The 72,089-nt window shown below is 41.3% G+C and overlaps 1 long non-coding RNA gene across 2 annotated transcripts; it reads right to left on the bottom strand.

Moving 5' to 3' along the window:
* Positions 1-33,244: 33,244 nt before the first annotated feature.
* On the bottom strand, positions 33,245-68,408 carry LOC131725077 (uncharacterized). 2 transcript variants are annotated; one of them, XR_009320422.1, is made up of 4 exons: positions 68,379-68,408; positions 67,432-67,591; positions 57,320-57,420; positions 33,245-34,521 (listed from the first exon to the last, which is right to left on the bottom strand). It is a non-coding gene; the product is annotated as an uncharacterized LOC131725077 (long non-coding RNA). The 2 variants fall into 2 exon arrangements; XR_009320423.1 differs by lacking the exon at positions 57,320-57,420.
* Positions 68,409-72,089: the final 3,681 nt, after the last annotated feature.

Here is a 72,089-nt window from a genome sequence, read left to right as displayed (position 1 = left end):
AGCATTGGAAGACAAGCGTAACATGACCAATAAGTTGCCACCTGTTCCATCAAAACATTACACACAAAAGACAACATTCCTCCGCCCAGGAGAGCAACCACCAAGAAAAGGAAGCTGATAGAGACTGGAAAATGCTGTCAGATGTTGGTCAACGGCTTATTTTTCCACCTGAGATTGCCACCACTAACCTTCGACCAGATATTGTCTTGTGGTCTGGATCAGCACGCCTTGTTCACCTGGTAGAGCTAACAGTGCCATGGGAGGATGCTGTAGATGAGGCGTATGAGAGGAAGAAACTGCGGTATGCTCAACTAGCCACTGAAGCGGAACAGCGAGGATGGAGAGTCCGGGTTTACCCAGTGGAAGTGGGTTGTCGAGGATTTGTGGCACACTCTACAACCTGGTTTCTTAGAGACGTTGGATTCAGTGGCCAAGAGTTGCGTCGCACAGTGAAGAACTTATCTGAAGCAGCAGAAAGGAGCAGCAACTGGCTGTGGTTGAGACGGAAAGATTCTGGCTGGATCTCAAGCACAATAGAAAGAAAGAAATGCCGATGTACAAGTAAGTAAGCTGGGCTGAGTTGAGTGTGGGGCCGGAGGGGGGTGATGCTGGGATGCCAGAATTACCGTCGAGCCCTCTTGAGGTGTCGTGGGCTAGTCGACGAAACACTGAGGATGGAAGGTGCCCACTTGAAGACCCCAGAGATGTACCCTACTTAGCTCAATCCAGACGGTTGTCATGCTGATGCGCTGGGGAGGCCGCACTGTGGTTGATCCCCGGAGCTAGCATCGCAGCCGTTGTGTGTGCTGATGCGCCAGGGAGGCAAAATAAGCTGATCCCTGGAGCCAGCATTACACTTCAGCCATCAACACCAGACAGAAGGATATCTACATCATCATACGGAAGGAAACGTAAATGGATGGAGACACATATGGATCACATTAGTTTACTGTAAAGCTACGTCTTAGTTGGTGCTTATCTTGGCGAGAGCCGAGTTCAAATCAGCATGAAGTTTTAACATCTACTCTCGTGTAATGGAAATCTTGTTGCATGATCTTGGTTAGCGGTTTGTAAATAACTTTTCATTTCTTTGAGTACTATTGGGAGGATCTCATTCGGCCCAGGGATTTGTTTATTTTAAGAGCTCCTAGTCCCTTTTTATTGGGCTTCCAAGCCATAGGCTGGGGAAGCCTATTGTTTTTGTTAGGATTATTATTATTATTTCTTTTCTGCCAAAACATGCTCAAAAACTCACAAAATTCTGTACACTGGTAGATGCCTATGGATGATAGTCGGCGATATTCAGCAAATTTGCGCAAGTCACATGGTTTGGTAGCCATATTGGATTTTGCGGAATTTGTTGAAATGCCTATGCATCTGAAACCGCTTATTGCAGAGTTCTGAAAATTGCTATACATGTTGAGGAATAGTCCATGATTAACTGCTGTTAATATGAAGCTGATTGATTGGTTCTGTGGTTTGGCAACAAAATTGATTAATGTCATAAAATTACCATTAAAATATAAAATCAAACTTCAAACATCTTCTTCTCTGAAACCGCTTATCCGATTGAAACAAAAATTGGAATAAAACATCTCAGCATGGTCATCTGTTACGCTTGTTCAAGGGAAGTTGCTACTGTGAAAATCATGGCGTCCACGCTGCATGACATCATCAACATACGCAACTGGCTATAAAACTGCCTATAACTTATCGGCTGCACCAAAACGCACAATATTTGACACGGATGTTGAGGACTATGATGTTGTGTCGTGGTCAATATGGCGGCCTTTGGTCACATGATGTGGCAGCCATCTTGGATTTAATGAAAAGTTTGGACAATATTCAAAAGTCTTCTTCTCATGAACGGAAATTAGTACAGCTGTGAAAAATTCTGTACATAGTGCGCTCATGTCCACGGTTGATTCTACTTAAGGAAAAATGGATCGGTCACATGGTGCGGCAGCTATGTTGGATTTTGCATAAAACACTTAAATAACAACTCCTCATGAGCCCTTTGGCTGATTGACGTGAATCTTGGGTATATGTTATCTTTGTACTGTCCTCTAAAAAAAGCTAGTCAGGAACAGTTCCTACTGAACAAACATGACCGCCATGAGCCAATCAATATGGGTGAAATGGCAGTTTTGCTCTTTTCTCAGCCTGAAATAACACATTCCCATCACTGGGGTCAGCTGTGGCCATTAAACTGAGCAGTCTTTGAAAAAATATTTCTAAAAGCAGACATGTTTTTTGTATTTCTTGCATAACAAAAACGAAGGAGAAAATACAAACTGCAAAGGGACAGAAAGTTATATACTGCCCTTTTGGATGACTGTGCTGGCTTTAATAATAATAATAAAGTTTCCCATTGTTGGGTATTATAGATTTTGATGCTGCAAACGTTTTAAATGGCACATATAATTATGCTGAGGTGGAAAGTAAATGAAGCTGCATCAGCAGCTTTTCTGTCAATGTTGTTTGAGTAGCAGCTACTTAAAAAATCTACAAATTATAATAATAATTAAATGTGCTGCACAACAAAACAAAGTACACATTTATAAATATAATAAATCTAAAAAACATAATACACACACTAATAATAATAATAATTAGGGCTGTCAATTAATCACAATTAACTTCTGCGATTAACGCGTAAATGTATTTAGAGATTAATTATTTTAACACGCGTTAATCGCATTGCTGTGTATTGAGCCTTTCAGCACACTGTACTTCAATCCAGGCTGCAGCAACATTGTATTGAGTGTCTGAGTGCAGTTATTGTTTAAATAGAAAGTTAGTCACTGAACCTCTTCATGGAGCAAAGCACTAAAAATGAATAGGATTTTTTTTTTTTTTTTTTTTTTTGACGGCTCACTGGACAGAAAGACGCTTACTTGGATACTGTCAAAGTGAGTTCCAGTATCAAACATGAGTACATCAAGTCTGCTGCGTGCTGAAAACGTCTTCATGTCTCAAAATACACTAGCAGCTCTTTAACAATAACAAATTAAACCCACCAGTTTCGACAGAAATGCAGGATCGCTGCAAGCCCTTATCAAGCTAAGTATAATACTTTATTTTATTTCAGTTCACAATCACATTTAAAAATATACAGTATATCTTATGTATTATATTTTCTGATCTCTGTATGCTGCTGATCAAGCTTGAACCGCACACTTTATTGTGTTGGTTGTACTTGTAATTTCTGAATTATTGCCCCTTGTAAATTTGGGTGGTGGTCTCAATGGGTAAAATTTCCTGGTTAAATAAATACATAAATAAATACATTTGAAACAATTTTATTTACAGTTAAGGATAATAAAAACAATAGCATCAGTAATAAAACAAATTTAAACTAGATGGACATAGTAATTGTAACAATTTAATATGCGATTAAAACCGAGATTAACTAAGATTAATGTTGTAAGATTAATGTTAATTTTTTAAATCGCTTGTTTTATATAGTATGGTTAAGCTCTGCTAAAGGTCAAATTTAAAGCTGGCTGTAAAACTTCCCATAATTTCTTATTGACTGCAGATAGTTGTTATATAACATGCAGAGTTCTGACTGAAGCCAAAATGAGCATAGATGATCTAAGTATGATTATCTTTTACTCTTGTTCAAGGGAGGTTGCTACAGCAAAAAACATGGCTGCTGTGGACCAATGAAATTTCAGCATTAATCTTTTTGCACATATTGCAGTATATGTCAGTGGTACAACGTAGTAGTATGAAGCTTTGTATAATAGTACAGAACTATGAAAAGTTGATGTTTTGGCCACATTTTCGCGTTTCATAACAGGAACACTGTTGCACGTAAACACTTCAAATTACATAGAGTTGTACAACCCTACGTGAAGTAATGCTCACAGTTGAATGAAGATGATTGATCACATGGATTTCACAATAACTGCATGGAAACCGTAAAGTTGTTCGCAACTCTAGTTATTATTAATATTATTTTTCTTTCTTCCGAAACCTCATCGCAGGCTTATGAAATCGGGTGTGTAGGTAGGTGGCTATGTGCAGATAGGAGGTCAGGTGTCCAAACTTGCGCAAGTCACATGGTTTGGCAGCCATATTGGATTTTGCAGAATTTGTTAAAACGCCTATGTAATCGGAAACCGCTTACTGCAGAGCTCTGAAAATTGCTATACATGTTGAGGGATAGTCCATGATTAACTGCTGTTAATATGAAGCTGATTGGTTATGTGGTTTGGCAACCACGTCGATTAATGACAAATATGAAATTATCAAAATTCAAACATCATCTTCTGTGAAACCGCTTATCCGATTGAAACAAAAATTGGAATAAAACATCTCAGTATGGCCATCTGTTACGCTTGTTCAAGGGAAGTTGCTACTGTGAGAATCATGGCGTCCACGCTGCATGACATCATCAACATACGCAACTGGCTATAAAACTGCCTATGCTGCACCAAAATGCACGAAATTTGACACAGATGTAGAGGACTATGAGATGTTGTGCCATGGTCAATATGGCGGCCTTAGGTCACATGGTGTGGCAGCCATCTTAGATTTAATGACATTTTTTGTGCAATTTTCAAAAGTCTTGTTCTCATGAACGGTAAAATAGAACAGCTGTGAAAAATTTTGTACATAGTGCGCTCATGTCCACGATTGATTATACTTAAGGAAAAATGGATCGGTCAGATGTTGGATTTTCCGTAAAACACTTAAACAACAACTCCTCATGAGCCCTTTGGCTGATTTACGTGAATCTTGGGTATACGTTATCTTTGTACTGTCCTCTAAAAAAGTTAGTCAGGAAAAGTTCCAACATAAACAAACATGGCTGCCAATATGGGTGACATGCCAAATTATACCCTGAAATGACACATACCCACCACTGGGGACAGCTTACCATGGAAATTGAGCAAAAAAAAATCTTAAAAGCAGCCATTTTTTTTGGCGGTGTCTGTCAAGAACCGTTTCACTAACTCATATAACTTAAAACACAGTAATTACACTGGAAAGGCTGGCGTTACAAAACTGTACACATTCTCTCACACACACACCAAGTATTACAAAAAATGACTGAGCTCGGGTAGTACAAGAATGTGTTTGTAACAGGGCGAGGTGCCCTGTACATTTGATTTGTTTATTTATTTTTAGAACGGGGTACCCCTCCGCCCCTGTGTTATTTTGTATTAGTATTATGATTTAGTTGTATTTATATGACGGCGAAGCGCCGGTTGTTTTGTTGTATTTGTTTTGTTTAGTAACGTGGATGGAAAGCCCCATCCACATGGTATTTTAAAACTCGTGCAGAAGGTGGCCATCTCCCGAATTAATTAGGTGATTTAATTTGTTTCTAATCGGGAGATGGTCACCTGTTATAAAAGCCTGCAGCTCTCCATGTTCCAGGTGGGTGTTAGAGAGGAGAGAGCGAGTAGAGAGACGGCGAGTGGAAAAAAGAAAACGAAACTAAAAGAAAACTTAAGTGATCAGTGACGGCTATAGCCCAGCCTGATCGCCTTATTTGTGTTCGTGATTTGTTTTGTTTACCTGTTTTATTTTGCTCTACGAGCAAGTGTGTTTTTGTTTAAATATTTTATTTATCTTTGTTTTTGTAAATAAAAACGACGCGAGCGCCTTTACCTGCAGTACGTGACGTCAGACCACTCAGTCACCCTGTCACATGTGGTGTCCAGCGTGGGATCACCAGCGCCTCCTAGACGCAGGCAGAAGAGGGTACTGCAGCTTTTTTTTTTTTTTTTTTGTTTTTCTAATTGTGTTTGGAGGAAGAAAAGGAGTGTGAAGATGGGAGGAAGAAGAGGAAGGAGGAAGGGCTGCCAGAAGCAGCAGCAGGAGAGAGGTGAGAGGAGATGGTGGTCACGGGACCCCACCCAACTGGGACCCCCTTACTGGGACACGGAACAGGAGCAGTGGAGAGCTGAAGGGGCCCCCCTGTGTGTCATCTGCAGGGAGTTTGGGCATGACCAGGGGGACTGCCCCTATGAAGACCCCTGCTTCTGGGAAGCCTACACCATGGGGAGGGTGTCCTGTGCATTAGGGTGGTTTTGGCTGCTGGAGCAGCAGACCCCATCACCTCCACAGGCCAAGGGAGAAAAGGTGAGAAGGAAGCAGAGAGGGGACACTGACCTGGAGAGGGAGTCGGTGCGTCAACAGCCCAAGAGGGAGGAGACTGAGCGTCCACAGCCCAAAAGGGGGAAGGTCGAACATCCACAGCCCAGGTACCTGCCAGCAGAGGGTGAGTTCCTGCTGGTGCCACCTCCACCTCCATGGGAGGATGACGTGTCGCTCCCGCCGCCACCAGCAGAGAGAGCATGCCTGCTGGTTCCGCCTCCATCCCGCCACCAGCAGAGGGAGCATGCCTGCTGGTTTCACGGCTGCAGCCAGAAGGGGAGGAGCCCCTGCCGCCTTCGCCGCCAGAAGGGGAGGAGCCCCTGCCGCCTTCGCCGCCAGAAGGGGAGGAGCCCCTGCCGCCTTCGCCAGGAGCAGAGGAGCAGGAGCTGCCTCTGCCTCCACCATCACCACCTGGGGGAGAGGAGCAGGAGCTGCCTCTGCCTCCACCATCACCACCTGAGGGAGAGGAGCAGGAGCTACCTCTCCCTTCACGACAGGATGGACCGGGACAGGAGGCTGGCGGTCCGCAGCTGCCCTTGCACAGGCTGCTAAGACGACCCAAGCACCGCCGCTGGTCCTGGCTCCCCTCCTGCCGTCGCCTCCCGAGGGTCCGCTGCCGCCCTGTCATGCATTGCCTGGGGATGCCAGTGCGCCACCGCCCGGGGCTGCCTGTTGCTCTGCATCGCCCGGGGCTGCCTGTTGCTCTGCATCGCCCGGGGCTGCCTGTTGCTCCGCATCGCCCGGGGCTGCCTGTTGCTCCGCATCGCCCGGGGCTGCCTGTTGCTCCGCATCGCCCGGGGCTGCCTGTTGCTCCACACAGGGTACAGGATACGAGGGAGAAGTGGAGCTCCCGCTGCCGCCTCCATGGCCAGGGGCTCCCCTCCCGAGGGTCTGCTGCTGTATTATTATTATGATTTAGTTGTACTTATATGACGGCGAAGTGCCGGTTGTTTTGTTGTATTTGTTTTGTTTAGTAACGTGGATGGGAAGCCCCATCCACATGGTATTTTAAAACTCGTGCAGAAGGTGGCCATCTCCCGAATTAGGTGATTTAATTTGTTGCTAATCGGGAGATGGTCACCTGTTATAAAAGCCTGCAGCTCTCCATGTTCCAGGTGGGTGTTAGAGAGGAGAGAGCGAGTAGAGAGACGGCGAGTGGAAAAAAGAAAACGAAACTAAAAGAAAACCTAAGTGATCAGTGACGGCTATAGCCCAGCCTGATCGCCTTATTTGTGTTCGTGATTTGTTTTGTTTACCTGTTTTATTTTGCTCTACGAGCAAGTGTGTTTTTGTTTAAATATTTTATTTATTTTTGTTTTTGTAAATAAAAACGGTGCGAGCGCCTTTACCTGCAGTACGTCCCTGGTGTCAGTTTTTGTTCCTGCTTCTGCCATGACGTCAGACCACTCAGTCACCCTGTCACAGTGTTGTTAACCGATTTTTTTTCTTTAGAACACGACTGCACAGAAGGTACTCGAAAAAAACATCTTAAAGCAGAACACAATCGAAACAATTACACGTGTAATACATCAGCTTTACAAGTCACACGAATACAGTTTGCTTAAAAATCGTCATATAATTATTTTTACGACTGAACTGGTCAAACAGTCACAAATCCTGCATCCGCCGCGCACGAAACTCATTTAAAAAGAGGCATGGGGGGGGGGGGGGGGGGGCAACTTTGCAAGCGTATCTTTCATTAACTATTCATTTTAGATAAAGAATAGGATAGACAGAACTTTTCAGAATCGCTTGCTTTATAAAATACCATTGTAACTGTTCGCATAGATATTAATGGAGAATCACCCCCAAAAGCGGACATTTTAGTATATTTGTAGCTGAGCAGCTGATCCATGATCTCGGGCTGTACATAGATGTTATGTAATTTTTTTTTTTTTTTTAAACGAACGCTGTTGTAAGTGAACAGAAGCCAAATAAAATAAAATAAAATAACTGCACTATTATTTTTAAACCACAACACAATCAAAACAAATGTTTAATACATGATCTTTACAAGTCACACGAATACAGTTTGCTTAAAAATCGTCATATAATTATTTTTACCATAGGCGTAGGAACATATTGGCTAAGTCGGGCTATAGCCCCACTAAATATTTTGACTTTTTTCAATTGCACGCTTTTGTATGATGTCTACGGTCTTTTAGAAAAACGTGCATTTTCAAAATTCAACATACAAGCATTGTCAGTGTATGTAGAGTGTTATATGTATGGTGACTGATTTGTGAATACTTTCTAGCTAAAGCATTTAACTGTAGTAATTTCTTAAAAGCCACGACTAATGTGGTGTTATATACTGCCCCTGGTAAATGTTACATAAAAGCAGTTTAGTAATACTACTTTTAAATTGCAGTATATGTCAGTGTTACAATGCAGTAGACTTACGAAGCTTTGTATAATAGTAGAGGACTATGAGATGTTTTCGCCACATTTTGCACGTTTCATAACACGAACACTAATACAGAAACTGCAAAGGGACAGAAAGTTATACACAGCCCTTTAGATAACTATGCTGGCTTTAATAATAAAAAGTATATCATTGTTGGGTATTATAGTATTTAAGTAAATGGAGCTGCGTCAGCAGCTTTTCTGTCGTACTGTTGTTTGAGTAGCAGCTATTTACAAAAGCAAGTGATAGTTATAATTAAGACCAAACTAACAAAACGACAGTCGCCAATCCTGAATATATGGCAACGAATCTCCCAGTGCATTATTTAAAAGACGTATGGAGGTTTTTTTTTCACTGATCACAATATAACCATTAACCAAGGTGTGCAATATAACTAGCTTATGTGTAATATACATGATTAAGATGTGCAATATAACTGCGCTACTATTGATGTGCAATAATTACTATTTATGCGCAAACTATAATGAGTTTATCAAGTGTGCAATATGATGTTTTTGATTCAGCTGGATATGATGTTTGGGCCAGATGGTTAACTATTGAGTGCTATAATATAACTTTGGATGTGATTTATTATGAAATAATTTGTCTTGGATTTGAGCCAATTGCACCCCTGATATCCAATCGTTACACTATTATCACTTTCTATTACTTTACAAAATGCACATTAAATGATAGTGACATTAAAATATACAAGAACCAATACATGCTGTAGACTATTTTATATTGCAAAATGAAGAATAGGGCACCACACGCTCACACACACACACGCAAACTCCACCAGAGAGCGATTTAGAATTGAGAACAATGTTAGCCTCTTATATGCATTATTTTAAAAGTATATATGACTGCATACTATTTAGGATTTTGTGTGCATCCAAATAAAATTTAAATTGCCTACTAACCAATAATTCCAATATCTGTGCCAAAATCGACACAGTTAGCACAGTTGTGATAATAACGCTTCATCTATAATAACCAATGCGCTTAAATTTCACGATAACTGCTTGGAAGCCGTACAGTTGCTCGCAACTCTAGTTATTATTATTTTTCTTCTCAAACATCATCGCAGAGTTATGAAAACGTATACGTAAGTAGATGCCTATGGCTGGACAACCAGACTGGCATCCCCAAATGAAAAAGTCACATGGTTCGACTGCCATATTGGATCTCGTGGAAATTTTGGGAATTTTTCAAAACTCTTGCAGTTAAAAACAACTTAAGGTGGAACTGTGACAATGGCAGCAGATAGTGCAGCAATGGCCTATAAAAAACATATGTTCAATCGAGGTCGATTGAAGAATTACTTTGCCCGCTACGCTGGATTGGCGCCAAATATTCAACAATCTTCTTGTCTTAAACCGCAACGTCAATCGACACCTAAATTGGCACGCATGTTCATGACCAGGTCCTTTCTACCGTTTGTAAAATCCACGCTTTTTCACTAAAAAACATGGCCGCAGCGTGCAAATAACCGTTTCACGACGGCTCTATTTTCATACATTCCTGCATAAATCCAAGGTGCAATACACTACAGTCATGAAACTTTATATGACCATAGAGACTCACGTGAAGTACTGGTGATATGAAAATGACACATTTTGGTCACATGGTTTGGCGGCCATATTGATAATTGTAAAAAAAACTTTTGCAACCCATAACAAGAACACTGTTGCACTTATGCTCTTCAGTGTCAACACAATTGTACAGACCGTTGGAAAGTAATAACTGCTGAAGATTGAAACCAATTGCTCACACGGCGCGGCGGCCATATTGGAATTTACGTTGAAATTTTAACTCCTAGGGTGTGCCGACAGGGTCAAAGTTATAATGGAACATGTATAGGAAGTCATATGTGCTCTATGAAAAACTGTCATCGCCAGGTGACCTCTGACCTCTCCTTAAGGTCAAACGGTGATGTATGACATCAACATACGCACCTGACTATAAAACTGCCTATAACTTCTGATCGGCTGCACTATAATGTATGAAATTTGACATGGATGTAGAGGACTATGGGATGCTGTGTCATGGTCAATATGGCGGCCTTTGGTCACATGGTGTGCCAGCCATCTTGGATTTAATGAAAATTGAGCAATTTTCAAAAGTCTTCTTCTGATGAATTATAAATAGCACAGCTGTGAAAAATTTTGTACATAGTGCGCTAACCAATGCGCTTAAATTTCAAGATAACTGCTTGGAATCCGTAAAGTTGCTCGCAGCTCTAGGGGGAAGGCTATTGTTTCTGTTAGGATTATTATTCTTATTCTTATTATCATTTCTTTCTTCCGAGACCTCATCGCAAGCTAATGAAATCGGGTGTGTAGGTTGGTGGCTATGTGCAGATAACAGGTCAGGTGTCCAAACTTGCGCAAGTCACATGGTTTGGCAGCCATATTGGATTTTGCGGAATTTGTTAAAATGTCTATGTAATTGGAAACCGCTTACTGCAGAGCTCTGAAGATTGCTATACATGTTGAGAGATAGTCCATGATTAACTGTTGTTAATATGAAGCTGATTGGTTCTGTGGTTTGGCAACCACATTGATTAATGACAAAATTACCATAAAAATATAAAATCATCAAAATTCAAACATCATCTTCTCTGAAACCGCTTATCCGATTGAAGCAAAAATTGGAATAAAACATCTCAGTATGGTCATCTGTTACGCTTGTTCAAGGGAAGTTGCTGCTGTGAAAATCATGGCGTCCACGCTGCATGACATCATCAACATACGCAACTGGCTATAAAACTGCCTATGACTTCTTATCGGCTGCACCAAAACGCACAAAATTTGACATGGATGTAGAGGACTATGGGATGTTGTGTCGTGGTCAATATGGCGGCCTTTGGTCACATGGTGTGGCAGCCATCTTGGATTTAATGAAAATTTTGAGCAATTTTCAAAAGTCTTCTCATGAACGGTAAATAGCACAGCTGTGAGAAATTTTGTTCATAGTGCGCTGTGACGGAGTACACCCCGCCCTGAATTATTATTTGTATATATATATATATATGTTTGTATTATTATTATTATTATTATTATTATTATTATTATTATTATTATTATTATTATTATTATTATTATTATTATTGTATTTGTAGGCAGGCGAACAAAGCCGTCCATCCTATTCATTATTGTGTTTATGTGCGGGCAGTCGAGCACCGTCCGTCTTATTATTTACTGTCTGAGACCAGCGAGAGAGCCGGTCTTGTAATGTGTAGTTGTGGGGATGGGGTTAAAACACCACACCTATAACTCTCGTGGGAATGTGTTTGGAGCCTTAATAAGGTAATTTATTAATAGGTAATTAAGGCTCCAGCCACGAATACAAAAGACCCACTCTCGGCTCAGAGGGGGGGTTGGATGTTCAGAGGAGGAGCAAGAGCGAGAGCGAAAGCGGAAAATAAACAAAACGAAACTAAACAGACATATAGGATCAGTGAAGGCATTTGCCCAGCCTGACCTGTATTGGCTGTTTGATTTTTGTGTTTGTGATTTGTGTTTTGTTTAAGTATTTATTTTACTCTGTGAGCACAGTGTTTTGTTGTTTAAATCTTTTACTTTATTTTTGTATTTAAAATAAAGACTGCGCAAAAGCCACTGCACCCTACCAGCAGTATCTGTTTCAGTTCCTGCTTCTGGCCTGACGTCATCACACACGCTATCCTGTCACATGCGCTAACCAATGCGCTTCAATTTCACGATAACTGCTTGGAAGTCGTAAAGTTGCTAGCAACTCTAGTTTTATTAGTATAACTTCTCAAAAAGCTTGGCAAATGTCTGTGATATTCTTTGAGTGCTGGATGCGGAAGCAGCTATATTGTTTGTTTATGTCCATATTATGTCTGTGGTGAAGGGACTATGCGTATTGCTCAGATCCAACCCCCTTCCCCCCCCCCACCCAGCTTCTCTTGGCTCCTATCGGTCTCATTCGGCCATTGAAAGCTTTTCTCTGCTTTTTCCGGAGAAAAAACGACTAGAGACTTGTGCGTTACGTCTTTTTGATGGACCGGAAAGGGAAAATTGTAATGTCGGACCTGGTCTGACATAGGACCGCAAAGGGTTAAGTTAAAAAGTATCTCTTACCTTTGCAGGGTTCGAATGGGTGTTTAGTTTGACACGGATAAACCACCAGCTCACACGAGTCACAGCTCAATACCTGCTGATGCATCGTACCTGAGAGACAGAGAGAATCATAGAATACAGCTCTGTACTGAGCAAGAGAGAGAGAGACAGAGAGAGAGCAGAGTAGATGCCTTCAATACATCTGCTCCGTTTAGACTGGGAGTTCTAGTACAGATGGGAATGTTCGATATTTCTGTACGTTTGCTGCATTGGCAACAATGCAAGACTGTTTGAAATTAAGAGGAGGACAGAGTGAGAGGATGTGTGAGAGAGCGAGACAATGAGTTTTACAATTTTGTTTTTTTAATACTCACCACACTTATTGGGACATATTCCTAAAAAAAAAAAAAAAAAAAAATCATGAGAGCTGTAATCATTGCTCTGTGTGCTGGATCACACTGCTTTATACAGAAGAGATCTGTAATCATTGCTCTGTGTGCTGGATCACACTGCTTTATACAGAAGAGAGCTGTAATCATTGCTCTGTGTGCTGGATCACACTGCTTTATACATGAGAGCTGTAATCATTGCTCTGTGTGCTGGATCACACTGCTTTATACAGAAGAGAGCTGTAATCATTGCTCTGTGTGCTGGATCACACTGCTTTATACATGAGAGCTGTAATCATTGCTCTGTGTGCTGGATCACACTGCTTTATACATGAGAGCTGTAATCACTGCTCTGTGTGCTGGATCACACTGCTTTATACAGAAGAGAGCTGTAATCATTGCTCTGTGTGCTGGATCACACTGCTTTATACATGAGAGCTGTAATCACTGCTCTGTGTGCTGGATCACACTGCTTTATACAGAAGAGAGCTGTAATCATTGCTCTGTGTGCTGGATCACACTGCTTTATACAGAAGAGAGCTGTAATCATTGCTCTGTGTGCTGGATCACACTGCTTTATACATGAGAGCTGTAATCACTGCTCTGTGTGCTGGATCACACTGCTTTATACAGAAGAGAGCTGTAATCATTGCTCTGTGTGCTGGATCACACTGCTTTATACAGAAGAGAGCTGTAATCATTGCTCTGTGTGCTGGATCACACTGCTTTATACAGAAGAGATCTGTAATCATTGCTCTGTGTGCTGGATCACACTGCTTTATACAGAAGAGAGCTGTAATCATTGCTCTGTGTGCTGGATCACACTGCTTTATACAGAAGAGATCTGTAATCATTGCTCTGTGTGCTGGATCACACTGCTTTATACAGAAGAGAGCTATAATCATTGCTCTGTGTGCTGGATCACACTGCTTTATACAGAAGAGAGCTGTAATCATTGCTCTGTGTGCTGGATCACACTGCTTTATACATGAGAGCTGTAATCATTGCTCTGTGTGCTGGATCACACTGCTTTATACAGAAGAGAGCTGTAATCATTGCTCTGTGTGCTGGATCACACTGCTTTATACAGAAGAGAGCTATAATCATTGCTCTGTGTGCTGGATCACACTGCTTTATACATGAGAGCTGTAATCACTGCTCTGTGTGCTGGATCACACTGCTTTATACATGAGAGCTGTAATCACTGCTCTGTGTGCTGGATCACACTGCTTTATACAGAAGAGAGCTGTAATCATTGCTCTGTGTGCTGGATCACACTGCTTTATACATGAGAGCTGTAATCATTGCTCTGTGTGCTGGATCACACTGCTTTATACAGAAGAGAGCTGTAATCATTGCTCTGTGTGCTGGATCACACTGCTTTATACAGAAGAGAGCTGTAACCATTGCTCTGTGTGCTGGATCACACTGCTTTATACAGAAGAGAGCTGTAATCATTGCTCTGTGTGCTGGATCACACTGCTTTATACATGAGAGCTGTAATCACTGCTCTGTGTGCTGGATCACACTGCTTTATACAGAAGAGAGCTGTAATCATTGCTCTGTGTGCTGGATCACACTGCTTTATACAGAAGAGAGCTGTAATCATTGCTCTGTGTGCTGGATCACACTGCTTTATACAGAAGAGAGCTGTAATCATTGCTCTGTGTGCTGGATCACACTGCTTTATACAGAAGAGAGCTGTAATCATTGCTCTGTGTGCTGGATCACACTGCTTTATACAGAAGAGAGCTGTAATCATTGCTCTGTGTGCTGGATCACACTGCTTTATACATGAGAGCTGTAATCACTGCTCTGTGTGCTGGATCACACTGCTTTATACAGAAGAGAGCTGTAATCATTGCTCTGTGTGCTGGATCACACTGCTTTATACAGAAGAGAGCTGTAATCATTGCTCTGTGTGCTGGATCACACTGCTTTATACAGAAGAGATCTGTAATCATTGCTCTGTGTGCTGGATCACACTGCTTTATACAGAAGAGAGCTGTAATCATTGCTCTGTGTGCTGGATCACACTGCTTTATACAGAAGAGATCTGTAATCATTGCTCTGTGTGCTGGATCACACTGCTTTATACAGAAGAGAGCTATAATCATTGCTCTGTGTGCTGGATCACACTGCTTTATACAGAAGAGAGCTGTAATCATTGCTCTGTGTGCTGGATCACACTGCTTTATACATGAGAGCTGTAATCATTGCTCTGTGTGCTGGATCACACTGCTTTATACAGAAGAGAGCTGTAATCATTGCTCTGTGTGCTGGATCACACTGCTTTATACAGAAGAGAGCTATAATCATTGCTCTGTGTGCTGGATCACACTGCTTTATACATGAGAGCTGTAATCATTGCTCTGTGTGCTGGATCACACTGCTTTATACATGAGAGCTGTAATCACTGCTCTGTGTGCTGGATCACACTGCTTTATACAGAAGAGAGCTGTAATCATTGCTCTGTGTGCTGGATCACACTGCTTTATACATGAGAGCTGTAATCATTGCTCTGTGTGCTGGATCACACTGCTTTATACAGAAGAGAGCTGTAATCATTGCTCTGTGTGCTGGATCACACTGCTTTATACAGAAGAGAGCTGTAATCACTGCTCTGTGTGCTGGATCACACTGCTTTATACAGAAGAGCTGTAATCATTGCTCTGTGTGCTGGATCACACTGCTTTATACATGAGAGCTGTAATCATTGCTCTGTGTGCTGGATCACACTGCTTTATACAGAAGAGAGCTGTAATCATTGCTCTGTGTGCTGGATCACACTGCTTTATACAGAAGAGAGCTGTAATCATTGCTCTGTGTGCTGGATCACACTGCTTTATACAGAAGAGAGCTGTAATCATTGCTCTGTGTGCTGGATCACACTGCTTTATACATGAGAGCTGTAATCACTGCTCTGTGTGCTGGATCACACTGCTTTATACAGAAGAGAGCTGTAATCACTGCTCTGTGTGCTGGATCACACTGCTTTATACAGAAGAGAGCTGTAATCATTGCTCTGTGTGCTGGATCACACTGCTTTATACATGAGAGCTGTAATCACTGCTCTGTGTGCTGGATCACACTGCTTTATACAGAAGAGAGCTGTAATCATTGCTCTGTGTGCTGGATCACACTGCTTTATACAGAAGAGAGCTGTAATCATTGCTCTGTGTGCTGGATCACACTGCTTTATACAGAAGAGAGCTGTAATCATTGCTCTGTGTGCTGGATCACACTGCTTTATACAGAAGAGAGCTGTAATCATTGCTCTGTGTGCTGGATCACACTGCTTTATACAGAAGAGATATGTAATCATTGCTCTGTGTGCTGGATCACACTGCTTTATACAGAAGAGAGCTGTAATCATTGCTCTGTGTGCTGGATCACACTGCTATATACATGAGAGCTGTAATCATTGCTCTGTGTGCTGGATCACACTGCTTTATACATGAGAGCTGTAATCATTGCTCTGTGTGCTGGATCACACTGCTTTATACAGAAGAGAGCTGTAATCACTGCTCTGTGTGCTGGATTGCAGGGATATGCTTTCAGTACATTTTTATGATTATTTAAATGCTATGCAGGTGTCAGCGTTTAAACATTTAAACCATATCTACATACACTCTTTATATTACATTCTGATGTATAACGACAGCCCTGGTTAGTATTTCTAAGCAAATTAACCCTAAATAAACAAACAACATTTCAACATCACAAAGATTTAACTACAAAGTAAAAAAAAAAAAAAAATGTACACACCAAAGGATATACTGAAATATTTTATATTTAAATGTCCAACGGTTGTAATTAAAATGGTCATTGCAGATAGAAAAATGGGATAGTATAATGTTTTTAGAATAGTCTTGACACTTTTGGCAAGTTAAGGTCGTTTTAGCACTGCCATCGTGCAATGCACTAAGCCGCTCATTAGCCATGCATTTGAAGGCGTGTCAAGCCTTAATTATATGCATGGGCAAATTGTAGGTGGGGCTCATTTGTAAATGAAGTCTGTGATAATTAAAATGAGATTTACGCAGCTGGGCCAGCTCTAAAAGGGTCCACAAATAAGTCCAATTTTTTATTGGTCTTACTTGAGTGCAAAGAAAAAGTCAGAAAGCAGCCGATAGGAAAGAGAATTATGGCAGCAGTCAAAGTATTTCTTACGTCAGAGTGCAGGCTCCTAACCTTCCTGAACAACCCAGGGACAGGGAGAGTACCGAGAAGGGGGAGAGTATTTAGGGTCCGCATTAACCTTTCTGATCTCCCTGAGGATTAAATTATAGCTCCATACCGGCTAAGCAGCGGCGTTATTTGGGATTTGTTGGATGAAAGTCAGGGCTGACAGAGCCAGGCACCGCTCGCACGCAGCAGTGCCGGTGTTCTGAAAATCCAAGCCTCCCCCTCCAAACGGGCCTGCTGTTGCACAGATTTTCAGACTTGTCTGATAAATAGCACATCCCCTCCAAATGAGCAACCTAAATTTAACAATGCGAGGAAGCTCATTTGGAGAAGCAGAAATACGTACATACAAAGCAGGATACATACGACAAAGGAGGACACGGACAACATGCCCGACATGTCGACCCGTTCCTATCCAAATTTAAATAACTTTAGCATAACAGAGGCAGAAGTGTTAAAGGGACTAGGAGCTCTTAAAATAAACAAATCCCCTGGGCCAGATGAGATTCTCCCAACAGTACTCAAAGAAATGAAAGAAGTTATTTACAAACCGCTAACCAAGATCATGCAACAGTCTCTTGACACAGGGGTTGTACCGAAAGACTGGAAAATTGCAAACGCAAAGCGATCCACAAAAAGGGAGACAAAACCGAACCAGGTAACTAAATACCAGTAAGTCTGACTTCTATTATATGTAAACTATAATAAGATCCAAAATGGAAAATTACCTATCTGATAACAGTATCCTGGGAGACAGTCAGCATCGTTTTAGTAAAGGGAGATCGTGTTTAACTAACCTGCTTGATTTTTTTGAGAATGCAACATCGACAATGGATAATTAAAAAGCATATGACATGGTTTATTTAGAGTTCCAGAAAGCTTTTGTCAAAGTCCTGCATAAAAGATTCTGAACGCAGGTTGAGAATGCATGCACATGGATGAGGGAGTGGTTAATATGTACAAAACAGAAAGTACGGATTAGAGGAGAGCGAGGTAACCAGTGGAGTACCACAGGGATCAGTATTAGGTCCTCTGCTATTCCTAATCTACATTAATGATTTAGATTCTGGTACAGTAAGAAAACTTGTTAAATTTGCAGACGACACAAAAATAACATGAGTGGCAAACACCACTGCAGCAGCAAAGGTCATTCAAAGTGAACTAGACAGCATTCAGGACTGGGCAGACACATGACAAATGACATTTAATAGAGAAAAGTGTAAAGTACTGCATGCAGGCAATAAAAATGTGCATTATAAATACCATATGGGGGATACTAAAATTGAAGAAGGAATCTATGAAAAAGACCTAGGAGTTTATGTTGACCCAGAAATGTCTTAATCTAGACAATGTGGGGAAGCTATAAAAAAAGGCCAACAAGATGCTCATATATAATAAAGTGTTGAATTTAAAATCAAGAGAAGTAATGTTACAGAAAATAGGAGGCACTTTTTTTACACAGAGAATTGTGAGGGTCTGGAAGCAACTCCCCAACCAACTCCCCAGTAATGTTGTTGAAGCTGACACCCTGGGGTCCTTCAAGAAGCTTCTTGATGAGATTCTGGGATCAATAAGCTACTAACAAACGAGCAAGATGGGCCGAATGGCCTCCTCTCGTTTGTAAACTTTATGTTCTTTTGATGTTCTTAAATGCAGAAGCAGTTAATACATTCAGGACTGGGTAAAATTTGTGCCATGGCAGAGCGCTACTGTACACTCCGCCAATTTAGCGCTGCATCGGTCGAGCTTGATAGATGACCCCGCTGTTTCTTGAAGGTTCTTTTTTTTTTAAAATTTGGAATGCCCAATTATTCAACCTGGTTCACCACTGCAACCCCCCCACCCCCGCACTAAACTCAGCAGAGACGAAGACGAGCACTCCCTCAGTGCAAGCCCACCGTGAAGCCATCACAGAACTGCAGTGTTGGAAGACCACGCAGGTCTGAATTGCAGGCTCTGCCAGCCACAGGGGTCGCTGGTGCGTGGTGAGCCAAGGATTCCCCAGCCGACCTAACCCTCCCTGCCCGGGCAGCGCTTGGCCAATGGTGCGCCGCCCCCTGGGAACTCCCGGCCACAGTCAGCAGTGGCATAGCCTGTACTCGAACTGACACGCTTCAAGCTATAGCACGTATCCTCCACTCCGGACAGAGTGCCTTTACTGGATGCATCACTCAGGAGCCCTAAAGATTCATTTAACAATAAAAACCAGGAACCTAAAAAAAACGTAAATCAATAAAAGATGAACATGATCAAGCTCTTCAGCAACGTCACCCACTGTACAACATTAATGCAAAATGACTACAGGAAAGCAAAAGAGAGTTTCAATTGAAACAAAGTTGGAAATACTTTCACTTCTGGAAAAGGTAATTACCAGGGATAAAATAGATTTTGGAATTGGAAAGAGTACTGTCACGGATATTAAAGTCTGCCTCAGAGATTAAAAAGTTTGCAGTCTGATAGTAGGGGTGGGATTTTCAAGAAATATATTGCTTGAGTTCTTGAGCTACAATTTCCTGAGTACTCAAATCTAACGCCCCTCTCCTCTATATACTAATGTACGTAAACCTCCTAAACATTGAAAACGTCAGAAAAACCGCTTGTCAATAACCCTCACCATGTGGACTGGATCCCATACCACGCCTACTACAGCATGAACACAGAGTGCACCAATGAAGCTCCAGATCGACTGAGAATAAAACCCGCCCCAGTGTCAATCTTTCTGTTGCACCAATTAGAAAAACTACTTGGGAGGCAATTGCCAAACCCCTTCCTTTTTAGAATATCCGCCCTTACTGTGACAGCACAGCAGCCGGATACGCGACGGACTGCTGTATATGATGAGAAGTTGCTAAAATGAATACATGAAGAAAAATGCGTTTGGTGAAATTTGTCACATGACCGGTTACATGTCTAGCATATTCAACGTTTAACCATTTCTTTAGAGTTTATATGTTTAAATGTTTAAAATTCCCATCCTTATTGGATTGCATTATGTCGAACATTTCACTAATGCAGTCATTATAGCAATAATACAAATATAATAAATACAATGCAACAAATAAGTGAATTTTATAATAGTCTACTATAACTATAATAGTCTGGAAAATCACGCTTAACAATGGCTGCTGACTTTGTGTTTGAGAATCAGGGACAGTTCTGCTCCTGTCACAATGCCCCTTGTTCAGTACATAATGAATGGGTTTGTGTTTGAGAATCAGGGACAGTTCTGCTCCTGTCACATTGCCCCTTGGTCAGTACATAGTGAATGGGTTTGTGTTTGAGAATCAGGGACAGTTCTGCTCCTGTCACATTGCTCCTTGTTCAGTACATAATGAATGGGTTTGTGTTTGAGATTCAGGGACAGTTCTGCTCCTGTCACATTGCCCCTTGTTCAGTACATAATGAATGGGTTTGTGTTTGAGAATCAGGGACAGTTCTGCTCTTGTCACATTGCCCCTTGTTCAGTACATAATGAATGGGTTTGTGTTTAAGAAGGGGGGGGGGGGGGGTGATTGTGTAAAGGTTGCCCCCTCCCTCCCCTCCTAGCTGTTTGTATTGTATTGTGTTACACCTCTCAGCAGTGTGGAGTAGTGGTTAGGGTTCTGGACTCTTGACCGGAGGGTCGTGGGTTCAATCCCCGGTGGGGACACTGCTGCTGTACCCTTGAGCAAGGTACTTTACCTAGATTGCTCCAGTAAAAACCCAACTGTATAAATGGGAAATTGTATGTAAAAATAATGTGATATCTTGTAACAATTGTAAGTCGCCCTGGATAAGGGCATCTGCGAAGAAATAAATTATATATATATATATATATATAATTTCTTACCTGTTTGGATGAACTCCGAGAGATATTTCTCTAGAATCCGCTTCCCCTTCTCCAGAATCTGAATCAACTCAAACACAACATCCTCCTCTGAGAGACAGAGAGAGAGAGAGAGAGAGAGAGAGAGAGAGAGGAGTTGGGGAGAGGGGGAGCAGGGTACACATAGTAGGTAATTAAAGTCTCACCATTGTATTTCATGTCAAATAGGGAGACAGGAGGAAGGAAGGAGAGAGAGGGGAGATAGAGGAGGGAGGGGATGAGAGAGGAGGTAGTAGGGGAGGGAGGGGAGAGAGGAAAGAGGAGGTAGAGGAGGGAAGGAGAGAGGAGGGAGGTAGGGAAGGGAAAGGGGAGGTAGAGGAGGGGAGGAGAGGAGGGAGGTAGGGAAGGGAGAGGGGAGGTAGAGGAGGGGCGGAGAGGAAGGGAGGAGGGAAGAGAGAGTGGAGGCAAGGTTGTTATTGAATTCTCTCACTCTTGTATTTCATGTCGATGAATTTCTGAAACTCGCTCTGGTATTCTGTACGAACTCGATACAGTCCGTCACGATCTAGAGAGGGGCAGAGAGGTCAGGGGTCAGACAGGGGGCACAGAGAGGTCAGGGGTCAAATACGGGTCACTGCTTTATAAAAGTTCACCACACTAAAATTTGCACAGTACAGTTTCCACCATGCTCTCCCCATGGTTATAATCTGCATTTACCACCGTTTACATTGACACGCCTCCCCGGTAATGTTGTTGAAGCTGACACCCTGGGATCCTTCAAGAAGCTGCTTGATGAGATTCTGGGATCAATAAGTTACTAACAACCAAGCGAGCAAGATGGGCTGAATGGCCTCCTCTCGTTTGTAAACTTTCTTATATTCTTATGTTCCACTCTCTCCTCTTCCCTTTCTCTCCCCTCCCTCTCTCCTCTCACCTATGATTCCCTTGTATTTCTTACTGATCTCTTTGCACATTTCGTTAGCTCCCTCGAAGATCAGTCTCAGCTCAGTCAGGTCTGTGTGCTGGTCAGTGAATTCTGCGTGCATCTGCCCGATCATGGGATCACACTGCAGACAGGCGTGCGAGAGAGGGAGAGAGAGGAGGAGGAGGAGGAGGAATAGAGGGGGGAGGGAGGGGAGAGGAGAGGACGTCCGATTTATCATTATCTCACTGTAGTTGCGTGTATCACAACAGAGAGACAGACAGACAGAGAGCAAGGGAGGGAGAGGGAGGTATTGTGACATCACCATGATGTCAGAGCATGGAGATGATATCACAAAGTCAACCAGTCATCAAATCAAAATCTTTCAAAGAAAAAACTTTAGAAAAGTTCTTCAGAAGGTTGGAAACACTTTAAAACAACGGTCGCAAAGTCCTAAAAATTTCGTCTGATCTTGACATTTCTATTGATCGATGAATCGATTGATCATGCCTGATTGGTCATGATATGAAAATTGTATCAAAAGACAATTCCAAGCAATACAAAGTACTGTAACGTGACCCGGGGCCAACAGTTCAATGATGTTGCAACCACCAGGGAATGGAGAGCAGGAAGCCCTGTCTGCTTCGGACTGGTGGCTGGAGCACCGGGGGGGGGTGTGCCCTGGATGCAGAAATAACTAGCGGGCTGCTGGGAGACAAGCTGGGAGTGAAAGAAAGAGCACAGAAGCAACACCCAAAGAGAGCAGAAGAGAAGCAGGACTAAACGAGAGAGAAACCAGAGACTGCACCTAGTGGATGCAGCACACAACCAAAACAGTGTGTTTGTGGACTTTCTTCTCTTTTCTTTTATTATTGTCACAGTCTGAGTAGCACTACGCTGCTCAGCTATAGTTGTACCACTGGCTGGTATAGCAGCACGCTTCTACCTGTTCAGTGTAAAGTCTTGGCTAAATAAACTGTGAATTCGAGAACTTGCAAATCCTGTGTGAGCCTCCTTCATTTCCACGCAAACACTACAGTATTGGAACATAAGAACATAAGAAGGTTTACAAACGAGAGGAGGCCATTCGGCCCATCTTGCTCGTTTGGTTGTTAGTAGCTTGGCTCAAAGCGCACCAGCGACCCCTGTAGTTTTGCGCCTCTAGTACTACATTTTAAAAAAACAACCATCTTCTGGGCGTCGTGAGTTCGAGTCCAGGCTATTCCTTTGCTGACCGAGGACGGGAGCTCCGAGGGGGCGGCGCTCAATTGGCCGCGCGCCGCCCGGGGGGAGGGAGGGTTAGGTCGGCCAGGGTGTCCTTGGCTCAAAGCGCACCAGCGACCCCTGTAGTCTGGCCGGGCGCCTGCGGGCTTGCCTGTAAACTGCCTGAGAGCTGCGTTGTCCTCCGACGCTGTAGCTCTTGGGTGGCTGCATGGTGAGTCCCGAGTCAGCGTAGGGGTGGTAGCGGTGAGCTGAGCCTAAAAATAATAATTGGCCATTCCAAATTGGGAGAAAATAATAAAAATAATTGGCAACGACTAAATTTATAAAAAAATAAATAAAAAAAATAGCCACCCTTTTCTGTGGATGTTTTCTCTATTTTACTCCAATCTTCTTGTATTAGTCTCTGTTTCATACCTTCATAGTTTCCTTTTCTAAAATTGTAAACCGCTTTAGTCATAACTTTTTGGTTTTAAAAATCACTTCAAATGAAACCATGTTGTGTTCTGAGTTTGCCAAATAATTCAAGGCATGCTTCCCCTCTGGTTGGTGCCTTGACAAATTGCAATCATTTGTCATTTCTACCATTTCAATTTCTTCCGTCGTGCTCCCCATTGGGTTTTCCCATTTTATATGGGGGAAGTTGAAATCCCCCATTAGTATGGCTTCTCCTTTGCTACATGCATTTCTAATGTCATTGTATAACAGATTATTTTGCTCAGAGTCTGAATTTGGCGGTCTATAGCATGCTCCTATTATGCCCTTTGAATTTTTGTCCATTATTCTGACCCATATTGATTCTGCATTGTTTTCTTTGTCCTGATTTAACACCTGGGCTTCAAGACTATTTCTTATGTATAGCGTTACCCCTCCGCCTCTTCTGTCCTGCCTGTCTTTCCAATACAGTGTATACCCACTAATATTATATTTGTCTCCATCACTCTCAGACAACCAAGTTTCTGTAACACCTATCACATCGTAGTTACTTGTTAGTGCAGTAGCTTCAAGTTCTAACATTTTGTTTCTAAGACTTCTATCATTTAGATAAATACATTTAATAGCTGTCTTACCCGAGTTTGTTTGCCCTTGTTTTGATGTGGTCTCCTGTTCGTTCTAAGATCCTGTCCACGTTCTCAGTGATGTGCTTGACAGAGGCTCCTGGAAGGCAGCACACTGTTGTAGTAAGGGGGACCAAACTGTGAACTGAACTTGCTGTGTTTCTCAATATGGAGTCCCCAACAATAATGACCTTCCTGCTTTTTGCTGCCTGGCCAGCACTGTTTATAGGGCCCTGGATGTTGTTCCTTTCATTTTCTTGATGTTGGTTTTGGTCATCTAAATGTTGAAGTGGCTCAAATTTGTTGGATGTCTGGATTTCTGGTGGTTGTGTTTGACAAAGTTTCTTTTGGCTTTCAGTCTGCTAGGGGTGCAGACTTCCATGAATTGTGGGTGTGTCAGCTCCTCAAGCTCCTGTTGCTGTCTCATTTCCTCCAGCTCCTTTTCTAGCAGGATTAATCGCTGAAGTAAGTCCTGGATCATGCGACACTTTACACAAACTTGATTGAGCTCTGTTGGGTTTTCTCGGATTTCCCATATCATGCAGGTGTCACAGATTACTGGCTTGAAGACCATGTTAATTTTTAAATTTTTTTGGAAAATTTAGTTTGGCTTCTGAAGCTATCAATGTGATTTCAAACTGCTTCTAACTGCTCTGTACTTTTCCATGACTGTACTTCTCCCACGCTGACGCTTCCACTTGTACATGTAATTGGATGCGAGTCATTTCAAATATGAAGTCAGTTTTGAATTGCTGTTTGTGTTTTATGGGTTGGGAGGGTCACTCCGCTCTGTTTACGGGTTGGGAGGGTCACTCCGCAGGTTTATGTGTTGGGAGGGTCACTCTGCTCTGTTTATGGGAGGGTCACTCCGCTGTGTTTATGTGTTGGGTCTCGCCTGGGGTTGCCTGCTGCTCCTTCATCGCCTGTGGAGCTACCTGTTGCAGGATACAAGGGAGAAGTGGAGCTCCCGCTGTCGCCTGGCCAGGGGCTCCCCTCCCGAGTTTGTCTCCCGAGGGTCCGCTGCTGCCGTCGCCTCCCGAGGGTCCGCTGCTGCTGCCGTCGCCTCCTGGGGTCACCGCCGTTTAGCTTCTGCAGCTATCAATGTGATTTCAAACTGCTTCTAACTGCTCTGTACTTTTCATGACTGTACTTCTCCCACGCTGACGCTTCCACTTGTACATGCAATTGGATGTTAGCCAAAGCAAGTCATTTCAAATACGAAGTCAGTTTTGGATTGCTGTTTGTGTTTTATGTGTTGGGAGGGTCACTCTGCTCTGTTTACGGGTTGGGAGGGTCACTCTGCTCTGTTTACAGGTCGGGAGGGTCACTCCGCTCTGTTTACGGGTCGGGAGGGTCACTCCGCTCTGTTCATGGGTTGGGAGGGTCACTCTGCTCTGTTTATGGGTTGGGAGGGTCACTCCGCTCTGTTTACGGGTTGGGAGGGTCACTCCAAAGGTTTATGTGTTGGGAGGGTCACTCCGCTGTGTTTATGTGTTGGGTCTCGCCTGGGGTTGCCTGCTGCTCCTTCATCGCCTGTGGAGCTACCTGTTGCAGGATACAAGGGAGAAGTGGAGCTCCCACTGCCGCCTGGCCAGGGGCTCCCCTCCCGAGTTTGCCTCCCGAGGGTCCGCTGCTGCTGTCGCCTCCCGAGGGTCCGCTGCTGCCGTCGCCTCCTGGGGTCACCGCCGGCTCTGCTTTGCCTGGGAAGCTGCCGGCCATGAAGAAGGTGGGGGGAGGTCAGGAGACCAGCTCCCCCCGCAGCAGTTTCGCTGCAGGGAATTGGGTGGCCGGAGCCCTAGAAGAGGGAGCTGCCGGCTATGAAGATGGGGGGGGAGAGGTCAGGAGACCACCTTCCCCCGCAGCACTTTCGCTGCAGGAAATTTGGTGGCCAGAGCTACAGAAGAGGGAGCTGCTGGCTACAGAGAGTGGAAGAGGAGGTCAGGAGACCACCCCCACAGGCCACCGGGCGGCCGCAAGATTGCTTTGGCCGGAGGAGCCGGCCTGTGTGCGGTCAGCCTGGCCACTACAGCTGTTGGGGTGGGAGGAGGACCTCCCACCGTGGCCCATTACTACCCCTGTTCCTGGGCCGGGACTCAAAACTGGGACTTTGGGGACTAAGGGGGGAAGTGGCCGAAAAGGCCATGTGTGGCGGGGGGGGGGGGGGTGCCCCTTATTAATTTATTTTTGTACTGTTATGATTTATTACTGTTTTTATGTATATATGTATTTGTTCATTTTATTATTAATATGAGTTTGCGTTTTGTGCGTTTTGGATCAGCAGGGAGGGGGTTAAATTTCTCCTTGCCAAAATACATGTGAGAATGTGGCTGGAGCCTTGATTGAGTAATTGTTAATTATTGATTAATTGGGCTCCAGCCACAAACTATAAAAGTCAGGAGAGAGCATTTGTCAGGGGAGAGAGCTAAGAGGAGGAAGGTGAAACAATACTGTGAGTACAAGAAAGACGATTACTCGTTCTAGAAGATTACTTGTGTTTTGTTCTGTTTTACTTTGGCCCCCGTGCCATTTGTTGTTTTGCTTAAACTGTTTGTTTTGTTTAATAAAGCACTGACCGCTATAGCGTTTCAGTTTGCCCCGCCATTACTTGTTTTGAGTCTGTGTTTCTGGTCTGACGTCACCCCTGCAAAGCCCTCTGTTCACAGAGGGTCACTCCGCAGTGTTTATGGGTTGGGAGGGTCACTCTGCTCTGTTTATGTGTTGGGAGGGTGTGACAGAAATACAACGATTCTTGGTCGAAAATCTCCCTCCCTCCAGCCAGAGACTCTGTTGCAATAATGCATTGACCCGGAAGGGAAACGATGTGGCAGCCGCAGATTGGAGAGGCGGTTGCACTCGTTTACCAAGGGGTCATGTATGACAGCATAAAAGAGGACGGAGAATCGTAATCTGTTCCTTCACTTTGGTTTGTGTTTATTGAACCGAGAAGGACTGTAAGAGACCCCGTGAGAAACAGTTTTGTGAGTGTTTTGTTTGTTTTGTAACTGCCTTGTTTGTGAATCACTAGACAGCTAACACGTTTCCGGAGCTGTCGCCTTGGGCCAGCACAAAGCCGGAACAGCACTTCACAACTGTCATGAAATAAACTTGTATCACCCACCACAAGCACTGCTGCACACACCCAGGACTGGTGACCGTGTTTGTATTATTGTGGGGCGGATATTATTGTTTATTATTTGGGACTGCAATACCCTTGTTATTTACCCCGTGCAGTACACATTGTGTGTATGCCGGGGGATTACTGTTTGGTCGCCAGACCTGGAAATTATAAATAAAACCTTTTCCAAACCGGATTACAATTCTCTGTCTGCTTCAATCACACACTGCATCACTCCTGCACCTGTATCCACTCAGCCACTTTGCCACACTTGGTGTCAGACACGGGACATGGATCGTCATGCATTGGCGCTGCACAGCAGACGGGAGACAGAATAGAGAAGGAGGGAGGAGCGCTACACTGCGCTCACTGAACGGGTAGGGCTGGCACTTTCCACAACACCAGCCCCTACAGGAACACCAGCGATGTCGGCACCGAAGGTTCGGGCGATGAAGATGTCGGTGGAGGATATCCCAGGTGGTGTACCTGGTCTCGTTTGAGCAGCTGGCCACCACCGCATCATGGCCGTGGGAGTTCTGGGCGAGCCAGATGGGACCCTGCCTGATCGGGGAGGCTCAGGCAGCATACCAGGCTATGAGCGATCTCAACGCTGCCAGTTAAGACCTGGTCAAGCTGGCCATCCTCCGTCGCCTCAACATTACGGCAGAGACCCACCGGCTACGGTTCAGGGAGTACCGAAGATCCCGGGAGACACGCCCCAGGGTGGTTGCAGAGCGGTTGTGTGATCACATGGTACACTGGCTGACCCCGAGAAGAAAACTAACCTGCAAATGGGGGAAGCAGTGGTTCTGGAGTAATTCTGCCATTTGGTCGGCGCTGATACCCAAACATGGATATAGCGCCACAACCCCAGACACCCTGGAAGACGCTGTGAAACTGGCAGAGGATTTTGAGATCTCCTTAGTCTCCGCCCCGGACTGGGATACTGTCAGTTCCCACCCTTCGGAGCAGTCGAGCCCTGGGACCCAGACCTCCGAGACCGCCGACCCCAATGGGCCCCCTTGCCTCCTCTTCATGGAGACCAAAGTTGGCCCCCAGCTGGGATACAGCTGCTGCCCCTGTCCCATTGCCATACCAGCAACGGGACAGATATCTAACCACTGCTCCCTCTATCCCCCTGTAACAGGGGAGATCTGGACTGACTGTCTGGCACATCCGTATTACTGCAGGTAGAGGGCAGCAGTCTCGTGGGATCCGCCTGTCGGTCATGGCGATGACACGGAGAGGTGGGGAAGAGGGTGTGTGTGCTTTCCCTCTCTCTGAGTGGCTGAGGGGCGGGCCTTGGGAGACTGCTCGGCCCATAAGATCTGGTTTGGTTGGGCGCTCGGGTGGCCGTGTTTGGGGAATACCCAGTGACACTGACGAAAGACGTCAGTTTTAAAATAAAACGAGGCAAAACTGGCTGAGAAAAACAGCCGGCCTTAAAAGAATTTATCGAGAAAAGAAATAACAGAAATCACCACGTACCCGAGGGGACGTGCTTAGTTGTACGGGGAACTCCGGCCATCCCATTGTATAGAGGGTAATTGAGCGTAGGACGGAGGCCCGTTCTGACCGGCTTAGCGGCAGTGGGGGCACTGCGTAAGCAGCACTTTTTGTTTGTAGTTTTATTACTGTGTTTTATTTTCCCTTTTTCTTTCGCCTTTGGTTTTCATTATTATTTGCGAGCACTTGTTGTGCCTATACCTGTATTGGTAAACGCCGTGATTCTGGTTACTGTTGTCAGTATCCAGAACACGGACAACAGCGCCATCTACTGCATCAAATAAATCAGTACGCCTGAGCGGCGCTACAAATAAAGTACTGTCTCCTTGTGTCAGTGAATTGCCCACCACCCTTCCACACCCCCCCAACTTGTTTTAGGTGCAACCAACCGGGACATCTGGCCAGGTCATGCCCTGCGGCCATGGAGTGTGACGTGGTCTTGTGTAATTGGACACCTGAGATAGGTAAGCGCGGGGAAAATGGTCGGGAGGGGCCTTGTATGATTGATGTGGTTTTAGGAAATGTGAAAACCCACGCATTAGTGGACACAGGATGTGAGCAAACCTTGATTAGAACAGCTTTCTTGGGCAGTGTGTCGTGGCGGCCAGGAGGTCAGGTGGCCATCTCCTGTATCCATGGAGTCACGGTGGCATACCCCACACTAAAAGTATATTTATGGGTAGGCCCGATACATATCTGGTAGTAGGGGTGGTGGAAAGGTTGCCACACCCAGTTATTCTGGGCCGAGACTTGCCAAAATCCAAAGAATTCGTGCAAATAATGGCAGTCTCAGCCGCACACGTAAACATGGCAGAAAAAAGAAAAAGGAACGAATTGGTGATGCAAATTTAACGAGTTTGCTTACTATACCAGAATCTAAATCATTAATGTAGTTTAAATATGTAGTCACATGCCCAGACTGCCAGCGAGTAGCGCCGGGTCGAATCTGTCCCTCCTCTTTGGTTCCACTGCCGATTATTTCTACCCCCTTTGAACGCATTGCAATGGACATAGTCAGCCTTTTGCTACCTTCTGACTCCGGGTATACGCATATATTAGTGGTGGTAGATTACGCAACACGATACCCGGAGGCACTTCCATTGAGGTCCACTAGTGCCGCTACGATAGCCAAAGAATTAGTGCACATTAGCCTAGAGTAGGGATCCCCAAGGAAATCCTGACTGATCACAGAACTAACTTCCTGTCTAATAAGTTACAGCAACTTTATAAAATACTAAAAATACTTCCCATAAGGACATCTGTTTATCATCCACAGATGGTTTGGTGGAATGTTTTAATCAGACTTTGAAGCAGATGCTGAGACGATTTGTGAATCAACAGCAAAAACATTGGGCATCGCTAGTCGTAAAACTAATTTCAGCACGACTTGTAACCCATTCCCACTGATAACCCTTTCTTTCATTCGGGTCCCAGCGCTACAACCACGAAAGGGCTTGAGACATCTTTTCACAGAATGACTCAGGCTGGAACACCTCACACAGACTCAGAAGAGCTGCTGATATGGTGACAGCAACGCTGAGTGAAATACTCACACAGTCTCAGGAGAGCTGCTAATATGGTGACAGCAATGCTGAGTGAAACAACAGCCAAGCAACTTGGTGGTCCAATGGTTAAAGAAAGGGTCTTGATACCAGGAGATTCCCGGTTCAAATCCCAGCTCAGCCACAGACTCACTGTGTGTGACCCTGAGCAAGTCACTTAACCTCCTTGTGCTCCGTCCTTCGGATGAGTCGTAAAACCGAGGCCCTATTGTAAGTGACTCCGCAGCAGTTGTGATGCATAGATCAACCAAGTCGTTCTGGAAAAAAGCGTATGCTAAATGACTAATTAATAATAATAATAATCTAATTTATTAAAATACTTGTACGTCGGGGTTCCCATTTCTAATCTTCCTCTCTCAGCTCAGTGACTGTGGATCCCAACAGAGCACGCAGTGCTCCGATACTGTCTCAGGATCTAACAAGTGTGAGACAGAGTGATGAGAGGGATAACAGACAGCAAGCTTCCTGACCACTCACAGCGGTTTGATCGCTATGGTGCTGGGCTCTGAGGGATTCACCTCAGGTAAACACTTGTAACGGTTGGCTATCTGGGGTGCCAGGCAAATGCATAATCTACCATATTTAATTGTCACCAACCTGCTACTAGGACATAGTAATTCACTTTTCCATATGTGACACCACTACACCCTATATATGCCCAGGAAATAATAACTGTGTAATTGAAAATAAATAATTAACAAACAGGACAGAAGAGGTAAACAGCTAGGAGAAGAAGCATTGAGGAACCATACCATCCTCAAGCATTTATTACGCTCTACAAGTAACAAGCAGGCCTCTTGGTTACTGACAGTGAACTAACAAAGGAAACTATACTAGTTAATTACATCAATTGACCAATCACACTTAATTGGTTATACGGACACCAACCATAAATATATTGCACAGCATTGTTATATATATTGCACTCAAATAAGTGTTTATATATATATATATATATATATATATATATATATATATATATATATATATATATATATATATATATATATATATATATATATATATATATATATATATTTGCACACTTAAACTTGTTACACATATTGCACGTAAGTAGCTAATAAATATATTGCACGTAACATTAAATAGTTAGCACATAATCACACTATTAATTGGTTATACTGAGCCCAACAGGTAATTATATTGCACATCACTATATATTGCGCAACCAGTTAGTGTACTCAAATAAGCTATTGAACCCAATAAATTATACATATATATATATTTGAACACTTAATAAACTCGTTACACATATTGCATGTAAGTATCTAATAAATATACTGCACATAACATTTTAATTAGTTAGCATATAATAGATTAGTTAATCGTCAATTAAATAGTTATCTATTGATTTGTCTCAAACCACCAATTTAAAATCACAAGTAGCATTTAAATTTCAAAATTAAGTGATCAATTAATCATGATTTAAAAAAAGACCATCCATTATGCTATATTGTTTATAATTTGTCCTTAACTGACACTATTCTTAACTTGCAATAGAGTCAATGGCCCACTTATGCTATGCAAATATATAAATAATAAAACTATATAGCATAACTAATAAGGTGGCAATGCATTGCTATATAGCATATTAAGGTGGCAATGCATTGCAATACAGGAAAACAATTTACAATTATATAGCATGTAATCCAACAAACAATATATTAATTAAATGTTGCACAAGAGTTCCAGCATGTTTATCCAAAGAAGCAGGAGAAATGAAAGAAACAGAAATAAAGTGCATCTGTGTTTAAGAACAAATCGCAGTAAATTTCCATTAGTTTAAGAGTAATAAAACTAGTAGTACGCTCTCCTTTTCCACCGTAATAAAAAAATCAGCATGAAATAGTCAAGACAGTTCAATGAAAATGCAATTGTCCATATCAGGAAAAACGGCAGCACACGTCTCCCCAGGTTCCACACGCACTCCAGCCACAGCTCTCACCGCAACACTGCAACACAGCTCACTCGAATAGTTCGTTATTTTTCTTTACTCTATTCTGTAAAACATCCAACAACTATACTTGCAAAAACAAACAAAACACAGCTAAACTTGTGGTCTTCAGTAGCGTGCCGCCATATTTTCAAAACTTTCCTCTTTCTCTGTCTCTCTTGCTCAGCTCAACCATATCTCCCGCAACACACCTGACGCACAACGTCTTTTTTTTCCCGTCCTGCAACAGTGCTAGCTTTATACCCCTGCAATCCCAATGTTACGTAATCATTTTTTTTAAAGGAAGCAAGTAATATATAGACAAGCACCGACACATTTACCTATCGTCACACACTGCTGGGACGTGGAAGTGGGAAACAAAAGTTACTGGGATCTGGGTCTGACAACAGAGTCCAGTCAGAGGAAAGTGAACCCCGGAGCAGGATACTGGATTATAACCCTGTGGGATGGGGGTCAGTACTGGGCATCGACCTCACCATGGACACGACTCACTCCAGAGAAAAATCTCCCAGGAGATCAGTTCAGCTGGACTGTGACGGGGGGGAAGTGGCATTCTTTGACGCCAGTGATATGAGACCTATCTACACTTTTAAAGAGAGATTTACTGGGAGAATGTTTCCATATTTCTGGACTGGCTGTTCTGCCCCTCTCAGAATGTGTCCTGTGAAGGAAGTTATAAAAGTAGACTAGCCCAATGTGTTCAGGATAAACAATAATAATAATAATAATAATAATAATAATAATAATAATAATAAACACGTAAACCTCCTCTCCTGTCCTGCTCTCTCCCCTCTCGCTGCTCTCTCCTCTGTGGTTTCTGTGCTGTGTTTAAATTATTGGGTTGGGTTAACTATTTCAGCTCCTGTTAAGATTGATAAGAATTCAATTGAGGTGTTTTTGAATTAACAAGTAACAGTTTTATTTAAGCTAATAGCAAGATTACAAAGTATTGATAAACGTTTACAATGCTCAGGGTAAAGCTACAGGCTATTAAAATACAAAAGGTTAATATAAACCAGCCTGTCAGTGACATCCATCCATCATCTCAGCAATATAAACCAGCCTGTCAGTGACATCATCCACCCCCCATCTCAGCAATATAAACCAGCCTGTCAGTGACATCATCCATCCCCCATCCCAGCAACATAAACCAGCCTGTCAGTGACATCATCCACCCCCCATCCCAGCAACATAAACCAACCTGTCAGTGACATCATCCACCCCCCATCCCACCAATATAAACCAGCCTGTCAGTGACATCATCCACCCCCCATCCCAGCAATATAAACCAGCCTGTCAGTGACATCATCCATCCCCCATCCCAGCAACATAAACCAGCCTGTCAGTGACATCATCCATCCCCCATCCCAGCAATATAAACCAGCCTGTCAGTGACATCATCCATCCCAGCAATATAAACCAGCCTGTCAGTGACATCATCCACCCCCCATCCCAGCAATATACACCAGCCTGTCAGTGACCTCAACTCCCCATCCCAGCAACATAAACCAGCCTGTCAGTTACCTCCACTCCCCATCGCCACGGCTGCACATTCACAATCAGAGCTCTCAGTGAGAGGAAAACGTCAATGTCCGTCACGTGTATCAACAGCATGTACAGAACAGTGCAGGATAAGAAATGACAATGAAGAGTTTAATGGAAATTGATAAGCGTTTCTCCTGACATATGCAAAAATGTGAGACTGGTGGGCGGATGTATGGACAGACAGACAGATACCCCCTATATCCCCACAATCTGATATTCTCAATATCTTCTGCTAGATAATGTGAATAGCCAGTGTCATGACAATGGGATCAGCGCTTCTCTAAATAATGTTAACAGCCAGTGTCATGACAATGGGATCAGTGGTTCTCCATATACATGTTGACAGACAGACGGATGTACAGACAGGCACCCCCTTTATCCCCAGAATCCACATTCTCCTTCCTGATTGGCTGCCTCTGTCGCCCACTGCTCCGATTGGCTCTCTTCTCACAGCTGTATCCTCTGATTGGCCGGCAGGGCTTCCTGTTCCAGGTCCAATAGGAAGGCTCAGATCCTCTGCACTTCCTGCTGCAGCTCCTGCGACGTGATTGGCTCTCCCAACCCCAGCTGAGACACCTCATTAGGCAGGATCAGCGGGGGGTGATCCAGGAAACTCTCGAAGATATCTGATTGGGTGAGAGGAGAGAGGAGAGGAGAGAAGAGAGAGGGGTAGAAACTTGTTAGAAATACTGATTCTCAATCTCAGTCAAACAGTTTTTTAATAAAATCTATAGAATCGTAAATGGAAGTGTGGTGAAGAAATTAAAAATAGCAGGTTTGACTACATTGCAAAAAGCGTGGATTCCGTCTAGCCCTTAGCGGTTCAAAACAACGCCAAAATCAATACGAGTCAAAATAATGGACAAAAATTCAAAGGGCATAATAGGAGTATGCTATAGACCGCCAAATTCAGACGCCAAGCAAAATAATCTGTTATACAATGACATTAGAAATGTGTGTAGCAAAGGAGAAGCTATACTAATGGGGGATTTCAACTTCCCCCGTATAAAACGGGAGAACCCGGTGGGGAGCACGACGGTCGAAATTGAAATGGCGGAAATGATAAATGACTGCTTCCTAATGCAATTTGTCAAGGCACCGACTAGAGGGGAGGCATGCCTTGATTTAGTCTTTTCAAAAAATGAAGACAGAATAACTAAAACAGCGGTCAGAGAGCCACTGGCAGAGTACTTGGAACTGCAAATGCAAGTCAAAAAAGGAAGTTAGAAAGGCCAAGAGAGATAGAAATGAACATTGCTAAGGGGGCTAAAACCAACCAAAATGTTTTTGTTTTTTTTCCAATATTATAACAGCAAGAGAACATTCAAAGAGGAGGTTAAATGTCTAAGATACAAAAGGTAAAAATCAAAGACGAAGAAAAAAAAAAAGCAAATATTAAAATGACTACTTTTCACAGGTTTTTTACAAAGAAATTTACAAACCGCTAACCAAGATCATGCAACAGTCTCTTGACACAGGGATTGTATCGACAGACTGGAAAATAGCAAACGTAATACCGATCCACAAAAAGGGAGACAAAACCGAACCAGGTAACTACAGACCAAAAAGCCTGATTTCTATTACATGTAAATATTTGGAAATATATTTCCAAAATGGAAATTTACCTATATGGTAACAGTATCCTGGGAGACAGAAAGGGAGGAAAGGGAGATCGTGTCTAACTAACCTGCTTGATTTTTTGAGGATGCAACATTGACAATGGATAATTGCAAAGCATACAACATGGTTTATTTAGATTTCCAGAAAGCTTTTGACAAAGTCCCGCATAAAAGATTAATTCTCAAACTGAACGCAGTAGGGATTCAAGGAAATGCATGCACATGGATTAGGGAGTGGTTAACAGGTAGAAACCAGAAAGTACTGATTAGAGGAGAAACCTCAAAATGGAGTGAGGTAACCAGTGGTGTACCACAGGGATCAGTATTAGGTCCTCTGCTATTCCTAATCTACACTAATGATTTAGATTCTGGTATAGTAAGCAAACTTCTTAAATTTGCAGACGACACAAAAATAGGAGTGGCAACACTGTTGCAGCAGCAAAGGTCATTCAAAATGATCTAGACTGCATTCAGAACTGGGCAGACACATGGCAAATGACATTTAATAGAGAAAAGTGTAATGTACTGCACGCAGGCAGTAAAAATGTGCATTATAAATATCATATGGGAGATACTGAAATTGAAGAAGGAATCTATGAAAAAGACCTAGGAATTTATGTTGACTCAGAAATGTCTTCATCTAGATAATGGGGGGGAAGCTATATAAATGCCAACAAGATGCTCGGATATATTGTGAGGAGTGTTGAATTTAAATCAAGGGACGTAATGTTAAAACTTTACAATGCATTAGTAAGACCTCACCTAGAATATTGTGTTCAGTTCTGGTCACCTCGTTACAAAAAGGATATTTCTAGGCTCTAGAAAGAGTGCAAAGAAGAGCAACCAGAATTATCCCGGGTTTAAAAGGCATGTCGTATCCAGACAGGCTAAAATAATTTAATCTATTCAGTCTTGAACAAAGAAGACTATGCGGTGATCTCATTCAAAATCCTAAAAGGTATAGACAATGTTGACTCGGGGGACTTTTTCGACCTGAAAAAAGAAACAAGGACCAGGGGTCACAAATGGAGATTAGATAAAGGGGCATTCAGAACAGAAAATAGTAGGCACTTTTTTACACAGAGAATTGTGAGGGTCTGGAACCAACTCCCCAGTAATGTTGTTGAAGCAGACACCCTGGGATCCTTCGAGAAGCTGCTTGATGAGATTCTGGGATCAATAAGCTACTAACAACCAAACGAGCAAGATGGGCCAAATGGCCTCCTCTCGTTTGTAAACTTTATGTTCTTATGTATTCAGCACGTCTGCGAGAAGCCCCTGCTTGCGGGAACCAAGGTTCGCCACAATATTACTGAATTTACTTTATTATTATTATTATTATTATTTATTTCTTAGCAGACGCCCTTATCCAGGGCGACTTACAATTGTTACAAGGTATCACATTATACATTATTTTACATTATACAGATATCACATTATTTTTACATACAATTACCCATTTATACAGTTGGGTTTTTACTGGAGCAATCTAGGTAAAGTACCTTGCTCAAGGGTACAACAGCAGTGTCCCCCACTGGGGATTGAACCCACGACCCTCCGGTCAAGAGTCCAGAGACCTAACCACTACTCCACACTGCTGCCATCATCAGAACATAAGAAAGTTTACAAACGAGAGGAGGCCATTCAGCTCATCTTGCTCGTTTGGTTGTTAGTAGCTTATTGATCCCAGAGTCTCATCAAGCAGCTTCTTGAAGGATCCCAGGGTGTCAGCTTCAACAACATTACTGAGGAGTTGGTTCCAGACCCTCACAATTCTCTGTGTAAAAAAGTGCCTCCTATTTTCTTTTCTGAATGCCCCGTTATCTAATCTCCATTTGTGACCCCTGGTCCTTGTTTCTTTTTTCAGGTCGAAAAAGTCCCCTGGGTCAGCATTGTCTATACCTTTTAGGATTTTGAATGTTTGAATCAGATCTCCTCGTGGTCTTCTTTGTTCAAGACTGAATAGATTCCATTATTTTAGCTTGTCTGCAATCGACATGCTTTTTAAACCCGGGATAATTCTGGTTGCTCTTCTTTGCACTCTTTCTAGAGCAGCAATATCCTTTTTGTAGCGAGGTGACCAGAACTGAACACAATATTCCAGATGAGGTCTTACTAATGCATTGTAAAGTTTTAACACTACTTCCCTTGATTTAAATTCAACACTTTTCACTATACAGTATATCTGAGCATTTTTTTGTTTTTAATAGCTTCCCCACATTGTCTAGATGAATACATTTCTGAGTCAACATAAAACACCTAGGTCTTTTTTTATAAATTCTTCAATTTCAGTACCTCCCCTATGATATTTATAATGCACATTTTTATTGCCTGCATGCAGTACCCTACACTTTTCTCTATTAAATGTTAACCCTTGGGTGTAATTTGGGGGATGGTAACCAGGGCTCCACCTTCTCCTATCAAACAATCTAGACTCATTATTTAAACCCCTCACAGCCTATGCTCTCTCTGTTGCGGTAGCTTTTTTGCATACACTGCGACCCGTTCTACATCCCTGCCGGATTCTCCTCAAAATATCTCATCAGTTTCGATGGAAGCTCAGTACTAATGCAGACCTCTACCCAGCAACCAGACCTGCTCCCCCGGCACTACAGAGATGAAACCCCCCCGCCTCCTGAGCAGCTATAAGGTTTGGCCACACGCCAAACTCTTAAAAACCCTGCACATCAACAATATCAACATGTCGGCTGGAAGCGAGCGTATAGCGTTGTTCAATAATAATTGTACCTTTATATCTGCTACACCCACATTGCCTCCTTCTCGCAAGCGTGCTTCCGCAAACTCGCTTGCCCAGAGTCCCAGCACAGGTGCAGCAGCCCCTCCTCTCCAGTCATGGCTGTCGTCTCCTCTCCAGCACAGCAACCAGACGCACCTGAACAGTTCATCCTTCAGCTTCATAACAACATTTTCGAGGATGAAGTCCCTCATTCAACCCATCTCAGTCTCAATTGCTTTAATCAATACACGCCTCAACGATACAGACAAACAGGTTGCTTCCAACACTGCAGCAATCTCCATTACTTTAAGTCCAGTATTCACCACTTCAATCATGGCCACCGTCTTCGGGTTCAGCACTTCCAGGCCCCACAATTGAAGTTCCCATGTACAACCAGGATATCAGCCACCCTCAATGGTCCACAGCAAGCGCCTGTAGTCAGAAATGAAGTACAGCGACCACATATGATTTCTTTGATTTGTGCAATATTAAAGGGTTATTTTTCTAAGCTCATTTCATTTTATATTTCTCATCTCTGTGGTACACCTTGCTGCAACACTAGAACAATCAACAAATTCCAGCAGTTCATCTTTAATTGTTTGGATATCAGTTTCCCATAATTTCATCATCCAGGCTCTCCATCTTCCAAGTTAACACCCGTCTGGATGGCATAGATGGCCGATTCGCTTCAGGAGGAACATCAGCTTCCACTGCAGCTTCTGCTGCATCCACCCTCCGTCCTCCTCAAGTATTGAAGTCTCCCCCCCCCCCCCCCCATCATAGCAACCCAGCCAGCCACTACTTCAATTTCAATTCCAACCATAAATATTCCAGAACTCAACCTTGCTTCAGCTTCTCCCCAGTCTGCAGCAGCTATCCGCTGCCACGCTCTTTCACCTCAATTACGCCGCCAAATAATTGAAGATCACCAAGTTTTGCAGTCTGGCTCATTCAGCAGCTCCAAACCCTCTTCAGGTCCTCCTACACTACTGTGCACCTCCCACTCAGAAGAATTTCCAAGAGCCTTCCACCTTCATCTCCATCCAGACTACCCATATCTACAGATGTCCCTTCCCAATTAATTTCAATTTTGCGCTCAGGACGTTTCAATCCATTTGACGCCCTGGTAATGGAAGCTATGTGCCTGTCAGCTTTCTTTGGATTTATAAGAACTCACAGTACCATCACTATCCAGTTTCTGCTCCAGAAATATCATCTCCAGGCACTGGCACAACCTCCTCAACAGCTCACGCAAACATTAATCAAAACCTAATTAAGTCTATGGGTTGCTGGTCCTCCTCAGCAGTTAATTCATGTAAAGTAGCTGCATGCTCTTTTGCTTGTACTGTTCTTGGCTCCACATCCTCTTCATCATAGTCGCTGAGTGATAAGTCAGCATCACTGTCGCTGGTATTGAAATCCTCCGAACCAACTTCACTCCTGTTGCTCATTATAGAAAGACCACGTACGTTGCATGTTTAGCTTTCGCTAAAAACTATATAAAACTACAACTAAATAAGTAAAACTAATAATAAAAAACTAAAAATAATACATTTAAAAACACACGCATATACATATACAGTGCCTTACAAAAGTATTCAGACCCCTGACCAATTCTCTCATATTACTGAATTACAAATGACACATTGAAATTTCATTCCGTTTGATATTTTATTTTAAAACACTGAAACTCAAAATCAATTATTGTAAGGTGACATTGGTTTTATGTTGGGAAATATTTAAGAAAAATAAAAAACTGAAATACCTTGCTTGCATATGTATGCAAACGTATGCGTTTTCATAACTCTGCGATGTTGTTTGTGTGGAATAATAATAATAATAATAAACATAACAATAGGCTTCCCAGCCTTTGGCTTGGAAGCCTAAATAACAATAGGCTTCCCAGCCTTTGGCTTGGAGGCCTAATAAGCACATTGTTTTTGAAGTGAACATTTGAAACGACAAAAGGACTACATTTTTTCCTTTGTTGCAGCAGGGAGGAACGGAATAAGTTTCCGGGAGGAGTCTGTATGTGGCTGTTCCCCGTCAACCTGACGTTGGAGATCGGAATCAATTGGCACTACTTCCATCATTAATGCCCGTAAAGACGACTCGCAGAGTGAAGAGCTCAGGGTCTTGATGGAGCAATGGCCATCTGTGTGTACATCACGACTGGGGAAAACAACAGCCGCACATCATGCCATATACACTTATGACGAAGTACCAGAAAAAGATATCATTTGAAAGCATCTTCAACAAATGACCAAAGATGGGATCATAGACCCTTCGACTTCAGCCTGGGCTGCGCCTGTAGTTTTGGTGGAGAAACAAGATGACGACTATCGTTTCTGTGTTGATTATCGTAAGCTCAACGCTAAAACCCATTTTGACGCTTACCCGATGCTTCAAGTACATGACATATTAGAATCTTTCAGTGGAGCTTCCATCTTTAGTTCATTGGACCTATGATCCGGTTACTGGCAAGTAGCAATGGATGAGAACAGCAAACACAAGACTGCGTTCATAACTCCATTTGGCCTTATCAATTTCGAGTCATGCCAATCGTGTTAAGGAATGCTGCTGCTACTTTTCAACGCCTTATGGAAACGGTTTTAGGGACTCTCAAAGCTCAGTGTTACTTCGTGTATATCGACGACATAATAGTTTATTCTGTTAATGAAGCCCAGCATTTGCAGCATTTGGCAGAAGTGTTCCGTAGATTGCATGAAGCTAACCTAACCCTGAATTTAACAAAGTGTCACTTCTTCAAACAATCTTTGAAGTTTTTAGGTCACATTGTGTCTGGAGAAGGAATTAAAGCTGACCCTGAAAAGTTACAAGCTATACAACGGTATCCCATTCCTACCAACCTTAAAGAAGTCCAACGGTTTTTGGGACTTGCAGGTTGGTACCATAAGTTCATTCCCAGGTTTGCTGATCTTGCTGCACCACTCAATCATTTGAAAAAGAAGGATGTGCCCTGGGAGTGGACTGCTGGGTGCCAAGCTAGTTTTGAACAACTCCAAGAAGCTTTACAAGCCACCCCTGTATTGGCCCATCCAGACCTGAACCGTACTTTCCGCGTTTATACAGATGCCAGTGAAGTGGGACTTGGAGCTGTTCTAGCCCAGAGTGACGGTACTGACGAGCATGTCATAGCCTTTGCCTCCAGACATCTTACTAAACCTGAAAAAAATTATTCCACCTCCAAGGAGTGCTTGGGAGTGGTATGGGCTGTTGAGAAATGGCGACACTACTTGGGAGGAGTGTCTTTTGAAGTCATCACCGATCATGTTGCGCTATCTTGGGCATTTAACATTCCTAAAGCCTCTTCCCGATTAACGCGATGGACTTTACGTTTGCAACAATTTACTTTTAAGGTTATGTATCGTAAAGGAAGCCTTAACCCACGTGCCTGATGCACTCTCTCGAGGCCCTGTTTCAGAAGCCTCCCCTGTGACTGTCTAGGAGACCCAAAACCCATTAAAGGCATGGATCTTCCATCATCTTTGGAGGAAATTGCAGCTGCACAATCCAAAGACCTTACCACTGCTGAAATTGGTGTTAGAATTAAGACCCAGACTCCATTAGGCACTCACATAATTGATTTTGTGATCCAATAGGATTTAATCTACAGAAGAATTCCTATTCCTCAGGGAGGACATAAATTTCAACTAGTTGTCCCTGTTTCACTGCAACCTTCTTTTCTTCATTACTTCCACGATAGCCCTTTAGGAGGTCATCTGGGACGATATAAAACTTTACTTCGCATGCTTGAAGTTGCCTGGTGGCCATCGATTCGAAAAGATACTTGGAGATACGTCAAAGAGTGCGAAATGTGCCAGAAGTTCAAACCCGGGAATCACAAACCCGCTGGGTTCCTCCAGTCTACGACAGTGTCAGAGGTGGGTGAGATGCTTGGAAAGGATTTAATAGGGCCCTTCCCACGTAGTAAAAAAGGTAATACCTTTCTACTCGTGATCGTGGATTACTACTCTAAGTGGGTCGAGCTGTTTCCTCTTACAGACAGGAAGACACCAAAGATCGTCCAAGTGCTCACCATGGAAATATTCACTAGGTGGGGAACGCCACGTTATCTAGTGTCAGATCGTGGACTACAATTCACTAGCCAACTCATTATGGATGTGTGCAAGAATTGGGGAGTAGTGAGAGAACTCACCACTAGTTATCACCCACAAACCAATCTCACGGAACGAGTTATTAGGACCCTTAAGATGATGATGGCTTCGTATGTGGAAGATGATCACCAGCGATGGGACCAATGGATACCTGAGCTAAGGTTTGCCATTAATACCGCTAGGCAGGAAACCACTGGTTTTACACTGGCTGAGCTAGCAATGGGACGTGTACTCAAAAGGCCTTCCCTATTTAAAGAATACTATTGTACTAATGTTACTTTTATATAAATGTTTGGCATTTGTCTGCTGTTTTGCCTTTCAGTATTTACGTGCTGTTACTTCAGTTTCGTTTTCAATGCTTTTTTCGTATTACCCTAATGGCTTGCCGTAGTTCAAGGTAGCCCGTGATTGGTCTGTTTTCATGGTGCTTGGTATTTCAAAGGCAGGAACGGAGGATCGAGGAGGAAAAAAAAAAAAAAAAAAAAAAAAAAGAAAAATATACGATAGAGCGCGCCATACTACTTTGTAGTAAGGAGAACTGTGTTTTCTAGTGTTAGAACTCTGATGCAGTTATTCTCTTTAGCAATCCAGCTTTATTTTGTTAGGCTGCGTTTGTACATTTGCCTAACAGATAGTCTAATAGCTTTCTTCAGTCTATGAATATAAGTTTGACTCTAGGTAATGGTAACAAACAACGCTATGCTAACATAGAGAGCTTGTTCTTTTATATTCTGCTCAGCAGTTATATCATCGTTATTTCTAGTCACCGTTTGGTTTTGTTTATTTTATGATTTGTGAATGTGCCATCGTTCTTGGATAGTTTCCAAATCGACAGACTGCAGCGGACTACTACTACTACTACGGAGGACCTACACCGCCGATAATTCAGCGGCCGGGTGGGATCAATCCATTTTGTTGACGTGCAATATTGACTGGATTATAACTATTTTTCGTGAATGGCCATTCTGAACTTTTTTTCTTCCGGATGTATTTTTGTTTTGATGAATCACGGGAACTGAACATTTACTTTAAACTTGTTTTGTATTTTCTTTGTTACTTTTTTTACAAGCTTTAAAAAACTGCTTGAACTCATTTCACTTTTGTATGTAACTGCATATGTATGTTTACTCACCGCCGTGTGAGTTGTGGTCCTATACAGTTTATTATTGTTGATTGGTATAGAGTTTTTATTGATGATTTTCTGTATCATTTCTCCTGGGGGCAGGGATATGTCTATATAAAATTAGCCAATGTATTACAAGCACTTTGTTTCAGCCTAACAGCAATGCTATGGTGGTGGCTAGTATCGTTTCTCTCTTATTGAGCATATATTACTAGAATGATTGCTAGTTAAGGTTATGTGTATTTCTTAATTATTCTTCTTTAAATACTCATGATATATTTGAATTTCATTTCAAGGATTGTTTATTGGCTGTAGGGTTGGTTTATTTGAATAATTAAATTCAGTCACCATTTACCGGATTGCAATATTGGAAATTCCTTTCTTGATTGCTGTAACTGGTTATGGAAAAGAGTTGACGTAATCCGTTATACATTTCCAAAAGCAAAATTTGATGAAAGTAGAAAGGTGACATTTATATCATGCAGTCAAAAATGACTTTTAGCAAAATGCTTACATGTTAGTGTTTAGTGCAGTCGTCTGTTCATGTGAATCTGCTGCCAGACAGCTTGTTGATGGGCACTCGCTGTATGATATGAACACGCTCAATAGGTCTGGAGCAGGGAATCCAATTCCAGACACTTCCCAATCCCAGGAGTTAGGGATTGATTGATTTCCATTACACGAGAGTAGATGTTAAAACTTCATGCTGATTTGAACTCGGCTCTCGCCAAGATAAGCACCAACTAAGACGTAGCTTTACAGTAAACTAATGTGATCCATATGTGTCTCCATCCATTTACGTTTCCTTCCATATGATGATGTAGATATCCTTCTGTCTGGTGTTAATGGCTGAAGTGTAATGCTGGCTCCAGGGATCAGCTTATTTTGCCTCCCTGGCGCATCAGCACACACAACGGCTGCGATGCTGGCTCCGGGGATCAACCAAAGTGCGGCCTCCCCAGCGCATCAACATGACAACCGTCTGGATTGAGCTAAGTAGGGTACATCTCTGGGGTTTTCAAGTGGGCACCTTCCATCCTCAGTGTTTCGTCGACTAGCCCACGACACCTCAAGAGGGCTCGATGGTGATTCTGGCGTCCCAGCATCACCCCCCTCCGTCCCCCACTCAACTCAGCCCAGCTTACTTACCTGTACATCAGCGTTTCTTTCTTTCTATTGTGCTTGAGATCCCCAGCCAGAATCTTTCCGTCTCAACCACAGCCAGTTGCTGCTCCTCTCTGCTGCTTCAGATAAGTTCTTCACTTTGCGACGCAACTCTTGGCCACTGAATCCGACGTCTCTGAGAAACCGGGTTGTAGAGTGTGCCACAAATCCTCGACAACCCACTTCCACAGGTTAAACCCGAACTCTCCATCCTCGCTGTTCCGCTTCAGTGGCTAGTTGAGCATCTCTTCCTCTCATACGCCTCATCTACAGCATCCTCCCATGGCACTGTTAACTCTACCAGGTGAACAAGGCGTGCTGATCCAGACCACAAGACAATATCTGGTCGAAGGTTAGTGGTGGCAATCTCAGGTGGAAAAATAAGCCGTTGACCAACATCTGCCAGCATTTTCTAGTCTATAGCAGCTTCCAGTTGTCCTGGGCGAGGATTGGTTTTAACACCTTTTCTTGGTGGTTGCTCTCCTGGGCGGAGGAATGTTGTCTTTTGTGTGTAATGTTTTGATGGAACAGGTGGCAACTTATTGGTCATGTTACGCTTGTCTTCCAATGCTAAGGCCAAACAACGCAGCACCTGGTCATGGCGCCAAGTAAACCGTCCTTGGCTAAGAGCCACCTTACATCCTGTCAAAATGTGCCTTAATGTTGCAGGTGATGAACACAAGGACATGAGGGATCCTCTCCTACCCAGAGGTTTAGGTTCTGTGGTGATGGGAGAACATCATATGTTGACCTGATGAGGAAACTGATCCTGCTCTGTTCCATTGACCATAGGTCTTGCCAGCCAATCTTGCGTTGTTCCACACTCTCCCATCTCATCCATTCTCCCTGCTTGGCCTGGGAAATGGCCTTTATACACCTCATCCTCTCCTCCTGCTTTTGCACCTCGTTGACTACCAGCTTCCTCCTTTGAGCTGGGGCTGCCTTGTGCCATGTAGGAGGAGCTGAACTGAAACCAAGACCCCCTCTTCCATGCTGAACTTGCCCCATGATATCACTAATTCGAAGGGCAGCCTTTGCATCTTCCACAGCTTTCTTTGCCGCCTACTTTCTTCCAGTTTTCAACACAGTTGCTGCCTCCCTTACGCATTTGTCGCGTGACTCTACTAATGTCATTTCCAATCTGACCTTGGCGCACTTAAACTCCTCGGTTAGAGCGGAGACTGGTAGCTGCAGTATTCCTTTACCATAAAGTCCCACTCTGCTGAGGCAGCGTGGAACTCCCAACCATTTCCTGATGTATGAACTGATTAAAGTTCCCAGCTTCTCTACTGTTGTCAAAGAAACCTCGTACACAGTCAGTGGCCACAGCAACCTCGGCAGTAGACTAAACTGAAAGCACCAGAGTTTTAGTTTACCTGGTAGAGCGCAGCTGTCTATGCTCTTCAACCCTTCCACTGCTTGTTGTCTAACTTCTCCCACACGAACTGTGTCCTTTAGATCCCCGTCGTACCATCTCCCAAGACTCTTCACTGGCTTCTCAGACACTGTTGGTATTGCCTCACCATTAATGAAGAATGTTTTATCTACTACTTTGCCTTTAATTATAGAGATGCTCCGTGATTTAGTGGGCTTGAATTGCATTCGTGCCCATTCAATGTTATTGGTTAATTTGCCCAATAATCGATTAGTGCAGGCTACTGTTGTAGTCATGGTTGTCATGTCATCCATGTATGCTCGAATTGGTGGTAGTCGCATTCCAGAAGCCAAGCGCTCTCCTCCTACTACCCATTTTGATGCCCTAATGATTACTTCCATTGCCATGGTAAAAGCCAGTGGAGAAATGGTGCATCCTGCCATTATTCCCACCTCTAGGCATTGCCATGTAGTGCTGAATTCTGAAGTTGAAAAACTGAATTGCAAATCTCCAAAATAGGCTTTCACTAAATTTGTTATTGTCATCGGTACACTGAAAAAATCAAATGCTGCCCAAAGTAGTTCATGTGGCACTGAACCATATGCATTAGCCAAATCCAGGAATGTCACATGGAGCTCCTTCCTCTCCTTTTTAGCTGATTGAATTTGTTGCCAGATCACATTGATGTGTTCTAAGCAACCTGGGAAACCTGGAATGCCCGCTTTTTGTATTGAAGTGTCAATGAAGCAGTTCTTTAATAGGTAAGCTGACAATCTCTGAGCAATAATGCTGAAGAAAATCTTGCCTTCTACGTTTAATAGGGAAATGGGACGAAACTGACTGATGCTTGTAGAATCTTTTTCTTTAGGTATAAAGACTCCACCTGCTCGGCGCCATGCTCTTGGTACAACCTGTTTTTCCCATGCCACTTTCATCAATTTCCACAGAATTCGTAGAACTCCTGAAGCACTCTTGTACACTCTGTACGGAACTCCATTAGGCCCTGGAGATGATGAAGCCCTTGCTTTTTTCACATCTTGCTCTATTTCTTTCCACTTAGGTGCACAGTCCTCCATTTGGTATTCTGGTGGATTGATAGGTGGGATGTCTGACGGAATTGACATAGGCTCCTGCCTTTTTGAATCTATGCGTTTCCTCCAAATCTCTCCAGCTCAACCTTAGATGCTTTTAGTGTGCCATTCTTCTCACTGGTGAATAACTTCTTTACAAATTTGAATGGGTCTTTATAAAAGTTCGCTCTTGCACGCTCCTTTTTGTAGCGTTTCTGTAGGCACTCAGCTCTGCGCAATGTTGCAAGCTTATCTTTTATGACCCTTTGTAAGAGATTGAGTCCCTCCTTCTGACTGTTCTGCTCTTCTCCATTGGTTCCTCAGCTGTCTCCTTTCTCTAACTAAGCGTTCAATCTCCTGCTGCCGTCTAGACTTTCCAGGAATAGTTTGTACTTTTTCCTTCCTTTTTTCAACTTCAAACCTCTCACTTCCATATGCGTAGATGATGTCCCCAAATTTATCCAGCTTCTTTTCAACTGTTCCACTTAATCTTTCCAATGCAACGCAGAGATCTGTGTTTACTGTGTCCCATGCAGTTCTCACAAGCTCTTGGCCATTTAACTCCAGGCTTGTGCCCGTTGAGGTTCTTTTCTCTCTTATGCTGGTTTGTCTGACCGGGTTCACAAGGATCATTAGGTTCATCACTAACTGTGTCCATGCAAGTTCTCCTCACATCTATGACAGGGGTGCTGATATCCTGCGAACTGTGGTTTGCTTCCTGTCGCTGGATTTCATTCGACTGACTTGACTGACTTCGTAAGAAGTACTGATCAATGCGAGGCCCTTGTCCCTTCTCCCTCAAGCATTTCATTCTCCCTTGATGAATCTTCAAACCCCTGACCGTTGTCGCCTTGCTCCAGCCGCAGACACAAACCTGGAGTTCCATGTCTTTGTTAACTGCAGATCTTGAACTTGTCTTTTGTGAAGTACTCTCCATACTCATATCCGTTTCCGTTCCCAAGTCGTTAACCGTGTTGTCCAACGTTGAGTCATCTTCCGCCCCCGCACTCGCAGACTCTAGGGGTATTTTTCTCTTTAATTTCTTAGAAGCCTTGGGAGGGTGTCTCCAGCATCCTGTAAACACAGAGCTGGATACTGCCGACAAGGGTAGCTAACCCTTACCAGCCCCAATGGGGTCTCTTTCCTCCTGTCAGCTGTCTCTCCAGGCTGTCACAAGGTCTTTCCCTTGTTGCCAGCTGCACTATTCACAGCAGTCACTGGACGTATCCAGATCTTCATGATTTCCATTACACAAGAGTGATTTTAAAACTTCATGCTGATTTGAACTCGGCTCTCACCAAGATAAGCACCAACTGTATTGGTATCCATGACAACTGTAGTGACGTAGTGGGGCATGCACTAGTTTGTTGCCACGTGTATTGGGTTGAGTGAAAATGTAGTGGGGTCAGTGAAAACGTATTGGAAATAAGCAGGTAGGATTTAGACAGCCTCGGGTCCTTCAGTTATCGACACAATTGAAAATATTACATATATAGTTGTGCCTATTTGCTTTGTGCTGGGCAAGGTTGTTTCCAGTAGTTTCTTGAAACTTAGTTTGTGTTTTTGATAGCTCTACTTTAAATGGCTGGGCACTTTTGATAACTTGGCGTTTTTTCACATTTCCAATGTGTTTTTGTTTCAGATACCAATACACATGACCACTAACCAATTATTAAAGCTATAATGACAAAATAAGGTATTTTATGCTGGACAGTTTATTACAATCGTAATGCATAACTGTATATACATTAATAAAGATTAGTTGCTTCTGCTTTTAATTGAAAAGTAAGACTTATGATTTAAAAGCCCATTTTGTTATTTCCCAGAAAAAACACACATATTAAATGAGTGCTACTATTAACATGTTTCTCAGTTATGATTGAGATGCAGGCTTACAGGTATCAATTGCATTTCAAAGGACAGTAGAAAAACAGAAGCCCAGCCTAGCTATGTATAAGAAGACAATCTTTACTTCAGGTATAAAACGACCACTGAAAATAGTGGGCGTAAAACAGTACAATTAAAATCAAAATTACCTATTTTTTTTTAAAATCTGACCTGATAACATGTGTAACATGTGAAAGAACATTATTAGCTAAGACTGGCATGTAACAGAGGGCATCCTTTTTTAAAGGATGCTACGCTTTCACAATTGAAAGAGTTTGATGTGTGATTATTTTTTAGATTTAGATAGGTGTGTTTCATGAGGTAATGTGCACTCTTTGGACTTGACTCAATTCAAAGTTACATCAAGACACCTAGAGAATAAGAAACTGATAGTTTCTTCTTATGGCATGCGAAAATATTAAGTTACTACTAGGGCGATTCTGTTTTACACCGGCAATTTTGAGTGGTCTTTTTTTTTTTTAATATTTGAGAAAATGTAATTGAAATAGAACATTGGTACTTTTGGTGTACCAAAAGTAGACAAATCTAAATCTAAAACAAAATGGCCAAAATGGTTTAATAGATTAATTAAGAAAATATTCAGCGAAAAGTGTTTAAAAGTGACCAAAAACAAAGCACACAGAAAGAGTACTTGGAACTGCAAACACAAGTCAAAAAGAAAGTTAGAAAGGCCAAGAGAGAAATAGAAATCAATATTGCTAAGGGGGCTAAAACCAATTCCAAAATGTTTTTCCAATATTATAACAGCAAGAGAACATTCAAGAGGAGGTTAAATGTCTAAGAGACACAAATGGCAAAATCATAGATGAAGAAAAAAAAATTGCAAATATATTAACCCTTTGCAGTCCATTTCTTAAGTGCGCGTCAGGCACGTCAGATCCAATTTATTTTCACACGCGCAGTTAATTTTAGACGCGCTGTTTAAAAGTATTTTTTTTCCCCCACCGTCAAACGGGTTTAAAAGGCCCTGCATATCAACAAAGCATTCACTAGGCATCTCCAGCCCCGCCCCACCCTTTCGTTCGCTATAGCTTTCACCTATGTAAGAAATAAATAATAGTCGTTCATACCGATCAATCATCTCCTGATCACTCGTTTTATCACCAAACTCCTCAATAATGCGATCCAAGTCATTATTTTATTACTATAACATCTCAAAAAAGCTCAGTAAATGTCTGTGATAGTCTCTGTGCGCTGATGCAGTATCAGCCAGCTTGTTTCCTTATGACCGCCCCGTTATCTGATGCCAGGGGCAAGTATAACTATTCATGAGATACGCCCTTTTTATTTTTATTTTTTTTCGACTTGTCTCAGCTCCTGTCGCTCCCACTCGACCATTGAATGGTTCTCGGCTTTTTCCGGAGAAAAAACGACTAGAAACACGTTTTTTGCGTTTTTTTGATGTCGGACAGGGTCCGACAATGGACCTGATAGGAATAATTGCAATGTCGGACCAGGTCTGACATAGGACCGCAAAGGGTTAAATGATTACTTTTCACAGGTTTTTACAAAGGAGGACACGGACAACATGCCCCACATGTCGACCTGTTCCTATCCAGTTTTAAATAACTTTAGCATAACAGAGGCAGAAGTGTTAAAGGGACTAGGAGCTCTTAAAATAAACAAATCCCCTGGGCCGGGTGAGATCCTCCCAATAGTACTCAAAGAAAAGAAAAGTTATTTACAAACCGCTAACCAAGATCATGCAACTGTCTCTTGACACAGGGGTTGTACTGACAGACTGGAAAATAGCAAACGTAATACCGATCCAAAAAAAGGGAGACAAAACCGAACCAGGTAACTACAGACCAATAAGCCTGACTTCTTATTATTAGTTTCCATAAGTTTACATATAATAGATCTAAAATTGAAAATTATCTATATGGTAACAGTATCCTGGGAGACAGTCAGCGCGGTTTTAGGAAAGGGAGATCATGTCTAACTAACCTGCTTGATTTTTTTGAGGATGCAACATCGACAATGGATAATTGCAAAGCATGCGACATGGTTTATTTAGATTTCCAGAAAGCTTTTGACAAAGTCTCGCATAAAAGATTAATTCTCAAACTGAATGCAGTAGGGATTCAAGGAAATGCATGCACATGGATTAGGGAGTGGTTAACATGTAGAAAACAGAAAGTACTGATTAGAGGAGAAACCTCAACATGGAGAGAGATAACCAGTGGTGTACCACAGGGATCAGTATTGGGTCCTCTGCTATTCCTAATCTACATTAATGATTTAGATTCTGGTATAGTAAGCAAACTTCTTAAATTTGCAAACGACACAAAAATAGGAGGAGTGGCAAACACTGTTGCAGCAGCAAAGGTCATTCAAAATGATCTCGACAACATTCAGAACTGGGCAGACATGACAAATGACATTTAATAGAGAAAAGTGGAAGGTACTGCACGCAGGCAATAAAAATGTGCATTATAAATATCATATGGGAGATACTGAAATTGAAGAAGGGAACTATGAAAAAGATCTAGGAGTTTATGTTGACTCAGAAATGTCTTCATCTAGACAATGTGGGGAAGCTATTAAAAAGGCTTACAAGATGCTTGGATATATTGTGAGAAGTGTTGAATTTAAATCAAGGGAAGTAATGTTAAAACTACAATGCATTAGTAAGACCTCACCTAGAATATTGTGTTCAGTTCTGGTCACCTCGTTACAAATTGTATTGAAGACTGGCAGCCCTTTTAAATGCAGTTCTGTTCAGAAGAACAGAACCATGGCAACAAACATCATGCTGTTCATGTTCAGCCCTGACATCAAGATGACATCATAAAGGAAAGTGATGTCATAATGTCTGGCAGAAATTTCAGCAGTGAATTTTCAGCAGAATCTTCATTGCAGCGTTTTGCTCCTGAGAGGTAAGTTCACAGAGTTTCTGTTCCCTATTTATTTATTGAGATCCAAGCAAGGTTAATATACTGTACACACATTGTAATTATGATGTACATTAAAAAAATTAAAAACGGATGGCTTGCATAAAGGTGGATTAATTACTGCTAGAGTAATGCTACTCTATAAGTAGTTATTCAGAGAGTAAAACAGAGTAAAAGAGTAAAAATTAACCCCTTCTGTGCTAGGGGATGTACAGCGTACACCCTAAACTAAATCTCACTGTAGCGTCTTCTGTGCGCATCCGATCATTTCAATTTTTTTTTTTTTTTTTTTTTTTTTTTTTTTAAAGTGTGTAGAAGAGTTTAAGCTCTCAGAATATGTGAATGGTGTATCGGTCACGTCATTTAAAAAGTGCACTATTGACGTGTAAACTGCCCTGTATACGATGTCTCCGTGTTTCAAGGTCTGTATTAGGGTTGGACGATAATGACATTTTCAGTTATCGATTATCGGCTGTAAATTATCACGATAATCATGATTATCGGCTGAAAAAATAACATGTAAAATGTCTTGGAATTTATCAGATTTAAAGCTATATATGACAACTGCCTCTACGAGTTTAGAAGAAATAAAACGAGACAATTTAAAAAAAAAACAGCATATTTAATAAAAGTTATGAAACAATGGTTGGTTACAAAAAAGCACAAATAATATAACCAGGGACCTACCTAATTCGCGATTTCGCGAAATTGTGAAATTGAGGGGTCACCGCGAAATTCACCTCTTAGGGGCCAATGCATACAAACAAGTACGGCGAGGAAAAAAAAAGAAAACTTGTTTAAATTAACTACTGCACAACACAAGCGACGCAAACCACGCATCTTCCTTCTGTAGATAGCCAATTTTTATTCCTTCGGCGTCCCGTGTGCATTGCACTTAAGCAAAAAAAAAAAAATGTCCACAAGTAACATTTACAAAATCATTTCTCCAAAGCAGTTAACGTTCTTGTTTACTATTCAAATGACAAAGTTTTCAGCCGATCAGTGCGTCTTTACTGATTTTATGTGATCTGTACTGTGCCGGAGTGGGCGGGACAAAGGTGCTGCATTGTTTTCATTTAGGTTGCTAAAATCTAGTTTTCAGCATTGGAGGGAAAATAGTAGATATGGACGACAAAAAAAGCAAAGTATATTTCGGCTGATGATCGTTTAAAGATATTTCACAAAGAAACTACATGCAGACAGAGGTAATTGTTTTCCATATCTTAATGTGAATTTGGAGAAAGTACGATCGATTGCTATATAGCTTCAAAATCACGCATTAAACAAACGGCTACTTCAGAGGCTAAAATAAACAGCTTTCAGAAACCAAACTGGAAAGTCAGCGCAGACAAGAAGTATTCCTGTCTGCAAGTTAAATCAGTACTAAAACGATCCAGCACAGCCACCTCGCTTCAACCTGCTGTTTACAGTTTGAATTTTAGACCCGAATAGCCACGTCTTCTTTGTTTTGACTTGGTACTAATAAAATAAATGATTGGATGGGACAAATAACATGACAACGAACGTGCTGCATACATTGCTTTTATTAAAGTATGCCAGATGCCCTTGTGTAACCAAGTTTTTGGGCTGTTTCTAATCGATTTCCACATCTGTATAACTTGGCAAAGCTTTGCCTTAACTTCCAGCAATTCAGTGGATGCAGAACGCGCAGTCTCAATGTATGGGCAAGTCAACTGCAGGGGATGCTGCATACTCGCCTTTAACAAATGCCAGCACTCTGTTTTAAAAATGAAGCAAGTACCACTATTTTTAGGCTTTATAGTGTTCTGAAATACTGTCTACTTGGGTTTATTTAATGTTTAAACAGGTCCGCGAAATGACCTCGAAATCCTAATTTTATTCCTCAACATACCCGTGAAAAATACGTAAATTTACTGCGATTTAAGTAGACCTCTAAATATAACCAAATCTTTGGTAGCTTTTAAACTTTTGAAATATAGGCTACTTATTAAAAAAAAGTGTTTAAAAAAAACCAAACAAACAAATTATAAATTGCGATTAAAAAATATCAGCTTTTCCATACTGCCTACAGATGGGCTTACTACCTTGCGGATCACTTTCTGTCACTCCAAAATACTGCCACACAGGACTGATGCTGTTTCTTTTTTCTAAAATCTTTTCGGAAGGTTTCGTAGTTTCTGCAGTTGCCATCGCCATTAGCTCAAACGTTTGCCTTTACTCCGTGAATCTTACGTCACATGTTACAACTTCCCACTACGCAGCGCGCACAGATCACGTGTTGCGTCTCACGCAGACAGTTAAGTCCTGTCTTAATGCTTCAATGCAGAGTTACTGTTACACACAAGCATATCATAGTGGGTAACAGACGATAAAATGATTATCGATAATTATTTTTCAACGCAATACAATTATCGATGCAAAAACATTATCGATAATATCACGATAATCGATTATTGTTCCAACCCTAGTCTGTATTATATTTTTCATAGTGCTTTGATTGGTGCAACTTTTGATGGATACAATATTTAGGGGATCTAAGGATCTATTTAACAAATTTAATCTTACATTCAATAGTTATTTTCAGAACTGATCGATCGCTATTGATTACTGTACACTGTCTCTGTTGTACCGTGGCATATGCGGTATTAACTATTGGTAGCTGTATTTGACAAATCGCTTCTGACATTTTAGGATATGTATGGGAGGGTTTAGTCTCGCAAAACCTGTGAATGGTGGATTGATCATGTCAATCAAACGGTGAATGATTGATGCTTAAACTGGACTATAGGATTTCTCGGTTTTGTTCAGCCTGGAATTATTATTATTATTATTTTCTTAGCAGACGCACTTATCCAGGGCAACTTACAATTGTTATAAGATATCACATTATATTTTACATACAATTAGATTATTTTTTACACTTTATTTTTACATACCATTTATACAGTTGGGTTTTTACTGGAGCAATCTAGGTAAAGTACCTTGCTCAAGGGTACAAGCAGCAGTGTCCCCCACCTGGGATTGAACCCACGACCCTCCAGAGCCAGAATGGTCGCCAATCACGTGACCCCTTCCACTAAAGGGGCAGGACAACTTTGCCCTGCCACATCTCCCTTCTGTTTTTTTGTTGTTTTCTCCCCCCTTTCTAGTTTAAATGCTTCTGGACCTCCTCAAGGATCCTTTCTCCGAGTAGATTGGTTCCCTTTCTGTTGAAGTGCAGTCCGTCCCACCTGTATAGATAGTCCTTGTTGTAGAAAGTGCTCCAATGTTCAAGAAAGGTGAAGCCTTCCTGTGTGCACCACGATTTCAGCCATGCATTTTGATTTTGTATTTCCAGCGGTCCATATGGTCCTTTGCAAGGTGCCGGCAGGATCCCAGAAAATACCACAGTTTTTGGTTTTGTCTTCTAATTTCCTTCCTAGTTCTCTGAATTTGTTTTGCAGGGATCTTGGTCTGTCTCTTCCAATGTTGTTTGTACCGATGTGGACGACTACTACTGGGTCGTCTCCTGTTCGTTCTAGGAGCTTGTCCATGTTCTCAGTGATGTGCTTGACAGAGGCTCCTGGAAGGCAGCACACCTGTTGTAGTAAGGGGGTCCAAACTGCGAACTGAACTTGCTGTGTTTCTCAATATGGAGTCCCCAACAATCATGACCTCCCTTCTTTTTGCTGCCTGGCCAGCACTGTTTATAGGGTCCTGGATGTTGTTCCTTTCATTTTCTTGATGTCGGTTTTGGTCATCTAAATGTTGGAGTGGCTCAAATTTGTTGGATGTCTGGATTTCTGGTGGTTGTGTTTGACGAAGTTTCTTTTTTTCCCTGCTTCTGCCTGTCTGAACCCAGCTGTTTCGACTCTCTTCCATCTCCCTGGTGGCTTTCAGTCTGCTAGGGGTGCAGACTTCCATGAATTGTGGGTTTGTCAGCTCCTCAAGCTCCTGTTGCTGTCTCATTTCCTCCAGCTCCTTTTCTAGCAGGATTAATCGCTGAAGTAAGTCCTGGATCGTGCGACACTTTACACAAACTTGGTTGAGCTCTGTTGGGTTTTCTCGGATTTCCCACATCATGCAGTTGTCACAGATTACTGGCTTGAAGACCAACAATAGATTACAAGTGTGGAGTAGTGGTTAGGGCTCTGGACTCTTGACCGGAAGGTCGGGGGTTCAATCCCCGGTGGGGACACTGCTGCTGTACCCTTGAGCAAGGTACTTTATCTAGATTGCTCCAGTAAAAACCCAACTGTATAAATGGGTAATTGTATGTAAATGATGTGATATCTTGTAACAATTGTCAGTCGCCCTGGATAAGGGCGTCAGCTAAGAAATAAATAATAATAATAATAATAATAATAATAATAAATATACTGTTGTGGCGGGATTCAATTACTAATTAATTATTCACTTGAATCCCAGTATGTGAACTAATCTGTGAAAATCCCGTGCCTAATTACAACTATATATTTTAAATCACTCGTGCTACACAGACCCATTTATATCCCGTGCACCAATACCTATACACCAACATTAACACACCACACGCAATACAGAACACACACATGGGTGGGGCACACTGCCACAGGGCGCAAGAGGAAAACACTTAATGAATATTGTGTACAACACCCTGACTGACGGCTGAAACGTGGCAGGACGGAGCGGGCCCGTCTGCCTTGCCTTCCAGTGATTCCAGCTCTGCTGAAGCAGGTGCGGGAGGCTCAGACTTTAGTTCTGTTCAACTATCTAATGTTTTGTTATGTGCATATTATTTTTACTTGTAAATGTATGCTATAAATGTCTGTGTAATACACTTTTATATGCTGCGTTTTCTACGGTTTATTTGAGACCATTTTTTAATCTGTGTAGGATCTTTATCTTTACAAAGTATAGCTCTGCTGTGACTAAATGTTATTTCAATTAGAATGTTGGTAACCATGGTTTTGTTGCATGTTGAATATGATAAAAAGGTTTCGCTAAAGGTCGATTTCACACATTCTCTGCTTGAATTGAAAAATAAAGATAAAAACAGGTACATTCTTTCTAAAATAAATGTCGATATTAATCGTCGATTAATATCCCTTCCCTATAACTCTCGTGGGAATGTGTCTGGAGCCTTAATAAGGTAATTTATTAATAGGTCATTAAGGCTCCAGCCACGTTTATAAAAGACCCACTCTCAGCTCAGAGGGGGTTGAATGTTCAGAGGAGGAGCAAGAGCGAGAGCGAACACTAAAAAAACAAAACATATACAGGATCAGTGAAGGCGTTTGCCCAGCCTGACCTGTATTGGCTGTTCATTTTGTGTTCGTGATTTGTTTTATTTAAAATATTTTTTTTCGCTCTGTGAGCACAGTGTTTTTGTTTAAATCTTTTAATTTATTTTTGTATTTAAAATAAAGACGGCGCAAACGCCATTGCACCCTACCTGCAGTATCTGTTTCAGTTCCTGCTTCTGGCCTGACGTCATCACACACGCTATCCTGTCACACAGGGGTACCGTTTTTGAATTTTGAAAAGGCGGTCACCCTAGTGAGGAGGAGGTAAGTGTCAGATGTAAATAACATCACAATATGTTTGTATTAGAAAACAGTATATATAACTACCATATCCGTTGCTTTCCACACCGTCAATCTCCCCTTCTCAATCCCCAATATTTTCCTTTGTAGCAGCCCTGTTCCAAACTCAGTATAGTTATTTTTTCACCGTGGTATCAAGGTTTTTTTTTAGCAAACCGCAGGGATTTGTATGAAGGTTAATAAGTAAATGTCAACTAAGAAACTAATTAAAACATATTACAGACTCTTTCACGCGGACATCTCGCGGGGTCCGGGGGGTTTCCCTCAGAATTGTTTTAGGGTATAAAACAGCTAAATGCTACACACTCTGGTGAGTTTTGAGTATGAATTTTTCAGTCAAAAAAATGAGATTAGCTTGTTTCAGTTTAAATTTAATTTTGTTTACCTTAGTATAGATGAAACCTTTTTAATTTATACCAACTGAAAATTATTTCAAGTGCAGAAAACAGCCATTTTTGTTGTATGTTTGTTTTATTTACTGTCAAAACATAAACTGAAATTAGCAAAGCATTTTCAAAAAAAAAACCTTAAATAGTAAATAGTCACTGAGTCAGCACCAAATGTAATAGCTATCCACAAAGCGAGTTGTTTGGAACAGAAAGGAATCCAACCGGTCAAACTGCACTTTCAGATCTTGAATGTCTAGCTTCATAGGTGGCGGACTTGGCTTTCCTGAGCAAGGTGTCACTAAAGGTTTGTGTGTGACACACTTGCTGCTTCGCTGACATCATGGCTTTGTGCGTTACCAGTGATCTTAGCATGTCTGTGCTCAGGCTGGCTCTGTGTTGGGTTTTGATTTTGGTCTCCAAGCTGAACACTTTCACAGTCAGCATTACTGTGGAAGATAACCAAAATGCCTAGCGCGATAACATTACAGTAATGCCCAATTAATTTTGTTCCGGACAGAAATATAAAGTTTCCTTCTACAGGATTCCTGCTGATCCAGACAGGAGGGTAAAATGGATTTCAGCGATTAAAAGAGAATAAAAAAAACGAAAAAGACTGGACCCATTCGTTTGTAGTGAGCACTTCATAAAAGTTAATATCAGTAAGCATGTATTGGTAGTTCTGATATTATGTTATTATTAGTAGTAGTAGTAGTATTATTAAGTCCCACTTTAACACGCTTTCTTGTATTGCCGGGTTTTTTTCATATTTAGCTATACAGTTAAACAGAATTACACTTATGCGGTCGGTGATTCCCAGTCCTTACATAAAAATATTTTACTGTTAACAAAATCCATAATGCTACATTAATGATCTTACTGAACTTCAATATAAATTCACAAACCAGCCGTTTATGACTTGTTTAAAGCACAATGAAACGGCATTCATCTACAATGTAATTGTATGCTACTTGCAAAGTAAACAGAAGCCTTATGTACCTTAACCACATTAACAATGTTAATGCTGTGCTCATTTTTATAAAATTGAATTTTACTGACATCCCTGTATGGTAACAGGCGTTTGTGAAAAACCGGACAACGAGCCAAAAACAGAATATTAAAATTAAATATTGTACTATATTACAATAAATGTTTGTACTTACACCCTCGCCATTCTTGTAAAATCCTCATTCAGCTGTATTTTTTTCATGCGATGCAGTTATCTAAACCAAACACGTTTTTTTGTAAAACGAAAGTGGATTTTTTTCCCCAGACAAAAATGAATGCATAACTATTGCATGAAGTAAAAAAACAAAAAGGTACCGTAGCCAGTTTGAAATAAATAATTTCCTCACAAGTCACAGTACTTCACACTCCCTCCAGTGTGTCTGAAACTGGCAGTTGAAACACAAGCGACTCAGCTCAACAAAGCCTGATAGGCTACAGTAGAATGTCAGTGATTACACAAAGAAACTGGGTGGTGGGAATTTCTGTCAGTCAACCTACTGTAACAAACCCAATCCTTAAGCAACGTCCAATAACTAGTATTTTGTGACGGAATTACAAGTAAACTACCCTGAACAATATAAACTCTCCAAAAGCAGTAGGATTGCACGACAGAACCAAGAAAAAAACTGCTGGGTAAGGCAGGATTGTTTATAACACATAGAAAATATTAAGAAAATTAAATCAGAAGACAGCACCAGAATTCACATAGCAGATGTTATTGAATATGTGTGGAATATTATACTTGTCAACAGAGGTATCAAACATTTGGTGTACATGAGTTTTCATCAGACAGCATTTGGACCATTCACAAATGTTCAGCAGAGACCACATTAATACTAATCATATAGGACAGATCAAGCGTTTAGTAAATGTAAAGCCTAACATGCCCATGTTGATTAAAGTGCTTATCAGAGTCCATCAGGCAGTCCTTATAGAAAAAAATGTCCATGAAACAACCACAAGCAATACTTTAAAAGTCCCAAGCTGTTATATCAGGTCCATATTGAGAATACAGGTTAAGCTAGAACAGTTTAAACACAAAACAAAAAAAACCAAAAACACAAAATGAGACTTCTATGCGAGGTGCTCGTTAAACCCCGATAGATAAACAAAATGAGACTTCTATGCGAGGTGCTCGTTAAACCCCGATAGATAAACAAAATGAGACTTCTATGCGAGGTGCTCGTTAAACCCCGATAAATAAACAAAATGAGACATCTATGCGAGGTGCTCGTTAAACCCCGATAGATAAACCAAATGAGACTTCTATGCGAGGTGCTCGCTAAACCCCGATAGATAAACAAAATGAGACTTCTATGCGAGGTGCTCGTTAAACCCCGATAGATAAACCAAATGAGACTTCTATGCGAGGTGCTCGTTAAACCCCGATAGATAAACAAAATGAGACTTCTATGCGAGGTGCTCGTTAAACCCTGATAGATAAACCAAAAATGATAATAATCCCAAAACAGTCAGAACAAAACAGATAACCCAGCAGCAGAAAAATAAGATTCCTCCCCATCAGGGGATCTCACCCAGTTCTTCCTTGGTCCTGTCGAGCTTGGAGTTTCCAACCAGGTAAGGAGACAAAAAGTGATGATTTGGATAATAAATGGATTAGTCACCGTTGTTGCTCTTAGGATAAAAAATAAACAATTTGAATGATGTAGATAGTTTCCATTGGGCAGGAGATTAGATAACTGGTTACTTTCCAACTGGAAAATGGCAGATTAGAAAAAATACACTGTCTCTAAAACCAACCGATCATTGCTTCCCGATCTCTCTTTTTAGACAGCAACCTTCTTCAAAAAACCCTGCTCTTTCCTCCAAACACTCTGCATCCACACAAAACCACACCCGAAAAAGAATCACCCCAGAAAAGGAACCACCCCCTTCCCAGGAAGTAATAGCCATATTTAAAGAGCTCCCAATTAAGATACTTAGACAATGATAAATCAAGCTCAATAAGCCCTTTGCCAAGGCAATTAGCAACACCTGACTAATTAGAACTTCCATGTGGAAATTAAGGAAAACATCATTCAGTTAAAAACAAGAGACAGACCAGTGCAGAGATAAACCCCTTACCAAAAACTGACAGTAAATTGATATAGCTTCACCTAAGTTTTACCTTATGAATCTGAAAGGCCCCCTTTAGAAACGAGGACAAAATTACTTATTTAGCAATTTAATAGAGAATTAACTTAACCTGGCTAGGTATTCTGATACTCAATTAAGAGCAGCAGGCAGCAAATTACTTATGCTGCATTCATGTAGCTAGTGCTACACTAGGATAACTTTTTTTTTTTTTTTTTTTTTTTTTTTTTTTTAACGGTGGTTGGATCGTCAACTAAACTCAAAAGCTGATTGGTTATTCTATCACGCAACTAAACTCAAAACCTGATTGGTTAATCTATCTTGCTTGCCTTGCCCTAAGGCCGGCCCTGACGTTAGATGCAACACTTTCTCTAACTACAGGCAACATCACAGACGATGAGCGAAATATGGATTACATATTATTGCGTATCATCTCTGATAAAAGCGTACCCGCGTATTACCAACTCAAAATGCTAGCGGATACGCAAAATGCGCAGAGGTTAGCAGGTCTGAAATTAAAATCATATATTTTAAAGTACTTGTGGGGAACATCCTTTCTTTCCCACCTGTCTCTCAGACCCCTCCCGGACAGAGATGAGCAAGACTATAATTATTATTAGGTATTATTTTTATTTATTTAGCAGACGCCTGTATCCAAGGCGACTTCCAAATAATAATTAATACGGACACATTTGCCCTGAATATCAAAGCTTTTCTGACCGTCGGGAGGGCTTTTGTGGTGGGATTTTAACTTTCCAGCTGTTTTTCTTCTTCTGAATCAAAAATGGCCAGGAAGGATAAGAACAGTCACAAAACCCCAAGTCCGACAGTATGAGGAATGTAATGCAAATGAAGTGGGTACCTAATTAACACCCCCCCCCCCCCCCCCCCCCCTCCCCTCCGTGCAGAAATCAAAAGGGTTGATGCGGTCGGATTGAGTATTTTCCGTCTAAAGTGGTTCCGCCTGTTTTAAAAAGTCCTAATGGAGAAGGGAACCTTTTTCAAACAGGCTCCATCTAAAAAGGCTCTGATGTGGGTGCAGTGATTCTGACTACCCTGCCGATGGAGCCCAGTGTGCTGCTAGAGATTGCTGCGATTTTAGAGGACGAAAGGGATAATGTTACGGCTATGCCAAAATGAAAAATAAATAAACAAATACATACATAAATGAACACATAAATGTCTATATATTTATTTTGACATTTATGTATTTCTGTATTTATGCATTAATTAATTCATACATTTTTTCATTTTGGCATAATATATCCTCCGTATCCGAAACTATAATTTCCACACAGTATACGTTCTTTATTTATTGTACTTACTACTTGTTTTAATGGAATTTACTCTATAAGCAAATACTTTTTACTGCAAGTTTAACTGCTCTTAGTCGAAATTGCTCTCAAAGGTAATTATTTACTGTGTTTATTTTCTCTTATTTGATTTTGCTCTTACTACTGATTCTTGTATTTTATAACTGCTCTTATCAGCAATGCTTCTATTTTGTAATGTGTTCTATTAAATGTATCTTCTTTTCTTTCTCCGTATCTCTGAAACACAAGCATGATTTGCTTTCCTCCTCTTTACTACCTTTCAGTCCCACATGTACATTGATTGAAATCCTGAAATCCATCATTAACATATAGGTTTCTCATTAAATCTGTTCACTTTTATGTAAATTGCACCCACACCACCGGTCAGAAACCCAGTAAACATGCTAACATTGGCCCTATGTTAGCCCAATGTCAGACGGTAAATTGGCCCTATGTCAGAGCCCAGCATTGTTTTGCTCATCGGCCCTACATTGGCCCAATGTTAAATACCATCATTGGCCCCATGTTGGCTAATTGTCAGACAGTACGTTGGACCTATGTCATTAAACATTAGTAGTTTAATGGGGATTATTAGCTAATTAGGTCTTAAACATTTGTTACTCTCAGATTACCATCACAAATAAGTAAATATTTCGAAATTTTAAATGTTAACAGAATTATTTTTTACAAACTGCTTGACTTATTTGATTTGATCTATTTAGTATTAAAGTAAAAAAAAAAAAAAAAAACAAGTCTTGTAATCTCACTTTTTTATTTAAGTATCCATATTGTTTTTTGTGATCATCAAAAAAACAAAAAAGCACCTCCCATCTCTTGAGATTCTGCAGCAGCCTCTGACCTCTGCCTCCGGCCTCCACTGCGGTCTTTGGCATATCGTAGCCAATTCATTGCCAAGGCTGAAAGGCTCCTCCGTGGCACGCTTTGTAAAAACATTAGCCCTTACAGCTCCTGAATAAGTAAACACATATATCTGTTATTCCACTTACAAATGTTTTTATGAAGTTAACTTTTTAGTACTATTTCTCAAATATCAGTATTTTCAAGGGACAATTAGAAAAGCAAATAATTCTCTTAATTCAAATGTTTCCACACCCTTGTCAGATAAGTATTTAATAATTGTGTAAATTAATCTGATTCACACAAAATATTGTAGAAACTGTCATTATATCATTTTCTTACAAGTGTGTGATACACTAATTTCACCAGGCCCCAGTGCTGTAAACCAGGATGCAAAGACGAGTCTGTTCAGCCACTTGGGAAGTGATGATATTAGAGTACATCACACCAGAGAGTACCTTATTGTGCTTAGAAAAATGGGTTTACTAACTAAATTAAAAAGATGGTTTTGACATTTTGTTTGACTTATTTGATATAATATCCTTCTGTTCAATATTGACCTAAATAATTATTTTTTTAAATAGTCCCTTAAAACTTAAAGTAAAAAATGATTGATACTAAATTGAACACTCATTGAAAGTACTTTAAATTAATTAAACAATTTTAATAATGCTCTACAGTTTAAATACATTTTTAAATAAATTGGTCATTTACAGCTTTAAAACTCAGGAAAGAGATTTATTTGTCCTGAAAAGCTACATATAGACACAGAATGCATTATGAAGTACTTATACCAAGATTTATTAAGAAAAAAAACATTGTTTGAATATTATATACTACAAATCATCTTTGTTTTAACAAAACTATATGTATTGTTTGGTACAATATCCTTGCTTCACTTTTCCAACAAGATTTTCAACTCCTCTCTGCTATAGGTTCAAACTACAACCCTGCGCTTTTTGTCCATACACCAATATCTGAAAGCCTTTTCAAAATTAAATTCAGATATTTTGTCAAGATCAGGCGTGTTTGAGTTGACAGACATTTGCATTAGTAGGTTTACATGGCTCACTTCAAGTTGGTTTCGTAGGTCTAACTTGATTACATTGTAGCGGCTAAAACCACGCTCACAGTCAACTGTTGACATTGGTATTACACTTACAATAGAAGCAATTTTTGTTGTATACGGAAAGCTAGTTTTAAAAAGATCATTGACCAACAGTTTTGACAATGTGCCTACAAAGGTGTTTCTTCTGAAATTATCACTTAGCATTGGTTTCACTAGTTTCCACTCACACAGTGCATCATTTTCAGTCACAGGATCAAACAGTTGCTTTACAGATGTTTACAAGTTCAGTTTCCCCGTAGGAGGAAAATTCACTAGATGTTGGTGCTGGTAAATGTCCTGGATCTAACACCGAAAACACAGAGAAGATTTCACGACATTCGAAACATTTATGTATGTTTTCACACAGATTGTCTAAAAACTGTGTTTTGAGTTTTGAAAATGTAGCCCTCTGTTCTTGACTGTCTTTAATTACATGATCAGAGCATTCAAAGGTACCATTTGGTTCAGCTGGTACAGTGGATTCGAAGTTCTTTAGGTTTTTCCCTGATGCCATCTTTAATTCCTCTAAAGCTTATAATGTAGAAGACAAAGCCATGCTAACATAGCTAAAGTCTATGTCTTGTTTTTGGAATGTGCGACACAAAATTCCAATCACATCCATAACATCAGCTATGAAATGAACAACAGCTATAAATTCATAAGTTCCAATTAACTTTAGAAGGCCACTTGCAAGAGCATTTCCAGGTTGCTGCTTATCTTCCATTAACGCTGCCATCAGGGAGTCTAAGTTTTCTAGTACAGACTGCACTGAGCCCTCAAGGCTTAACCATCAAGTTTCACACACCTCTTTGAATTTAATCTGGGCTTTGGCTAAAACAAATTGCATGTTTTTCAGGGTTTGCATTCTCTTCGGACTGTGGCTGTAGTATTTATATATCGATCCCAACACCTCTTGAAATGTGTTGAGATAATTTACATTATGACTAGCTTAACATACAGCCAAAGACAAACTGTGTGCAATGCAATGCACAGCAACAATGATTGGACACACAGCCTTCAGTTTAACAACACCTCCCAATCTACCTGTCATCACTGACGCACCATCAGTGGCTATGGACACACATTTCTTTAGGTCAAGATTGTACTCCTGAAACACTTCAACAATTTTATTGTATATATGTTCAGCTGTTCCATCACCTTCAAGATTGCACATACACAAAAAATCCACAGATGGATTGCCATTTTTCAGGCACTTTGTGTAGATCATTAGAGTTTTTTCATTTGTACAGTCTGTTGACTCATCATTATTCCCATAAAATCAGATTGAGTCAAGTCTTGAATCAAATTTTCTACTGCAACCCTAGCTATCACCCTCTGCATGTCCCTCAAGCTGTTGTCATGTGTGTATGTTGTGTGGTTATCCACAGAAAGGGTCTGCAACATTGATAATCCCTTCCAAAAAAATAAATAAATAAATAAATAAAAACATTGATCACAATTGTAATAAAAACACAGGCACAATTTACTTTAACATAATATTTAGCAAATTGGATTAGACAGAAATACTATAGCATTTATTTGAGCAATTAATATTTGCATTCATAAAGATTTTCTAAAAAAATGTTCTAAATCTGAGTTACACAGTTTAGGTTTAGAACAAATAATACTGTGTAAAAAACACACACGTATAGTTTAAGAGAGGATGATATCCAGCACAGTGGTGTTGCTTTGGACAACATAACAGCATATATTTCTTATCTTAAATGGCAATCACTGGCAATTTGGTGAGTTACTATAGTTAGGGCCCTGTGTTTTTCACGACTATTTATTATTATTATTATTATTATTATTATTATTATTATTATTATTTATATTTTTTCACCCAACCTGTAAAAGGTCAATTTCTAGTAAACTCGGAGGATCACACAACTCCGCCCGACCGACCCAATATAAACGTAACTGTGCAGTACAGCAGGTGGATATTTTTTCCATGCAGTCTCTTAATGTAATGTTTTTTGATGTACAGTTAGGGTTATTTAATTTTTCTTGTGCCTCTGTTTAATTTAGAGGTTAACAATTAGCTACAAGTGAAACAAAAGTCGTGAAACGCAGGGACCTAATAGTAGGCTACTACGCCACTTTATGTTAATTATTAGGTTTACCTGATTTCGCTGGAACAAAGTTAGATCCTCGAAGTCTGAATTAGGTGTGTTCTTCTTTGCAAGGTAATATGCAGTCCGCATAGCTGACATTACGGCGTCCTTCTCCTTGCTGAACGCAGTAGTGATGGCTCGCTCTGTACATGGCTGCATTGCTCGTGCTTCTGTTGCAGCAATGTGATCTTTTGTATGGCTGTGTTTTGTCAAATTGTCCTTTAAGAAATCTCGACAGCCTTTTGTAAACGCGTTGCATTTATCTGCAGCAATGCAGTAAGTACAAGTCATCTGTGAAATTTCGGCATCATATACAACCCATGGAAACAGAGTTTTCCAATAAGGCTGAAACTTTGCTGCTTGTTTTCTTTTTCTTTTATCGGATGCTTGTGAACTTTGTTTGTTCTTTTTTGTCTGGTGTTCCGAATCCAAGTCATCATCTTCTACAAACTTGTTGTTCTATTTCACTCTTGCTGTGGCCGCGCTGAAAAAACGAGTGGATTTTCTTCTGCGACATTTTAGTATTGTCTAACAGGTTTTTTAATTTGCGCGCATATTTAATTTACCGCTTTCACAGTGGATGCAAATGGTAACTGACACGCAACATTAAACTGAGGCGCTGAATGGTTGACTGCATTTACGTCGCCTACCACGCCATGAGAACGTTTCAGAGTCAATGAATCGAGAGGCTGAGGCGCTGATCTGATCAGCAGCAGTGACTCTATTGTTTAGCGATCCCTTCTTTTGAAGAACGAGATGTTGTGTGTGACTTTAACAAAAGGGATTTTTTTTATAGTACAAACAGAAACGATCGTCACTAGTGACGATTCCACTTTTTTTTTTGTCGTCACTTTCAAAAAACATTCACAAATTACGAGAGTGACGAGCGACAGCAAAACCCCTGCCCCTAAGAGCCAGTGCTTTGTGGTGCAGCCTGGGGGGAGGTTTGCCTTTGGATTATGGCTGTATTTAAAATACTAATTTCATAATAAATTTATATATATATATATATATATATATATATATATATATATATATATATATATATATATATATATATATAAAGAAAAAATTACTTACTGAAAATGATGTTCTTCAGAAGAAGATCCTTGAAAGCTCTTTTGACCCCTCACCCAGCCCAGTTGAACTGCACGGGTAAATCACTGGATATTGTGGAGCTCGTCAGCCTCCAGGTAGTAGCTTTGAGGTTTCCACCTCCAATTACGGAAAGCATGCCAACCTGAAATAAAGGATGGATGTTTTTTCAGAAATTATGTTTACATGAGCAGGATTTAAAAGATGGCCATTAGTCTGAATTGTTGTACAATTTATTACACCCGGTCTACAAATGTAACCTGCTTTATTTATATATAAATCAACAATAGACAACCCGTAAAATATGAAGTGCCTCATGGTGCACTTGTTAACAGGTTGGGTATGTAAGAAGAGTGCATTGTCAGTTTGGGCTGGTCATGAATTCTGTCCCGACTTTGGCTGCTAGATTGATCATCTGGTCAGAAAAGCCCACGGGTGACACAAACTGAAAACATTACACTGTGGCGAAAGTGTAATTAAAGGGATTTTGTGATTGCAATCAATTATCAGTCTCAGGGCAGCATTGCTATTACATATAATATTGTAAACAAACGTAATGTGTTGATCAAAATAAAAAACTAGAAAAGCACAACATTTATCACTACACATGTTTTGCAATTATAAAGCCTGCTGCCCCAATGCCTCCCCTTGCTATCTGGTCACCAAGTTACACGTCAATGTTTGTTTGAGAAATGGAGCATCTTCTAGCTAACACACACACCGACGAGTAAAAACAATATTTCAAATTACCAAATCGGTATACTGTATTTAGAAGCATTTTCGTTTACCAAAGCCAAAAAACATCATCCCTCAAAGAGCTTTTAAACATATCAGCATCACAGAAGCACATTGTTCTCAAAGTGTCAAATCTCTCATTCTTTGTACTGAAGAGCTTGGAAACAGACACTAAATAAAAAAATAGAAAAACGCACCTGACCCGAAGCAGCCAACCCAAATATCTGTAAAAGATAACCAATAACATGGTTAACAGGACACCTGAGAGATTCATGCCAATTCTGAACAAATAATCATAACTTTGTATGTATGTAACACTTCTCTGATAGGACACTGGATGGAATGAGGAGGCTGAGAGAACGTGTATCATTAGCTGTACTGTCAAATTCACAAATCAGAGCTCACAGACTGCCTCTCTGTGGCGGGATATAGAGTATCAGTCGAGGCATACATTCCCTGCACACACACAGATATGTATTTTCTTAGGCCTATTTAAGTCAATGTGTTTTTTTTCTTTTCTTAAAACACCAGAGAGTTTAGCTAATCACGCTTAATGTTATTATTAAGTTGTTGTGAAAGTGTTGCAGAAATGTTTTTATTTTTTTATTTATTTTTTTTAAAGTGTTACTTACACCGCTTACAAAATAAATCAAGGCGATTTAACGGCTCTAAATAAAATAACGCAAACCCAATTGTTTTCTAAATATTAGCCTATATAACAGCGATTTGTTTATGTAAATAAAATTCTTTTTTTTTTTGCATGTATTTTGAATATAATGTTTTCACATTAGCAGGACAATGGGGACGGTGTTTAATTGCAAGGTTTATTTATTGAGAGAGAAAAAAAAAAACTCCAGGAGGGGGCAGAATCCACGCCAAAACAATACACTATTAATTAATCTCAAGTTTCTCAGTCTTTCTGTCCTTTCCTGCAAATCAGCCAGTGCTCTGCAGCCCCCCGCTTCCCGCCTCAGAACGAGAGCAGCTTGGCGCGGGAGATCCGACAGCAGCGTTTCCATAGCAATTTCATAACGGAAAGTTACATTTCACATTGTTTCGTTTTAGTTGTTGTGGCTTTTTATGTAAAACGCATGAAAAATAGTACATATGTTCAAATTAAAATGTACAAAACATATTCTGTCAAAACAACTGTATAAACCAATGCGAAGTTCACAGTGCTACAGATCTGGAAAGAAAAGATTGGGCCGTTTATGAACAGCAAAATGGATATGAAAATACAGTAATAACTGTCAAATAAAAACTAAACATTTCTGCAACAGAATATCATGGATGTTTCATATCAATTATTTCATATAATTAGTCAAGTTTTTTATTTCTCAGTAAAGCACTACCACAAAATACGACATTATGAAAACACATGTTCAGAATCTGAACAGCGATGTTTATTTTTAACTAAGAACACTGAATTGTATAATCTTATATATATATATATATATATATATATATATATATATATATATATATATATATATATATATATATATATATATATATATGTACATATTGCTAAGTTTTAATGCTCTGCAGAAGACCCCATCATGAAATGTTCTCAATTCATGTCTTGATATATCATCAAACCACAATGTAGCCTATAATTACATTCAATATTTTAAATTATTTTATCAATTGCCAAAACAGCAGTGCAGTATTTATTAATTTTTTTAAAGCGATTTCAGTCCATTCCAGGCTACAGCACAGACACAGTAAATTAGTAATATATAAACAAACGAATATGTTTTAAATTAAGAATTTAAAATGATCCTTACCTGACACACCGCACTCTCTCTCCTCTGCACGTCAAACTGGCTGATCCGTGATCTGCCTGCTGATAAATGGCGCCTATTCCCGCTCACACCGCGCAGAGCATTGTGGATAATACGTTTCAAAGCGGTGCACCCGACCTCGCCTTTTTCTTTGGGAAAAATGTGTGATCTTATTTTTTTCAAAAATGAATAGTAGAACTGGAAAATTTGAAATTGTACTAACCCTTGTTACACATAAATTAACCCTAAACAAACTAACTGTCATGCGCGCTTGATTCCCTTGACCTTGATTACTTCAGAAAGACGCGCTTGTTGTTTACACTATGTGTCAGCCGCCTGTATTGTCTGCCAGCCTGCGTCCTACCGTTCTCCTATGTTAATTTGTAGTAAAATACCATGCAAATAAATTGCACAGCAAAATAAATTGCTGCATAATTATTTACAGTAAAGCTGAATTTTGTATTGTTTCCACAAGGGAACAACATCAGGCTGAAGTTAAGGTTTGGAAATACTGAGCTCGCTCCAGACAGCTCCAGCTGAATTTAAGCAATTGTAGTTTCATCGGCTGTCGCCAACGCTGGCACAACGTCGCCAGCCAACGGCGACCGTCGCCAACCATAAGCCAATGTTGGCCCAACGCATACATGTTTACTGGGAAACAGCAGAAAGGCGTTTCATTTTATGATGGAAACAACGTTCGGGATAAGAGTCGGGTTAAAAGAGACAGCGAGTTTTTTAATTGTCGTTAGGCACTTTTGATATTCAGGGCCACTGTAGCCTTTGCAATTTGTAACATTTATTATTATTATTATTATTATTATTATTATTATTATTATTATTATTATTTCTTAGCAGATGCCCTTATCCAGGACGACTTATAATTGTTACAAAATATCACAGTACAAAGTATCACTTACAAGTCACTTTATAAAGTATCACATTACAGATAAGTACAAGCAAATTAGTAGCAAATAAAATCAAATTCAAATAAGAGCAAAATAAAGAATCCAGTGAATAATTACATTTCAGAGCGAGTTAGACTCAGAGCAGTTAACTTAATAAAAATATTTGCTTATATATGAGTAAAGTCCAGTAAGAGCACAAACTCAAAACTCAAATAAGATCAATTCCAAAAAAGTGAATATAAGAGTACAATCAAATACAAGTTGCAGGAACTAGTTATAGTTAAGAGTAGTAGTAGAATATGGCAAGGTATGGAGCAGTTCAGTGCAAGTACAAGCTGGTACTCAAGAACTGGTACAATTGGAAGCCATATACTCCAGTGTAGTCGAGAGTTGTGAGGTTTACAGATGCTGTCTGAACAGGTGTGTCTTGAGAAGGTGCTGGAAGGTGGTCAGGGACTGAGCAGTCCTCATATCCGTGGGAAGGTCGCTCCACCACTGAGGGGCAAGGGTGGAGAAGGAGCAGGCTCTGAAAGCGGGGGAGCGGAGGGTGGGCACAGCTAATCTGCCGGTGGTGGAGGAGCAGGGGGGGGGGGGGGGTAGGGAGAAATGATAGTCTGGAGATAGGAGCAGGGGCGCTGGAACTAGGGGTGATGGGGGTGCGGCTGGTGCAGTAAGGCTTCCAATATACAGGGGTTACAGTTTTGTTCAATGGTTTTCAGCACCACCACTATAAATACTGTTCCAGCACATCTGGATAGAAGGGAGGAGAAAGGTCAACATAGGTGAGTACAAGAGTTTTGAATTGGATGCGAGCAGCGATAGGGACTGCAGAGCCGAGCCTGCTACTGACGTCACACGCAACAAAAGCCAGTCGCGTGCTGCGTGTGGACAATGTGGATGAGGCACTGTATTTGAGTTGAGTGAATGGCGGGTCCAGAGTTCATGGTTATGTTTTTCTTGGTTTTTGTTTTATTTTGAAGTGCAACAACAGGATGAATACATAAAAAGTTGAAGAATGCTTCTCGGAGAGAGCAGTAACGTGGAAGAATGCTTCTCGGAGAGAGCAGTAATGTGTAGAATGCTTCTCGGAGAGAGCAGTAACATGTAAGAATGCTTCTCGGAGAGAGCAGTAACATGTAAGAATGCTTCTCGGAGAGAGCACTAATGTGGAAGAATGCTTCTCAGAGGGCAGTAACGTGGAAGAATGCTTCTCAGAGAG

This window comes from Acipenser ruthenus, chromosome 60, assembly GCF_902713425.1.
Source record: "Acipenser ruthenus chromosome 60, fAciRut3.2 maternal haplotype, whole genome shotgun sequence".
Taxonomy (NCBI): Eukaryota; Metazoa; Chordata; class Actinopteri; order Acipenseriformes; family Acipenseridae; genus Acipenser; species Acipenser ruthenus.
Note: the sequence above shows the minus strand (reverse complement) of the source record. Positions and strands in the feature narration are given on the sequence as shown.